Source organism: Parus major, chromosome 2, assembly GCF_001522545.3.
Source record: "Parus major isolate Abel chromosome 2, Parus_major1.1, whole genome shotgun sequence".
Classification (NCBI taxonomy): Eukaryota; Metazoa; Chordata; class Aves; order Passeriformes; family Paridae; genus Parus; species Parus major.
This window is the reverse complement of record NC_031769.1, coordinates 96,224,692-96,296,780: the sequence shown is the minus strand read 5'-3', so window position 1 is coordinate 96,296,780 and position 72,089 is coordinate 96,224,692.

Below are 72,089 nucleotides of genomic sequence, written 5' to 3'. Positions count from 1 at the left end.
CTCATTTTTATTAATTTTCTAAAGCTACTTCAAAAATTTAGTGAAATACTTATGATAGAAGGGTAAAAAGGGGCTAGGGTGGGTGTCAGCAGCCACTTCTGAGGCAGGGTAACTGAGGTTCTTGATAGTAGATCCCTTGGGGTTGATTTGTGTGAAAAAACATGTTGGTCTTTGTTTGACTGGTGACACATGTAGGAGGAGTCGCTTCCTTCCACACAATTTGCCACAGTGGGAATTTTTGTCCATATGTATTAAGAGGGATGTGCTAACCAGGTCACCCCTTTACCAGACCAGGAATCAGCACCTTCCTATTGCAAATTCCTTCCTTCTGTGCCTATCTCAAGTTCCCACTCTGGTGATTTATCTTATGGCAAATTCCTTCCATGGCCTTGAGAGCTTTTGAGACAGTGCTCTTTAACTCCTTACAGCAAGATACACAGGACACCAAGAGAGAAAAGTAATGCAACAGAAAGTTATGCATGTAGACACGAAGCTGAGATCAACATTGAAAGCAAATTAAATATTGAAATAACTAGGAACATGAAGCTCTGGACTGTCGCTAAAGGGCACAAAATGACTCACACGACCACTCTCAGTGTCAGAACAAAATCCCATGACTTTATTCTCTGACTGCAGTATTTATAGATTCTCAACAATGACCAGGGATTGGATAATTAAATTACCACCTTCCCAACCACACTGGTCATGCAAAACATCCATCAAAAGAAGGAATCTTAGAAGGAATGTGATAAACAACTTATGTTTACAGGACTTTCATGGGAAAGTTACTAAAACTATGAAAACTATTATCAGAAGGCTTAATTTTCAGGGCAACACTGGAGCACACGTCAACTCCTAAGCAAGGCTAAAAAACTGCCTGGAGAAGTACAAACTGAGTCTATTGGAATCAATGCTACCATCTTAGCATCCACAACTAAGTCTGGAAAGGTTTCCCAGGATTGTTTAATTTACTTGCACAGATCCTGAATGTGATTTATCAGCTTTCATTCCATTCTCTTCAGGTGTCAGCCTGGCTACATAGCAGTGAGGGAGGAAGGCATCACCTTTATCGTAATTTCCTTTTACATCATGTGCTCTGCTGTTTCTGTATCCCTGGGCACAGGAGGTTTGGTACAGCACCCCACTAGATCTGCTCTATCTAATGCACCAGCTCACATTCTATTTCCTCATACATGTGCTACTGCTGATATCTGTGCAGTAGCAAATGAGGAAATGTGACAAAGTTGTTGTATTTAACATACCTGGACTGTGTGGTGAGTTGGCCTCAGCTGGCTGCCAGGTGCCCATCAAAGCTGCTCTATCACTGCCCCTCTGATACAGGATAGGGGGAGAAAGTAAGATGAAAGAGTTCTGAGCATTCAAATAAGTGTATGTATCTCATTTCACTCAGAGAAAGACAGAATCTTTGTAGTGCAAGTTTATATAAATTATTTTTATCTTTAAATGAAAGCATAAACATGAAAGAGAAGCGGGAAACACAATTCAACTGAACTCTGTTGCTGGTAGCCAAAAATTCCATATTTCCCAAAGCCTAAATTTAAACATCTTTAATTTGTCATTTCAGTGTTAGAAGTCTAGAGTCTGCTGAGAGAAATTGTGGTTCTTTCTGCACCCTGAGACAAGAACTCACTGCCAAAGATATTGAGATAGAGGACAGTCAGAAGACTACTTAATCATTTCTGTAGCTGAAACCAGCACACCCTCTCAGCAGGTGCCTCACTAACACAGGAAGGGCTCCAGTCACAAACAGCTGAGAAAACTGTTCTTTAATCATCTAGATATATGAACTTTTAATTCACATAATTGACAGCAACTCACTGATCACAGCTTCTATTGAGTGTTAAGGGAGAGAAAACGGTTTGTTTGGAAAAATTTCTTCAAGGAAAAATCTCCACAAATGAGACTTTATTTAAAATTTATATGTTCACCAACAAAGTTCACAGTTTTTTCAGTGTTTTTTATACAATAGTATGATCCCTTTGATGCCCTAAATAAATAAAGTGGTGAAGGGCATAAATTCCTGAGAAAACCTCAATTTCAGCAGCTTATGAACTGCATAAAATTTAATCATGGTGCTGTTGCCTTCCTTGAGGAAAAGTAGGCAAATAAGACTTTTTAGCTAATATCTTATAGCTACTGGATATATAATGATAAAATTTCAAGCCTCTATTTTCACCAACAGGTTAAAAATAAGTGCCGAATGTGCATATATTGAATATTAATTAGAGGTGATCTAGAGATTACTTGATAGTATGCAAGAGAAGATACTGCATGTAAACATAAATGGAGCAAAAATGTAAAATTCCAGTAAAGTTTTCACCAATGTTATAGTCATAAATTCTGAAGAAAACACATTCTAGCCAATAAGAAACTGTTACAGAAGCCTTACATGGAAACAAAGTGTCATCCATAGTACTCAATCATAAACAACACTATGTACTCTTATTTTCAAGCCCTTCTTGTAAGGATGAAGAGATCAATAATTCATACTTTCAAATAAATCAAGTAAGTAAAGGAAAGGTTCTGTTTTAAGAATAATAATTAAAAATAATAATGATCAATGTGTCACAGCAATACAAAACCCTGCAGGAAGTTCCTATTTGAAAATAGAGTCAACAGCAAAAATGAAGCCAGTATTAAAAATACATTGGTCTCTCTGTCAAAGATTTATTTGAATGAAGTTCCTGCAAAATTATCCAAGAAAGTAGTAACCAAAGACCTTATACTGAGATGTAAATACAGTAATACAACATTGTAGCCTCAGAGAATTCAGTGATAAACAAAACAAGACTGCAATTTTTGGCAGCAGCAAACTCAGCAAGTCAGCCCAGAGAGCTAATTTGCTTTGAAGTAAAAAAATAAACTTAGAAATAAAACAGCAGAGATAGACTACAACATGCTTCATAAAATGCAGTCAATAAACAAAACTATCCAGAGAATATGGGTTCATTCAATGAGAAAAGATAGCCATGCCAGCAAAATTACAGATGTATGGTACATCCAAAGTGCAACTAGAAAACTAAGGGGACAAATCAGGCTAAAATCAAATCAAATCAAAACAAAAACTCTCCAGTTACTATCCCCCCCCCCAAATAAGATCAAAGTCTTGAAGGAAGAAAGAGGGCATACAGAAAATTGTCTTAAAATTAAAACCACTGAACCAGTTACCTTTCACAAAAATGAAAAATAAAATACTAGACACATAACAGTCCAAATTCTTAATTTCAGAATATTTGTGAAATCACCAATTTTTCCCTTAGTAGTTTTAAAACATTAAAACATTTTAAAACATTTACAAACATTTATATATTACATTTAGAAATTCTTCAGGAATTTTTACTTTTAATTAATGCAATGAGCACTTAGAAAACCCTATAAATGTGCAGAGCTTCTGTATCATTATTTTACTAAGAAATTATACTGGTTTTAAATTAAAATCAAATTTTAGTATTTGCAATTTTTTTCATTACTGCTATTTGTGTTATATTAGTATCACGTATAAAGCATAATTCATAGTTTGTAAACCACTATTTTACCAATCTATTTAAAATGGAAATCATGATTATCTTGACTGTAAAATAATTTGTTTTTGAAGCTGCTTTCAAGTATTGATTTTTTAAAGGGTACTGCATGTCGGCCTTATTAAAAACTGCTAAGAATAATATAAGATGCAGAATACATTTCTGATCTTCAGTTTTTACATTCAGATAAACCAAAAAGGGAATATCTGCTTCTTGTCTCTGTTACAGATCCAATATGTCTATTACAGGTATCTGGCTTTAGTGACAAAAGAAGGAATAAAGGATGAAGAGGATTGGTCAAGAGTCCACATGATCATCCTGCCATTTCTGGTCGAAAAATAATTCCTATGTCCTATAGGACAAATCATTGAACACAGTGAGTCAATTAGAGAATTATTTTTTTTCCTTTGCATATAAATTAGCTTAAACATTGATCATTAGCTTCAATTAATGAAATATACAAATTGAAGAGACTCAATATCATAGTGCTAGAATTAAAAATTGCAGTTCTTGGAGAATGACTTTGGGAAGCGAAAAAGGGGTTGCTTTGGGTTTATGAAATAATATTTTGCAATTTAAACAAGCAATATAGATACTTTGAGCTCTGACTCTCCCCACACGTGGTCTAATTATAAACAAGAGCTGCATTTTCAAAGGAATGGAAGAAATTATGAAAAAACATATATTAAAACAACCAAGTTAGATTCACATTGAGGAGTAGCGGAATGAATGTAACAAGGAAAGAAAAGATATATCTTCTGAAGTTAGAAGAAATAGAAGTAGAAATTAGATTGGGTAACATTCTCAATATAAAACAGATTTAAAAAAAACCCACCTGATTAATAAAACAGCTATAATATTGCCTTTTAAGCAAGAGTTAACCTGGGGGGTATGAACACCTGAAATGAAAAAGCATTTTAAAGCTGATTAATGTTTTGGAAAGGCAAGGTATTTTTAGACAGTAAAAAGAAAGACTGGAATGTCTCCCTAAACTTCAAAGCTCAATCTACAATCAAATAAAGTATCTTAATCCTATATATTCTTATTAAACAAGGACCAGAATGCATAGCCTTTACTACAGGGATCTGGAAATTCTTAGATTTGCTCTCTTGAGCATCTAAATATAAAGAGTCAGAAACTGGTTTTCAGGAAGCTACTGTAAAATAAATTTGCATTGATCCCTAGGATTATCCACTGCCAACACTCATTGTTCACCTCCTATGCTTTCAGGTGTGTCAGAAGGTCCAGGCAACTTCCCTGGTTTTTACTGGGATGGAGCTGCCTTTCTTCACAGCAGCTAATACAGAGCTGTGATTGAGGTCTGTGCTGGAAACAGGGCTGATAACCCAGGGATGTTTTAGTTAATTATTGGGAACTTCTCATGCAGAAGCAAGGGCTTTTCTCCCTCACCCCACCCCACCAGAGAAGGAGCTGGGGTGCACAAGGAATTGTGAGGAGACACAGCTGACAGGTGGAGCTGGAGGTGTCCAGCTGACAAGGGATTATTCCATACCTTATGGCATCATGCTCAGCATATAGAGCCAGGGGAAGGAGGAGGAAGAGTGGGAGCATTTGGAGTGGTGGTGTTTGTCTTCCCAACTCACCAATAAGGGTGATAGAACCCCTATTTTCTGGAGAGAGCTGAACATCTGCCTGTCCATGGAAAGTGGAGAATGAATTCCTTGTTTTGCTTTGCTCATGTGAGTGGCTTTTGCTTTACCTGTTAACCTGTCTATATCTCAGCCCACAGGTTTTCTCGCTTTTACTTTACAAATTCTCTTCTCCATCCCTCCAGGGGAAAGTGAGCAGGCAGCTGTGTGGTGCTTGGTTGCTGTCTGAGGTTAAACCACAACACCCATCATGTTCAGAGTGTCCAGAATGCATCTTTTGAGGTTATGATGATTATAATTATAGAATTCTAGAAAACTGGACCTGAAAAACTACTGTCTAAATTTACTGGTCTATTCAAAGATATGTCATATAAATTTAAGAGCCTGAAAGAATTGATATTTCAAAGTTCTCCTAATCCATTTACTCTAGCTTTAGAAGCTTTTTGTCTGCACAATCGAGAAAACATTCTTTATTGTTATTTAAATCCTGTGGTTTTGTTTTATAAAGACAACACAAAAAACAGCTTATTTCCTATCTTCTTGAAGAATTTTTTGTGTATCTAAAAAATTATCATCTGGTTGTTTTCTAGAATACTTCTTCTCTAAACATCCTCAGATCCTTTAGTTTCTCTTTTTGGATAATTCCAGATTTTCTGTCATTCTTATTTGGCTCACAGGGACTCTAATTGATCCAGATTTTTCTTGGGATACCAGTGTCTTACACTGGTCACAATATTGCAGGCAAGCATTGCCGTAATGGATTCAAGGGCAAGATAATTTCCATGTGTGTGTAAAAAGAGCACCTTCTTATACAGCTCAGAAGAATGTTTGTCTCTTTAGCAACAGCATCATTATTGTTATGTGCTAGTGGCTAAAATAAAATTTATTAATTACTTCGCCCATTATGTTATTTTCCAGAGGCTGCACCTAGGTCAGCTGTGTCTCACCTTTCTACAGGTTATCCCTACCTGTATGAGGGACTGTACATTCTTTCTTCTAACCCATCTGGTTAAGTAATGAGTTACCCAGTGTGGATATTAGCCAGTATGGTTGATGCCCTTCCTCACTTGCATAAACAATTCAAGCAGTGTCCCCCATTTGTCCAGAAAATATAAAATGAGTTAAAATAATGGCAAATAAATTAAAAAAAAATAAAAAGCAAGAAAGAAAAACTACCAGACCAGACCTCCACAGAATCACAGGTGGTTATACAATGCTGGTCTTCATTTTGACAGCAAATCAATCATTACTTGTCTCGTGGTACAGTTTTCCAACTGCTTGTGAACTTATTTTGCACCACTTTTTGCAGACTATATTTCCCCTAACTGGAAATCAAGACAGTATAAAGAAGCTGAGCCAAAACCCCCTGTATTTTTTGTCAGTCTTTAATCCATAAACCTTTCTCCTTCTCATGGAAGGAAATTAGATTCATTTGTCATTGCCTGGTTTCTTCTCTTTCCTCTCTTTCTTGTCTTTCTGTAACATATCTGTGTATGCGCTCACACACGCACGGTTTTACCACCATCCCTCCAGCGGGACCTGCTGTTACAGAACCTCAGGTCTTTTTTTATTTACTGGGGTTTTTTATTAACAGGAGATAGGTTTCTGTCTGTTATAAATCTACAAGTCCAATTGCTGCTGTTATCATACATAACTAGTAGAGTTTTAGCATATTGCTGTTGATTCAGAACTGAGAATTCTCTAGAGGAAATCATGCACAACAACTCAAAGCAATATCTAACAGTGAGCAGAAATTTCAAATAGAACACACTATAGGGAACTAAATGTTTCTGCAGGTGCTCTGACAATATTTACTACAAAGGAGAAGAAAGTCATATTCACAGAATCACACAATCATGGAATGGGTCAGGTTGAAAGGAACCACAGTCATCTGGTCCAACCTTCCTGCTCAAGCAGGGTCATCCTGGAGTACATTGAACAGGATTGTGTCCAGCCAGTTCTTAAATGTCTCCAGTGAGGGAGGCTCACTCTCTGGAAAGTCTGTTCCAGTGCTGGGTCACCCATACAGTTAAGAAGTTCTTCCTCATATGCAGGTAGAACTTCCTGCATATCAGTTTCTGCCCATTACCTCTTGTCTTTCTATTTAATATTTACTATTCTGTCATATACTCTGAAAATTCTTTATAAAATTTTATAATACTTTAAATCATCATAATAATTGTCACATTTATTGCAAGGACTCAGTGAGAGACAAACTACTAATCAGCAATAACAGAGAATCATGTAAATGTTTATTTACATATTGTGGCTTGACTTCTTCCTTTTTGTCATATTCGTTCTTTACAAAATATTATTCAGTGTCAAAAGCCATGGTTGATTACAATTGCTCTAGGGTCAACATTAACAGCTTTATATCCAAACCTAAACAAAACTAATTTAAAAAAAAAAAAAAGTATTAATCCTTTCCTTTTAGGAAAAAAATCAGTGAAAAAAGAACTCTTTTCAAGAAGGTGGAACATCAGAATCCTCTTTTTCAGTTGCATGAGCAAAGGCAGATAATGTACACTAGCTATTCTTACCTCTGGTCAAGGAGTTGACCTGTGTTTGATAAGAGAGAAAGAGTGAAGATGCACAGAATGCAATGAATAAAATTAGGTCACAGTTCTCTTACTAATTCTAAGGAAAAGTGGATTTTCACTTCTTGGAGAATTGCCAAACAGCTCACTTTATGCTGTAGGGAGGCTCTCTTCTCCTTGACCCATAAAACAGACTATCACATGGTAAGATTCAGTTAATGTTTCTAAGATTCAAAGTTGTCCTTGCTGGTTTACATTTAGAATTACTTAAAATGTGGATGAAAAGTAAAAAAAAAAAAAAATCTGCACTATTCATTTCAGGAATAAGTATTTACTTTTTCCTTGTTTGCATCTTCCAATATCAGATGCAGGCAGTAGAGTCTTTGTCCATTCCTCTAACCAAATACTCATAAATATTCTCAAGACCCTACAGAGGCAAAATCTTTCTTAACTGTTATGATTCATTGGGCTACAAGTTACACACGGAGTAAGTGAAGCCAAGGTCGATATCTCCCATGAGGTCCAACACATCTCAGTATTGATTGAAGCAATGAAATCAATGGAATTATAATTGGACAGAACTTTTAGGTAGCTAGAAGCCCTACTGAAAACATTGAGGGCTTAACAAATGTCAAAGGGAAATCCTTGGAATTTACATATCTAGAAAAAATATTGCCACAGATTTTTGACTCAACCATTGATATTTTTGAAGTCTTGAACACTGTGTGCTGCCTGCCTGGCACACAAATAGCTGTTTTAGAAGATGGGCCGGGGTAAGGTTAAACAAAGAGTTTATTATAACAGAGGCACACATTATAACATCAATGTACCTTCCCTACGAGTTCCAGTATACACAAAACCCTTTTCCAGCAATCTGATTCCTGGTGGGTACTAATACTCCACTGCTAGGCCTCCTGTGATGTAGCACAAGTTTCTGGTTACCCCATAAAAACTTTGCTCAGTTAATGCATTTCAGGACAACTGATCATGATCCCAATAGTTATCGAAATAAGACTGCAGAATTACAGTAATGGTCTTGGTTGTGTGCCGTCCTTGAAAGCAGCTGTCTTAACATGTTAAGAAGATTTTGAGACAAGATGCTTTTGTACTGTCTTAGTGTTCTTTGCAGATTTTTCCACTGTAGTCAAAGTGTCATTGAAATAAAGCTCATAATTTTCTCTGCTTTTCATGAAATTGAGCAGATTTTCATGTAAAATATTTTTGAGGAAAAACATGTACACACACAGGAAGACAGCTATAAATGTAAAAATATGTGTATTTTACATATATTTTTATTAGTATTTATATATAACATCATCTCTATTCTCATCCATGAAAGCATTTTGTATGTAGAGAGAAAATATGCTCTCAAAATGCAGTGAAAGTAAATTAAATCAGGGACAGAGCAGCCAGTTACTCAGGTAATATAAATCACCTTGCTCTACCAATTTCAGAAGAGTTATATGATCCATTTGGTTTTGAATTTGACCCTAGACAGAACCAGTTTACTGCTTGTTTGGTGTATGATAACGTTTTTCCTGTAGTGATACCTTTAACTAAATTTCTTACAACCCACCTTAAAGCATTAAGAACACAGTAAGCAAACACCTGGTAACTTCTCAACCACTATAGAAGCGGTAGTAAATGATATGGAAACTTTCTCATATGGAAACTTTTATATTTTTTGAAAGGAGCACAACTGTATAAAATACATTCACACAGACATTCACAAAGAGTCTTTCAGCAGAGCTCCACAGCTAAGGAAAGCACTATCGGGAATTTTTTTTAAATTTATTTTTTACTTCTTGAAGCAGAAAAAAATACCACAATGAACAAAAGCCTAATATACACTCTGAAATGCCACAAAGTGTGACAAAGGTTATACCTGCTTCCAGCATGTCTTCTGAGGAGGTGACATGCTCCATATTCTACTTAGGAGAACCAAACACAACTCACAGTGGGTAAAATGGGGCAGATGTATAAAGTGGAAGGCAAGACAACCATCACCTCAGTGCTACTCTACCAAACTTACTGTAATTGTGTAAAAGTAGAGGCCTGCATACAAAAGTCACTCATATATGTGCAATCTACATTACTCTGAAAGAAGGGTTAAGAATGGTGTAAGGCAAAACTTGCCAAGACTTAGTAATGTGATAATAGCTTTGAGCTGAATAATTAGATTCATAAGGACTAAGTAAAAATAAAACTTAAATAATCGAAAGAACTGGACAAAAAAAAAAGATCTTAGGTTAAGAATTTACGTCTGCCCTTATTTCTGAGAGATACTGATTTATAATCAAAGGTCTGCATTTTCTTTTTCATCTTTCCTGGATAGATGTTCAGTGCAGTAAGCTCATTTTTCACATTTTGCGCATCTCTTTCAGCTGCCTAAAGCTTTTGCTATGTGATTCATCTGCAAAAGAAGAAAGGCAATGAGCAATTCACCAAAAAAGATTAATAATTAGAGTTGATGGTACATGATCATACCAATCAGTGAGCCTAAGCTTGAGAGTTGTGCAGGAAGGTCACCATAGCACTACCCAAAAAAGGGTAAGCAGAATCAGCATGAACAGCACCCTAGTCAAGCAAAACTTTTAATTCAACTGTTTACATTTTGCATTCATAGTAAGTGGTATCTTTTCCCTATTAGGTTTTCCTTGTTCTTTCTTTTCCAAACTAATTTCTGAAAAAGAGGTGGAAACAATACACTCTTTCTTTTTTTGGCTCCAAGAATATCCTTAGCTTGTGTATGGTGTGGTCAGTAAGTAACATGCCAGGTATTAAACTGTTAATAGACATCCCATAGCCCCTTTTGTCGTTTTTGTTGACAGTTCATTAGTGCAGCTGCAAAAGGAAACCTTGTATAAAGTCTCCATTGCATACCATTGCTACAAGGTCCTTCTGATTTCTGCCTTATCTTTTAGTTCTGTGCATCCAAACTTGGAATCTTTCCTCTGCCTGCCTATATAGAGAAGATGGAATACTGGTCAGTCAGATGGGTGTACAACTTATGTAATTAATTGTCTTCTATCCAATTTTTAATTATTTTCTTTTTTATGGGGGATGGGTGGTAAGGGAGATTTCAAACTGGTTGAGTTTTCCCTGTCTTTTATCTTGAACACTTAAAATCTTATTTTGGTTTTGGTTGTTATATTTTCAAGTAGACAAAGCTATTTACTATAGTGCAGAACCATGTACTTCAGTGCTAAGAGTGGTTGCAAACCTCAGGCAAACCTCAGTTAATTTTTTTTATTTTTTTTTTTTGTAAGGAAAGGATAATGTCTTTAAAAAACTTCTGCCAATTTTTTGAATTTATTATTAAACTAATATTTTGGAACTCTAAAATGATAGGAAAAAAACAAATCCAAGGTGGATGATAGAGAGAAGGAAAAATTAAAATAAAAAAATTGTAAAATCTACTCTTCTCTAATTTTTATGATTGTCACAGGTTGCAGATTTCTTTGCAGTTGCATCCTGTTCATTTACCAAAACCCAAACCATTATAATATGTAATTACAGTATATTGCAATATTATTTAAATTCTGACTTTGCTTGGATACCTTTAGTGGCTGATAAGAGGACTTTACTATAATTTTCACAAGTTATTCATGTACTTGCATCACAGATGTATTTCATCCATTATTTGTATAATAATGAGAATTATAAAGTACCTTAGTAAAGATAATAATGATTAAATATGTTTGATTAGGAAAAAAAACTCTCCCATTCACAGCAAAATGAAAAGATATCTGGAACTGTTCTGTTTCAATAGGAAATTCAACATAAGTGTAGTGGAAAAATCTAGTCTTTAAAAAAATCAATGATTTTTTTTGTCATTTTTGAATCTAACTCAAAAAAAGTAGTTAAAAGAATGTAAAGGTGCATAACACACTGAATAGAACACAACAGGACCACACACGATAAATTCTTCCATCTCTTTTTATATCTTCATACATTCAAGAAAATCTGTCATTCTTCATTCAAAGGAAACAACAAAAATTGGACAGTAAAATTCAAATTATCAGAAAGTGTTTTTTCATGTTTTCCTCATTCTTTGCACAATTTTCTAGATAAGAATGGCAATAATTTAAAGTAAAATCATCTTCTGTTTGACACTCAAATTATGATATATTTATATCTATGAATTTATTTTCCTCTCAAAATAAAGACTTGCTTTGCCTTCTTCTGACAGCAAGATTCAATTTCCTAAAAAAAAAGTCATCCACTTTCAAAAATTAATCTTTGGAAAGGTTAAAATGCCACATCATCCAGATTGTGTTTATAAGTTTTTACTTTTAGACCAATTTTCCACCTGCAGAGTGTAATTTTGTGCAGAGATTCTTCATCACAACTATTCATTTTTTCTTCTGAGAGACTTGAAAGCTGGTTCTTGTCATCTGCATAAATTCTGCCACTGGGAGAATAAAACAAAAGATCTGTCAGACATACAAGCTCCCACCTCCCAGAGAATATAAGGCATGCATAAGTGAGTAAACCTACATAAGATATTCATATGTGAAGAGTCTGTTAAATAACAGATGAAAAAATCCTGTGTCTGTCATCATTACAAGTTCCAATCTTGTTATTACAACCCCAGCTGCAAAAGAACCCAAATGACTTTCCAATTATTCAACATTTTCTTGAAATCTTGTGGCTCTTAGACTGACAATTGCTCTACTACCAAAATATCTGGCTACTTACAGGGAAACATCATGGCACTTCCTCATTTTCTTCCAAAGATTAAGTAGAAAGATTTTTATTATATGTCTCAAGAGAAATTCTTGTTATTGACCAGAAAACACAATGCAGGAAACACATTATGGGAAAAGGACTTTGTAGGAGGTTAGATATGAAGTAAATTAAGTGATTGTCAATACCCAAATACGAATAAAACAAAATATTTTAACATTAACATTTAGCATTATTTCAACATTCCTATAGGAAATAGTAAAAAAACCCACTCTTTTATGAGTGAGCTTTGCTTTGGACGTCCTCTAAGTCACTCAAGTATTTCAGAATTGTTAATGACTCTTTACTACTACTACTTCTTATAATAAATCCCACAAACAGACATCAATACCTCAAAATAAACAATTATATACAAGATTTAGTTGTTTTTTTCCTCAAAATACAATAGAATTTTGCACAAAAGCAAGTCACAAAATCCAAATTCTGTTCAGCTTTTCTATTTGTTTTGGACAGTCAAGAGCAAAATACAGCACTTTCCTTTTGCTAAAGAAAGAGTAATACTTTATTTCGATGTTTTACTGCAGTGGAGGCCTTCTGACATGTTATTAGATTAGTGAGGAAAGTGAAAGAGAGATCTACAGCAGGAATAGGTTTAATACCTTACCATGCAGTGGTTAGAATGGATCCATGACAGCAAGTATCAAAGGTTGTTCATCTTCACAGACAATGCAAATCCAAAGGTCATTTCACCTGAAAAAAGTCAGATTCTTAATATATTATATCTTGAAGGAAAAACCTGCAATTTAAACAGTATATGAGATAACTAGACTTCAGAAAATGAAACAAAGATGGGGTTTTAAAAGTTTGAAAGCAATTCAAATTTAATTTGAAATGGACTGCAGAGTCTTTTAAATTTTATCTTTACATGTTCTTTTAATGTGTAAGAATCCCTTTGAGGACTGGTTTAATCTGCATAAGTACATTTTGTGCTTTCACAAGTCTTTTATAAATTGCACTCCAAATGCCTCAAAATCCCGGTTTCAAGGGTCTTTTTAGGTAAGTTTTTAGGGCTGTGGGGTTTTTTTAAAAATCCATATTACAGTTATGAAATGTAATGAAGAAATTTCTCCCAGTGAAAATGATGAAGGACATTTAGGACACCAGAAATTGAATCAGTATAGGAAGTTAAATGTCAAAGGCCTAGGGTTCAAAAATGCATTAGAAAATAGTTCAGTTACAAATACACTTAAAGGTATATTTATAATTATAAACTTCTCAGAGATTCCTATTGTCCTCTACCGATACCATTGCTGAGGCAGTCATATCCACAATATTTGGTAAATTCCATTTTATCTTCCACTCTGCTAATAAAAAGTGCTATCTTTATTCCTTCAAGCACAGTGATTTAGGGCAGTTTCATATGTTCTTCATTAACATAAGCTGTCTCTAAGAGAAGGAGAAGCAATTATGAAATATTTTCTCATTTATTCTTCTCCTTATAGAAAGCTCATAGACAATTTACAGGGATGTAGGATGATGGTGTCTTACGGTGTATCAGCTGCTCCACTGATCATGTCAGTATGATTCAAGACTTTTGGTGTCAAACCCATCAATTCAACTTGGGTAGTTAACTTTGCTCCCACAGATGTTTAGGGTGCTTATGGGTTAATTAACTTGGGGTAGCATTCATCAGGGTAACACCCACAAAGAGTAATCTGCCTACATTGACATTCACTAAGTACTATTGTGACACTTCTAAGAGACTGTGAAAAAGACATTCTTGAAACTGTTAGAAAAGGCATTCTTTCTAAATGCAACTTGGCTAATTAAAAAAAATATTCATACTATGCAGTGGTTCTTTCTTCTTGTTCTTGATCGAAATCAGGCAAATTTCACTCAACAATGAGAGTTTTGGTCCAAATATCCAAAGTTACAGAGCAGCCGGAATCACTAAACCCCAACCTGCCTCACCTACTGCACCTATGCAGGATGTTGTTCAAACTGTTACCTGGAAGGCTGGTTAGGTTAAAACTGGGGTTTTTTTGTTTGTTTTTTGGTTTTTTTTTAATTCAAATCTAGATCTGTTTTCATGTTTATGCTTGGAGATATTAAAATCTTTTTCAAACTCCCCTCTCTCAACCGCTTATGCAGTTTATCGACCAAGACGCTGGCAATGACTCCACGCTGCACATTTTCTATCTGCTCCTGGAATTCAAACCATCTCTCAGAGATGACTGGGGACTTGTCAGTACATGCACTGTTTGCTCCCTAGGAGCAGCAAAGGCACACTGTAGCCATTTATTGTATTTTACAATCCCAGGTGGGAAAAAGAAAAATAGGCACTAAGAAAGACTGACATGTACAGTGGGATTTGCTTAGACTATTTTTCCCCCTCTTAAAAAGTACTGAGTTATTGATGCTATGCTATAAAAAAAAATCAATTTGACTGTAAAAGTCTACCCCTTACCAAGGATGACTCAATGAAAAATATAGCAGAATAAAACACCAAATAACTGACTGGTATTCAAGTACTTACTGAGTTCATTTATAGCTTTTCATTTCTAAGAGCTACTTAGTTTCCTAATCCTAAACAAAGAATTTTCTAGAAAACAGGAAAAAAACCCAACCCATATACAATTCCTCCGAGAGATCTTTTGAAAGGTATTTCACCTCTCCTTTGGCTTTGTAGAGCTTTCTGCAACTACATCAGACTGCACAAATTCCTATTAAACTTTCTAAGAAAACTGTACAGATGCATTTAGTCCTATTGATTTCTTTAAATATTTTTTTTGCAACATTAAAGACTATAGACATGGTAACAGTCAGTGATTCAAAAGCACTGAAAATTCTTCTTCAGCCAACATGTAATAGTAAACAAAAGTAAAAAATTAATAGATGCAGATTCTTAGAGTGATTTCTCCTCTGTCTGGACTAGTAGAGATATTTTAAGGCACCTCAAGAGTGAATTTAGTAGCGAAAGAGCTAAGAACTCGATGATAGCTTAAACCCTTATAAATCCTCAGGTTATGAGCGATATGGCTACCTGATTGAAGAGCTTTTCCCACTGCTGGCCCAAGCATGTAACACCACTACCATTAAGAGAGATTTCCTTGGAGCATTTCTCCAGTGATCTCCACCAAGACATTACTGCCTTAAGGCAGAGAGGAGGCTGTGGCTTCCCCGGCTCTGGTTCACTCACATCCTTGCTGTGCCACATGCAAACACACCAGGTGTAGTCAAGGTGCAATAGGCTGACATCTGTCTTCTGTCCAACCTGTTTGGCTCATTTCCCCTGAACTGTCTTGAACCTGTCAGAGTTGCTGCACACACGTACTGGGCTGCACAAAAACCTGATGCAATTCAATCATTGGCTAAGAACACAGCTGAAGTAGTCTGGGAAAAACACAGGAAAATCTGGTGTTCATGCTAGTTTGGGGACAGCTTCAACAAATGCTTTAGGCACATTTGCTATGTCTAATCACTCCCTAAGAAATTAACTGGCAGTTAAGCAAACTAATGCAGTGTCCTTTATTTGATCTTCAGCTTTCTAGAGATACAGAAAATCAATTGAGCTGCAGTGCAGCAATTGTAGGCCTGAGTATAAATGCCATAAGAGAAATCACTCATCAAGCACACTTCTTTGTCTCAGCATGTTGTAACAATACATTATCAAGTATTTAATGCAATTTTACTTCATTCACATCAATAGACAAAGGGAGCTGCTCTCCATTCTACTCTTCAGGACACGCTCTCCACCTGAATACATGTGCAAAGTATCAGGATCACAAGTTAAGCATTCAGCATGGTTTATCTCAAGCCAGCTCTGCTGCCATCCATTTTTTGTGGTGTTTTAAATGATTCACAACCTATTTTTCAGAAAAAAATGCACTCACTTAGCCTGTCAGCATCAACATGTTATGCTCTCTGAGACCATAGATTACAGATTTGTATGTGGGTTTCAAGGCAATGTTATGAAAAGCAAATCACACATATACAACTTGAAAAAGCTTAGAGACTCCATGGATCCCAAATTCAGTGGATGCAATTCAAATCTTCTCTGTGAATCTTAAAGAATAAACACTATAAGCTCCCACATGTGTCATGGACCTGCACTGCCCATACCATCCTCTAGCATGTTAGCCACACGAAGCACAGAGGGAGAATATCAAGATTACATACTCTACTTTGTAAACAGAACCTAACAGAAAAATTAGAAATGGCTTTTGACAAACTCCAGAACAAGTTGACTCAACACATCTGATTGCTACACCCCCTCCAAATCATAACACGTCCAGGAGAAACTGAACACTCTTTAAACAGTTTCATATGCAATCTTTTTTTTGGTTGGGGCAAAATAAACTAGGCACTTAAAAGCAGTAGATCTAAAACAACCCAGTTGCAGTCCAAACAAATAAAGAAATCACAACTATTGAAATCATAGAAGTCTGTCTTTTCTAGTTTGGATAGAGAAAAATATTGTTTGAATAAAATTTTGCATGAGCATGGAAGACTCTATATTAATATTTAACACTAAATTTCACAAGCATTAGGGGATTCATTCTGTCTTTAGAATTCTAACCATCACAGAAAATCCAATATGGAATTTTTCAGACTCTTCTAACACTGTAAATAGTATGATTCATTTTTGTTGTTGCAATTTTGCTGTCAAGTCTTTTGGGTTTTAGTCTCTAAAAGTCAGTATCTGAAATTTTAAACCCCTCAAGCTTCAGTTGCATTGTGGCTTTTCATACAGAATTAATATCAACCTTGACTTAAGTATTAGAAAATTGCAGCAGCTTTCAATTACAGTGCAATTAAAAAAATACATAAATCTTTGAATGAACTGAGCGTCTATTCAGAGTAAATCTCTCTTTTCACTGAAAAGCTAGTGCCAGAATTCTTCACACTAAAAAGTGGTCTGAAAGCAACTATTAAAGGGATTTTAATGGGACCTAATGTCATCTACAATTCAATTTACAAAATGAGCTACATTTTAGTAAACAGCCCTTTAGACAAGCAATATCGTTGCAGCAATTTTGAGTTGAAGTTCTAATTAAGCCTAATTTATTTCAAAGGGTTTATAATTATAAATACGGATTCACTACATTGTAATGCCTTAGTATATGTATCTGACTGAATTATTATTTCTTGCTTAACATGAACCTACTGTTTAAAGTACAAGTTCCAGAAGTCACACAGTTCTTTTTGTATTCCACACTCCAGTGGAACTAGAGATATGCCCCTAACACATAGGAAAAAATAAAAATAAGAAGAAAATAGTCTTCCAGATTCAACAGTGATATAAAACAATTCCAAGTCAACAGCTGGTAGTCTCTATTCTGGTTTTGAAAAGCTCCTAGCAGGTGTTATATTTCAAGGCTTAGTATATTTATGAAAGTATTATACCCACTGAAAAAAGTGTAAATATACTTATATAAGTAACAAAGATCAGTATAAAAAAAAAAGTGTTTTTTCTTTTCAGTTCTCATATCTAAGAATTTGTTGCATGCATTTTCTTTTTTAGTTTGATATTGTAGCCACTGATGTAAATATTATGAAATGAAAATGAGACATTCCAGACAATTTAGGGATAATAATTTTTAAAACAAATTAAAAAAAACCCCACATTTTCCACACCATCTAAGGAGTTATACAGTAAAATTGATTTAGGAAAAAAATAGTTTTTGTTAGTTTTGTTTGCTTTTAAATCAGCACATTATTTATTATCTGCACACAGGCAGGATGACTTACATCCTCTGTAAGATCTTTTGAGCTTTATGTTTTCCTTAGCAAACATCTGAATTTTTTCACCTTCCAATTGTAACTTTTGAAAGCAGGAGGATAGATCTATTTGTCAGAACACTTATCCTAAGGTGAGCAGCTCTGTTTCAAATCTGTTTTCACCTGAGATGCTTCATGCCTTTGACAATAGTTCCCTAAACATCATCTAATTTCAGCCAGAGTCACGCTCCATTGCCCTGGGGAAATGAAGCAACTTGCAGAAAAGAGCACAAGCTTCAGTGCATCATGGAAAAAGAAGGAGGATGGCTGTGAAGACACAGGAACTGATAGTGCTGATACCCCATTTACCTGGGAGTAAAGTTGTTGACTTCAGAACTTTCACTTATTCTCAACAATTTACCTGATCTACCAGTGGATTAAGAAACATGCAGCTGCTGCTTTCAAAATGTGAGAGCTTTTTAAACAAGACATCAGGCTTTTAGCTTACAGGACTTGGGGGGAAAAGAATATTTTTTTTTCCTTTCCTCCCTCATTCAAAAGGATTTATTGGGAATCTGGAGAGGTCCCAGTTGACTGGAAGCTGAATAACATCCCAATTTTCAAAAGGGCAAGAAGGATGACCCAGGAAACTACAGGCCTGTCAGTCTCACCTCAGTGGCTGGTTAAGTCATGGAGAAGATTTCTGTGGGAGATATTGAGAAAATACATTGAAGAGATATTGAAGGAAAATACAGCCAGTACAGCTTCACAAAGAGAAAGTCCTGCTTGTCAAATTTGATTTACTTTTCTGACAAGGTAAGCCACCCAGTTGACCAAGTGAAGCCAATTGATGAAATCTGTTTGGATTTCAGGAGAGCTTTTGGTACCATCTCTCACAGGATATTTCAGGACAAAATGTCCAGCACACAGCTGGATAAACACAGCATGTGATAGGTGAGAAAGTGGATCATGGGTCAGGAACAAAGGTTATGGTGAATGGGGTGACATCTGATGGGAACCTGTCACTAGTGGGGCTCTGCAGGGCTCCATCCTCAGCCCTGTGCTTCTTTCAACATCTTTATAAATGACTTGGACACAGAACTCCAAAGAATACTAAGCAGGATTTCAGATGATACAAAACTGGGAGCTGTTGACTCCTTTGAAGGAAGAGAGGTCCTCCAGAGAAGCCTTGACAAAATAGAGGGCTGGGCAATTCCCAATTGTACAAAATTTAACAAGGGCAAGTGCCTGACTGCAGCTGGGAAGGGCAAGCCTGGATGTACATACAGGCTGGGGAATGAGAAGCTGGAAAGCAGTATCACAGAAAGGGACCTGGGGGACCTGGTCGATGGCAAGCTGAACCTGAGTCAGCAATGCCCGGGCAGCCAGGAGAGCCTGCCCTATCCTGGGGGGCATCAGGCACAGCATGGTCAGCCAGGCAAGGGAGGGGATTGTCCTGCTCTGCTCTGAGCTGGGGCAGCCTCACCTCCTGTGCTGGGGGCAGCTTTAGGTGCTACAGTATGACATTAAACTATTATAGAGCATCCAAAGGGCAAGAATGAGACTGCTGAAAGGTTCTGAGGGAAAGATGTATGAGGAGTGGTTGAGGTCACTGCATCTGTTCAGCCTAGAGGAGAGAAGACTGAGGGAAAACCTCATTGCAGTCTGTAACTTTCTCATGAGGGGAAGAGGAGAGGGAGACACTGATCTGTCTGAAAACCTGTGATGGGACCTGAGGTAATATCCTGAACTTTAACTTAAGAGGAGATTTAGGTGGGATATTAGGAAAAGGTTCTTTCCCTAGAGGGTGGTGGGGCACTGAAACAGGTTCCCCAGGGAAGTGGTCACAGCACCAAGCCCACCAGGGTTTAATAAGGGTTTGTAAAATTCTCTCAGGAACATGGTGTGACCCTTGGGGTGTTCCTCTGAAGGGCCAGGAAGCTTGATTCTTGCGAGTGACTTTCAGAATATCCTGTGAGTCTGTGAATTGCAGCTGTTTAGTCTTGGCAATGATTCCTGAGTTTTATATGAGTAGATTTAAGAACAAATAAAACCCAAACAAATAAACAAACAAAAAAGTACAATATACATTTAATTTTTCATGAAAAAACTGAGGTGTTAAAAAAAATACAGTGTTGAGTCACTGTTTCACATTATCACCATTCACAAAGCTTTCATCTGCTTGGACTATTCTGATTAACCAAAAAATAAGCAGGAGAGCATTTTTACTGGTGTCATTTTTTTCTATTAAACTGAAGAGTACAGTTTCCATATTATAGGGATACAATTTCATACATACATCAATATTTGTGTTGCCTGTGCAGGGCACTTATAGTTCATTCCTGACCAGTCATCCTTCTACATTGCAGGAGCCCATTGTATCACTTTTCTGCAAAATAAGATAAATCAGACTGTTGTTGAAAAGACCACATGTTATGCAGTCTTTTGTACTGGATCAAAAAGTGTCAACTAATAGGTACAAACCAGGAAGATTTCACTCATTTGTCTTATTAAGAGAAGTTAAAAATAACGATTCATCATCATAGCTATATGTTCAGCTGTATCCTAGTGTATTATATATCTAGTTCCTGACTGTGCTAACTGAACCTCAATGCAATCAACAAGACATATGGAGGAAAGACTGAACAGTGCTTCAGCCATCCATCATGATTCTGCAGGTCCTGCTGAATCACAAAAAGCAAAGAGCTCAGAATCTTGAACACCCAGTGTTGTTGGAGGATAAAAGTGCTTTCACTGAAAGTGCTGTTTTCTATTTAGAAATAGAAGTGAGTCCACAGGCTTCCATGTTCCTTTCAAACTACAGAAACAGAAGATTCTGGAATAGTTTGATAGTTTTCCTGTTGGACTTTAAATGGTCAGAAAAAGCGAAAAGACATTTTTACAGTCAATTATGAACAGGACACTGCATAGTATGTGTTGTCCCTCACTTACATATAAGTAAAAGCAGAATATTCAAATACAAAAGAATTAGGGATGCAAATAACCAGATGCAGAATCTCTTTTTCCTGAAAATAAAATAAAATAAAATTAAAAATAAAAAGGCATTATTTGTCACAAATGAACAAACACCCATCTTATGATTTTTTTTTTGCCAGATAATGGCATCAGTTACAGTGTGTAAACCTCTGTAAGACCCCCAACATTCTAAGAAGCATGTCTAGGACTGAAAAACCAAGCAACAAAACAAAAACTCTTTTAGGTATAATTCCTGCCACCTGACCTACAATTGCACTGCTTTTATAGATCTTTCTTGGAGAAACAGCATACCTCATGGTTTTGGGGAAAATCATAACCATTGCAACATGTACAGCTGCAGTGCAGCACATACTGTGATGTTAATTAGAAATTTTCTGAATGCCAAGAAGAAAGAGATTCTAAATATAGCCAGCTTTGCAGATTACACAGAATGTCTTTTGTCTCTGCACACCTGCATAGGCCAGGGAGGTATTTTATCATGGCAGGGCATCTCGGACTGGTATGTACAGCCTCATGATAAGTGATAACATTTTAAACAAAGCAACATTAAGAAATCAAAGGACAACAACAATATCCTACAAAGCTGTTAATATTCTTAATGCCCATTACTCATTGGTACCTATGATGTGATTGGTCGCACAACTTGCTGTCCTGAGATATGTCTCCCCATCCTTGAAACACAAAGCAAGAATCCCCAAGGCAACCATAGAGACATTCATAACCCTCTACATTACCAAAAAATCTGCAAATTTATTATTTAGGGCTTAATAACAGTTTCAGCATGCTAATAAGACTGTACCAGAGCCCAAGGAATTAATATCTTAACATGATTAAGCATTTCTGTGACTCACAGAGACCACATGAGCACAGAGATGACACATTCTTCTCGCAAACTAAGGAAAAGAGAAAACTTGAATTCACCAGGGAATTTCTCTTTTTTAAAATTGATCTAGCAATTCCAATTCACTTACCTCAAAAATGCAGACTGGAAAATTATCTCAGGAAGTAGGTTCCTGAGTGTAGGAAGTGTTCAGAAAAGTCACCAACTATGACCATACAGCCAAGTCTTACTGGTATTAAGTATTGACATCAAGAAATGTTTTCCAGAGAAGAAAAAGTTTTCACACTTTTTCTTTCTCTAGTCCTGTGCTTCCTGAAGAATCCTCCAGTTAGCCTAATAAGTAAAAGCAAAAACCAGGAATTGAATTATTATTAGAATTTTGAATTTATGATGATATCTAAGAAAGAAGGAAGTGCAACTTACTGTGTGTCCCTTTAAGAGCTTGCAGGGTTAGTGACAAGAAACATTAATGTTTGCTTAGAAAAAGTGACAATAAAAATTTGCAGCTGTCTGGTTTTCAGTGTTCTCCATCAAATAATTACTCTGCAAAAGGTTTTAAAGTATTTTCTCAGTAGCAAAAGTACATGCTTCATCTGGCTTTGTACCTGTATAAATGTTTGTTCATTATTTTGGTTTTCAGACAAAAGTCTCACTAGCACTCTTTGTTTTCTGTCAAAGTAGAAGCATTTGTCATAGTATCGTCATGCATTACTATTGTGATATCACCAATTTAAGGCAAATTTAGAAATAAATTCCAGAACAAGACAAAAATTTTAGAAAAAGCAAATCTATTAAAATGACAGTAAATTAGGAGAATTTCCTTAAGATATTTGGTAAATCATAAGGCCAACAGGGGTTTTCTGCCTCTGAAAGGAAAAAGCAGCCTGATGGAAGTCATACTGCCATCATCCTGAGAAAAGACTATGCTGGTTCTGGCTAGGATAGTTTTATTCCTTGCTGTGAGTACAACGATGCCTTTTGGAGTTAGGAGAGAATTATTTCCATTACTGCAGTGTTCACACAGAGGTTTTTTTCTGTCCCTCACCCCTCCAATGAGATGGCTCAAGGTGCACATGGGGCTGGGAGGGGACACAGCCAGGACAGCTGACCCCGACTGACCATGACCATACAGACATTCCTTGCTGTATGGTGTCGTGCTCATCGTATAGAGCTGGGGAGGAGGGAGAAAAGGAACAATGTTCAGAGGATGCTGTTTTTCTTTCCAAGTCACTTTTTCAGGTGATGAAGCCCTGCTTTCCAGGGAATGGCTGAACATCTACCTGTCATGGGAAGCGGTGAATGAATTTCTTGTTTTTCTTTGCCTGTGTGTGGCCTTTGATTTCCCTATTAAACTGTCTTGATCTCAAGCCACAGACTTTCTCATTTTCACTCTTGCAATTCCCTCCCTGGCATGGATAGGATATTTTCTAATAAGTTCTTCCACATGGGATGTCTGAAAAGGCAAAAGACTTTGCCTTTTTTCTACACAGAGCAACAAATATTTTCTTCAAGTTTAACAAATTATTACAGCTATGTCTGTGGTAGGAATATATTATTGCTATTTCACAATGTAGGCAAGTTCAATCATTACTGACACTGCACCTTCCAAAAAAACACATATCAACTTGTATATTCAACTACAAAAATTTTTATGGATCCACTTCTTAAAACAGATTTCCAAATTCACTATAATTAATGTTTGAGTACACTTATAGTAAATGTATTGCTGCTTAAGATAACAGCATATGAGTTGTGTAATTCTTAGGAAAATTAGCAATATATATATAACTAATTGTAAGCTAATATTTGAAGGTGAGAAGCAAACACCATCCTCCTAAGCAAATGAAATTATGAATTCAGATACTGACAGGTCTTCAAATCAAGAAATGTAGAAAATATGTTACAGCCTCAGTTGTTAGTTTTAGGTTGTTTCAGATGTTTGTTTTTTTGGTTTTTTTTTCTTTATAAAATTAGAAAAGAAGACAAAATATTTAAAAACAAAGAAAGAATCTACAACTTAAAATTTCAAGAAAAGGTTGGGGGATTTTTTTTTCCTTGGCTGGTGTTATTTTGGTTGATTAGTTTTCTCCATTGTTGGTTTGGGTTTTTTCCTCCATCTGGCTTGCTTTAAATATACATGAAGAATCATTCTGCATTGAGACTGGACTCGTGCTATTTTTTATATTCTTTAAGTAGCATTTTAATTCCAATTTTTTTTCCTATCCCTGCTCTTTCATGGGATGTTTTTCCATTCACTCACACACTGCAGAAAGGAAGTATTTTGCTGCAACAAGAAATGAAGTGGGTATCAATAACAAAACTAAGAATACTGTAAAAGTTTCCAAGATTTAGGTAGAAACAGGAGAAAGAAAAAAAAAAAAGCAGTTGAATGAAACTGAGCAGGGGCACTGTGAGTTAGCAAAAAGAAACACACACAAAAATCTCTTCAGGCAAAACTACTTGTAAATATAAAGATATACTGCAGGCTCTTCATGGGGATATTTGTTTAATTAAATGAGGTGTAGTTACCACATTACCAATTTCAACTCCACACCCAGTGGCTCTGGTTCAAGACCTAAATTCTTTCCAAAAATTCATTGCTTAGAGAGGGGAGAACTTTTGAGATTATATTTATTATAACTTTGTTTTACTTTAAGAATTATAATTCTTTTTCCCAGTTTAAAAATTATTAATCAAAACCATTCTTTTCATTCTGCTATCACTGACACTGATGTGATTTCACAAAATAAAGAAGTGAATGGAAAATCCATGTTAAACAAGTTTAATGAGGCACAGCTAGAGTAAATGGCTATTGCTTCATTATTTTCCATAATATTTCCTGACATCAGTGGATCCCTAATAATAGACATTTTCAGACAATCTGATTTTGGTGGGGGTTTTTAAGCAGACATGTTAGCTATCCAGAAATAACGAAAAGGAAAAGGAAAATGTTATCTGATCAGTGCATAAGAAATATGTCAGTACATTAGAACAGGAGTAATGAAAAGCGTGAAAAAAAATATATTAGAAATGACCAGAAATTGTTGGCTGAATAGACTACAGAAAGTCATACATATTTTCGCGTAAAATAGAAATTTCACTGATGGACCTATAAGAATCTGTACATTCAATGAGCTGCATTAGAGCTGTTTAATCAGAAACTTTCTCCTTATTTCTCTCTCAGATCTGAATCCCAGTAAAGTGAGGAGAAGAGCAAAACTGATATGAAGATGAGGAAACACCTAAGGAAAACCACGATCAGACCTGAAAAAAAGACCTTATAAAATGAGTAGAACACACGCGATTAATCAGGTGGTTCCAGATAACTTTCAGAAATTCATTAGAGATCAAAAGAATTTGAGTGAAGACATGGTGTTCAAAACACAACATGCTGTACCAAAGATAATTCATAAAACCAAGCAGTATAGCCACCATGCAAGAAAAAATAACGCTACTAACAAGTTTTTAAAAATTACCACTTTGTTTAGGATCAAATTCCTTTGAATTTGGATAGTAGGATATCCATGAGGCAGTAGGATAGCAGGATATCCATGAGGCAGTAGGATATCCATGAGGAAATGGAATGAAGCTGTATCAGAGAAAGTTCAGAATGGACATTGGGGTAAGATTCTTCACCAAGAAGTCACTCAGTCACTGGAATCAGCTCCATAGAAGTGTGGCTGTGGCATCAAGTCTGTCAGAGTCCAAGGAGTATCCAAATAATGTTCTTAGCCCTGTGGTTTAGTTTTACACAGTCCTGTGAGGACTGGACTGGAAATCCAACTGATAGTTTGACTTAGTGATCCTTATGCGTCACTTTCAACTAGAGAAATACTATGACTCTGTAACAGTGTCCTTGTAAAAAAGGCTTGAGAGAGAAAGGTATGAAGAGTCAAATATTTTGAAGGAAAAAATTTTCTTTTGTGCTCTTTCCATAAGACAATGTATGAATTGTCATCCTGTAGTGCATTTGATCAAAATATTTTGCAACGTATCAGTTATTGATAGGAATTCTTTGGCCTTTGTTTAAAAGCCCATGAATTTTCTGTGTTCTACACAGTTGAAGAGAAACTGTCCACAAAATGCTCTCAGTCACATTTGCATGCTAGTTTCAAGGTCCTGGCAGCTCTCCACAACAAATACTGTGCAGCATGTAGGACAATCAACTTGAAAAAAACAACTTGAAAAACAACACTCAGAAGGCATCAGGCAAAGCAGGTTGTACAAAGAAAAGTATTCTTTATTTAGATATTTACATTATCCTTGGTTAGCCTAAAACTACATATGGCATCTTTGGCTATATTTTATGCAGCTGTCACTGCTAAATCTTTCTACCAATATATCTTATTTGCAAAGCAAATAGACCCATGCATTTATTACCCAATTTTCTATTCAGGTTTCTGGAAAGAGAGTGGAAACAGAGGCAGGCAGGAGGAAGACAGAGGCTACAAGTAAGCTTCTTTTACTGGAGGTCTGTGGGATGCAGATAAATTCCAGGTGCTCTTAATGAAACAAACCAAATGATGACCAAATTCAACTTCCTCCCTGGTAGGATTTCTGGACCAGGTGAAAACATTGCCAGAGATCCAGTTGTATGACATGAACTGATGAAGGCCATCCCCAGCCAAGGGACGAGCACAGAACATGTTAATGTCATAATCCTGCACTTCTCTGAGATGCTGAAAATGCTTTGCATGAAGTTGTGTAGTTATCTTAGCACAGTGTTTTACCTGAACAACATGCTTAACGACTCAGCAGGCTAATGAACCAGGCAGAATGCCACACTGGCGTGACCAGACTGCTCCTGACACTAAAACAAGCTGGCTCCAAGCTTGCTATGCTGTCTCCAGATGGCACTGCCTTGTGATGTGTAGTTGGACTTGAATGGCATGAAGGATTAAAATAAAATTTACAAAACATATTATCTCCTGTTTATGTTTCAGGTACCCAAACTAGGTAAAGATTGCCTGCCAAACCATACAAAAATATTTTGAAGTGAAACCACAAGTGCAAAGATAAGTGAATTTACAAAAGTTAAAAACAACTATAATACAGTGTTAAAAAAGCAAAATGACTAGCATTGTTGGCAACAAAAAACCAGTCTTTCTTAGGGGTAAACTAGATAAGCCATTGTCTTTTCTTCTTTCCTCTCTTGTGCTGCCCATCTTTCACCCCTCCCAATCAGATCAAGGGAGGGGGTTATTATTATAATTGCAGGAGGGAGAACAATGCTTTTCAATTTTGCTGGTGCAATCATTCACTGAAACATTTATTGATTGAAAGGCCTCATGAGAATTCTGATTATCCTAACATTTTCTCTGGAAGTGAAAGGAACAGGCTTTCTTATTTCATTTTATGCAAAATTACAGTAATTGGTATCTGACCTTTTTGGAATAGACTGTTAAGCTTTACACTGCTGAATTTTTTTCATCGATTCAATTATTTAAATTATGGCCATCTCAAAAGGAGCAACAGGGTGCAAACAAGAATAGAATATTTAAATGAATCTGAAAACTGATTCTCCACCACTACCCCATTAACACAAAACATGCTATTAGCTGAAAATCCAACCTTTGGAGGCTTCTAACGCTTGGCTTAAAATTTAGTTTTTAAATAATCAAACTAAACCAGCATAAACAAAGACAAATTACATTTCTGAGAATTAAAAAAATAAAAAAAAATAAAATAAGAAAAGACTAAATGAAAATACAAGGATAGAAAAAATAAAAAGCTTAATATGTGAAAATGCATATTGGAGAAATAAGTCATTCTTGACTGGTCTAAAATAAGTTACTCATTCTGACCACATATCTTTATAAAAAATAAAGCAAAGACAGAAAAAGAGAGGGCAGCTCAGAAAATTGTCTGCAGTTTACTGTCTGCAAATTACTGTTCTGGATCCTTTCCAGAGGAATCACTACTAAAAAGTCACCATTCCCAACTGGTATCATAGAAACAATATGCTTCTTTCCTAACTAAGACAGGAGAAAGGCTACTGATTTGTCATTCACGTGGTAAATCCATCCAAAACCAACCCAGGCACAATTCTGTAGGAGTTAATTTAAGGCAATCAGAAATCAAACCACTGCTGACAACTATTTAAGTATCTTCTGACCTGAAATGGTTAAAGAACACTAAGAGGCAAACACACCATTTTCAGAAATAAAGATATGTTAGATTCAGGACAGGATAATTTCAAAATTATCTAGTGGAAGATAGACAGTCATAAATTAGTACTTTTGGTCCCTTCAGAGAGTCTCTTCTGGTTTGGAGTATTGTCATGGAGTTTTCAATCATATCTGTCAAGATTTTCACTCTCTCAAATAAGCCCTTCTTCAGTTTCTATGTGAGAGCCACCACTGCCTCTGGAGGTGCTGGAAAGGCAAACATCCTCCCTGGGAGTGGGCAGGTAACCAGTGTCACCTTCCTGAAAGTGAAGTATAACTAATGCACAAAAGGTGCATTTAGGGAAAATACCCCTAAGACAGCACTCATGTTGTTATCAATCTGCATTGCAGGGCTTGACATAGTTATTTCCTAAAGTTAGGAACAATTTGCCTTCCCAGCTCCTGGGAGAGTTTCCCGTTACCATTAGAATCCAATATATGAGCTCTCATTTTCCCAAAAATGAATCCTCACTTTCTTTACAAAAAGGGTATAACACACCTGGAGACCATTTTCCCTCAAGCTCAAGCACGTGTTCAGGAGAAAAAGTGTTTTTATTAAGGTTTTGATGCCATTATCTGCAATTTCTCTAAGCAGAAGTACCACCCTTCCACCTTTACTTTTCTCACTCTTATCCTCTGCCCAGCAAATAGGCTGTGGGTAGACAAGAGACTGGGAGGCAGCATAATCACGGCAGCTGATCTGAATTGGCCAAAGGAATATTCCATATATCATGCTCAGGAATTAAATAATTTTTTTAAAAAAAAATAACCAAACCAGCAGGGATTGTTTCCCAAAGTGACTGCTACTTAGACTGTCTGGGCATTGGTCCACTTGTGGAAGACGGGGAGGGATTGCTTTTGTACCAGTTATTATTTTTATTTCCTTATTGGACTCAACTGTCCTTACCCAAAAATTTTCTTGTTTTTGCTTTTCTTGTTCTCTCCTCCAAGCCAGTCTTTGAGGGCCTGAGTGCACAGGTGTGTGTGTGGGGGCTTATCTTCTGTCTGTGGCTAACCCTCCACAGGCTACAAATGAAAATATACTTCCTTAGTTTATTGAGCTGAAAATGATAAAAAAGATATCATTAAAGGACACATATACCACATCCTTATAATTTACTGTGAATAATAATATTTTTATTCTTTGCTGCAATAATACTGTTTTTCTACACTTAATGATGTAACTGTCTGTAGTAATCAGACTATTATAAGAAGCTCCATCAAGAATTTTAGATAAGGTTGTCACTGTCATTTGATTTGATGGTTTTGCAATTGTTTTTGGTAAGAAGTTTCTATAGCCCTCCTGCAGTGTAATCCTCGCATATCTCATTTTACATGGAAAATGTTACTTTTCAGCATCATATTAATCAGGAGTCTTCCTGATTTGGCACAGCCTCCAAATAATGAAATTGTGGAGGTTACATACATAATTTCATTATCTAAAGTTTCTTCGTTAAGATACACTGAAGCTGCTTAGAAAAAAAATATGTGGAAGAAAGTGCTTGTCTTTCTGCTACTATTGTAGTGAAAATAAAAAAAAACACATGACAAAAATGAGATGCATGCCAGGATTTTGTTCACAATGGAAAAAAAAAAAAGTTTTGTCACATTCACTTCTTTTCTGCCCCGCAAGAGCTTGCTATCAATCTCTGTACAGGCATTAATAATTTACAGCAAATCCCAAAGGAGTTTGCATTCTGTGACAGAGCATTACAAATGATGTACAAAACCCAGGTGAATCTTGGAGAGACAAACACGTTCCATCTGACCAAGTCTGCAGTCTAGCACAGTGCATTTCTCCTGCTTGTCAAGCACATATGAAATCTAAACACAAAAACATGAGTTAAACAAATTTTCAATTTACATCATAAAACTTGATTCCTTCTGTGAATAATTCAGACCTTTAATCTGTAGAATCCATGGGCAGTTTGATCACCAAATATGTTGATTTCTAACTTAGAAATTATCAAGTTAATGCATCAAGAAAATATTTTTAGTTTTATATATAATATAAATAATGTATATTAAATGAATGACAGTCTGTGACCTTCAGACAAATAATTAGGTTTGTTGTGTTCAAATTTATCATCTTTAGGACTTACCAGGTGGAGATCTTATCAATGTGAACCATTTCCTTTAAAAATTTTCATTTTTTTTTGTAAAATCTGTGGTAAACAATCTCTGAAATATAAACATTATATTATTCTTGAAAATTTAATTCATGCTGCATGTGTTTGATAAAAACTAGGTACTTTGAAATACCTTTTTTATTAAATCAAAATTTTAACCAAAATAATAATTTTAAATCAATACTTTTAACTTGACTTTCATAAACTTTGATTTTATTATTTAGTCTCTCTCTTATATTCTAACTGGGAGCTTCTTCATGTACTTTTGATTTATAGTTTCTTCTAATAGTTTAGATATTTTTCAATGTTCTTTCGCTGGTAGTCTGCTCTGAGAGGTTCTTTGACAAATTAATATACATTTCTTAAACCAATTGTTAGTCTGTTTCAAAACATGCAGTTCAGCTTCATACACAACAAAACTCTTCTTGCCATTTGTTAACTGATATTTTGTACCATTTTTATGTTAAGAAAAACATCCATGATATTTTATTTAAAATTCCAGGCATTTTGTAATTGCCCAATCAGCTGCAATTGCATGTGACAAATTCTCAGATACCACTTTTTTTGAAATTGTAAAAACAAAACTTGAAAGTATTAATTGAATAAAAACCCTTTTTCTACTGGAAAAAAATCTATCATGAAATTGAATTTAAATATTACATTAGTTACATTCAGAGTATTTATTTTTTTTTTACTATTGCTGCAATATCATGTTGAAGAAGCTCAACTAGCATAGCAGAAAAGTATCTTATTCCTTCGAGATGTGTGTAATGTTTTGGGTAATTAATACCATGCTGTTGATTCTCATTATTTATTGAAACTGCTCGTTCTCATTATCTTAAATCTTTAAAGACAGTAAATCAAGCCTTGTTTTAATTATACTTTATCCTTAAGAACTTCACAGGAAATTGTTGTTTTGGTGACACATTATTCCCTTGTTCATTCTTTAAACAGTGCGCCTAATTTGTCATCTTTTGTGAATCTTGAGTTCATTTTGCTGCTTATTATTTCAACTAATAAAGTTGAATACAATTTATGACTTATGCTACAAGTTAAATATTTTACTTTAAAAAAAAATCAGTTTCTTTCCTGTTGTATGTTTCTCTGCCTGTCAAATATTACGTAACATTACATGAGGCTTATTACTGTAAGAAACAGTAATCAATAGTCTAATTTAAAATATTCTGTAACATTTTAAATATTCATGTATCACAAAAATTCAGTAATAATTATTAAACATTAACAATCACATGTTAATATTTATTCCTAGATATAATTTTCTTTTTTTTCTATATTCTTGATTACTTGTCACTCAATATCTTTGAAAGACAGAACTTTAAATCCCCTAAATCAGATTGATCCAAATAAATAGGTGACAATTAGGACTGAATTTTAAGTGTCAGGTTCAATTTAAATAAGTAAATATACCAGATGTATCATAATGTACCACTTAAAGAGTCCTGTCATTTTTATATGCAATTTATATTCTACCCTCAGTCTACTCAGAAGGTCACCTCAGAGAATTCTCCATGTAGTGACAGGAAAACCACAAGGCAATTTTCAGTTTGTGAAAAATCACAGCTACCAAAAAAACACCCAAACCAAACCAAACGAAACCAAACCAAATCAAACCAAACCAAATCAAACCAAAACAAAACAAACCAAACCCCACCCCACAACAAAACCCACCAACCTCTAAAAAAGAAAGCCCCAGATTCCCCCAAAATTGAAACACCCTTTAAGACACATTAACATTTTAAAAACTTGGTGCTTTTCACCATCTTTAACCAACTAATGATTGTAATTAGCAGGGAGAAAGAAGCACTTTCTAAGGACACTGTCTTCTGGTTTCCTTTCCTTTGATAAATGGTCTTGCTCTACATTTGTAAGCCCACAGAGCTTTTCACTCAGATGTCAATATTTAGCTGGTTAGCCGGAGCTTACTGACATGAGTTTCATACTGCTACAATTTTAGAATTTTAGTATTTAGTGAAGTTACTTTGAATTCAAATAGTATAAATAATGATGGACTAGATTTAGCTGGGGAGCATTAATTTTTATCTTCATTATTCAATATTCTTATTTTAATTTTGTTTGTAGAAGTCCAGACTACTGAATAACAAGAACTGAGACACATTTTGTTGTGTGCACCCAGTTTTGTACATAGGAGCACCACTTTTTGCACAACAGCAATTCATATATTGCACTAACTCATTTTAAGCAAGCAGACTTTACATATCATAACTAGATATCACATCATATGATACATATATACATATCATAACTAGAAGGCTCATTATTATAGATGTTTCAATCTACATACAGAACGTCCTTTGCATTAGTTCAGATAATTACCAGAGCAAGAGCAGAATGAAAGAGCAAAAGGTTCTTCTGGGGGAAGAAGAAAAACACATCCTGTATAGCATTTCATCATTATCACCATCATCATCATCATCATCATTCATTCTCAATCATCATCATCAATCATCATCATGATTATCATATCACTTACATTTTTCCTCCTAGAACCTTGAAAATATTGTTTTACTAGTTTTGAGGTTAGATCTGAGAAACAAAAAGAGAAATATGAGGAGTTAATCAGACAGTATTTATGTCCTGAAAGTGTTTTTCCTTAACTGGGCCTGAGTCAAATATTCAGAAACTGAAAATTCATAAATTTTTCTTATGTGAATCGTATTTCAGGAGAAATATCTAATCTTTCTCAGTTATGCCCAGACACACAAGAAGGACTGCTTTCATGCTAACTTTTTTTTTCCTGTTACCAAAACCTTAAAATACATAAATGATCAAGGTTAGAAATCTGATTTTTATACATTAGTATCCCATTTTACAAGTGTACATGAAGGTTTTATGGAAGCAGTAGAAGAGTAATAGAGATCTATTAAAAGAAATTAATTAAAAAATACTGTCTTGACATGATCACGGTATTTACTCTCATTTGTGCTTTAAACTTATAACTTGTAAATTTACTTAATTTTACATAAGAAAAAGCATAACTCCTTTGATATTGATTCTATGATACTTCTTAAATTTATTCCCTCTTTCACCAAAATTAGAAAATTTTATCCTTTCCAAAAACCTGAACTCCTAATCTCTCATTAACTTTGTCTCACTAGATATCTAGCAGAAGAGAGTAACACATCTTACATATTTTTCTTAACACCACTTTAAATAATGGAGTGAAAGCAAAAACAAGTACGAAGTTTCACAAAGTTTCTCCTTTGCAAAAAAGGTAGTGACCTGCAAATACTGTTTCTGCCTGGGGAAAACCATGGTTCCATTTGTTCTGTGGAATGTGCTCTATAATCCAGTGGAAGTGCTGTTACAGCAGGCAGTGCAGTATGGCTATTTTGAGCTAGCAACATTATCACTGAGAGTGTCAAAGATCAACTACATTAAAACAGGCAGAGTTATGTGCTGCATAATGTTCTGTCTAAAGACTTGCTGCAAAATCGGGGTGAGCATTCTTCAGTCCCTTCAGTTTGACAAATGTTGGCTGTGTTCTCCCCATTATAGATATTTTTCTTAGTAAAATATATTGGTTAACAATTCCATGAAAGTTTTGATTACTAAGTCCTTCCTTTACCTCCCCAAGTTCCTTCTCCTCCTATTCCTTGCATTGTTTAGCCAAAATCATTGTTACAGTATATCTCTTGCTTTTATGTTCACTTATATAACTGGTATTTATTTGTGTTTTAAATGAAAGTGCAGCATTACATAGCAACAGCAAAAAGGGAGCTAATTAAATATAAAATTCTGAGGAGGAAGTAATTTTATCCCTACAATCTTCTCTGACATTTTTTAAAAACTTATGTATAAGTACAGAAAGGATTCTCATAATTCAACAGGAGAAGAGCCAAACCCCATCACTTTAGTATCTAAATTTTTTTAAAAAAATTACCAAAACTTGTAAAAAATTAACAAAAATTACCAAAAAATGTAAACTTTTCTTTTATCCAGTGCTAAAACACATATCTTATTGCAAAGTCCTGTTTCATACAGCTTTTAAGTAATAATGAAGTTACAACATTATGAAGATCCCCTCTATTTTAGGACATCAGTTCTGTGCTAACAGTAACAAAAATAAAAAGCAGAATTTTAGAAAGGAGGACATGGCCTGGTGTCATTATTAGAATAATTTTCTAAGTTTCTGTGCATATGCTCCATATGTATCAATGTCATCTCCACAAGCCAAAATGAGCTGTTTTGATGCAAGCGAATTCTCTGTATTCAGTTTCAAGAACAAAAAGTGACTTCAAGAGAGGTGGCTTCTGTCCTAGCAAATTTAACCAACAAACTGGACTGTGAGAATACTGCTTTTGAAATTTGATATTATCATCAGATGCAACCAAATAAGAAACTAAAGAAATAGAGAGACAAAGAAACCCAAAATCCCACAGAGCCCCATAAAACCGAAAAAATAACGACAAAAAACCCTACATAACAGTTTTAATAATATTTCATACTTTTGCCTGATACATACTATTCAAAGCTGAATTATTACAATCAAGAGTATGTCATTTCTCAATGAAAGTTTTATAAAAACTTTTTTTTTTTTTAAAGGAAAAGCACATAATGGAAAATAATAGCTTGGTAGAATGACTGAAATTAGAAGAAATATTTATTTAGAAATATAAAAATAAGAACACAGTACTTGGATTCATTCTCAGTTCTCAAGAAGTGGTCATGCTGTAAAGGTGAAAAGCCATTAGTCATAAAGCCACTATTTCCCCATAAAACACTGGGATGAATCAGGGTATATCTGTGCAGAATGTAATTGTGTTTTTGCATTCCATTGAGATAATGAAAGGGGAGAGATATGCTCTAATTTAGTTATATAGAGAATAGACAGCATTATCTAATTAATGAATAAATTATTAGTAAACTCTGACGAGAAAAGATGTAACTTTAAAAAAAAAATAAAAATCAACCACTTGTAGTAAAAGAGGATAAAGGGCTTTTGGTCCTCTTTCCCCTGGCCCTTTTGATTTTTTAAAGTAATTAAGATATAATCTAATTTGATTGGTTTGCTGTTTTTTATTAAAATCTCATAAAAAAATCATTTATAAGATGTATTAAACACCGTCTTGGAATTTGAATATCTGAAAGTTTCACTCTCAAATGAAAAAAAGAAAGGAATGCAAAGCATTTGAATTAGATTATTAAAAATATTAAGGTAAAATTGAGAAAGAAAGCATTTAGAATACAAATAAATGCTTATATTAACATTATCAAAAGAAACAAAAATTATGGTTTGTGGAAACTGCTGCAAAGCAGTTGGTTCTGGTAACATATCTATAGCAGTATGGTTCAGGATTTCATTTAACTTTATAAAGGCTATGCATAATTTATTAGGAACTAATTTAGTCATGAATATAAATATTCTGCTGGTTGGGAAAAAATCTTTTTTATGCATATTTTGCAGCTCAGCTTCCTCCTTTCCTTGTTAAAAAGTGCTATTATGGCACTTTCTTGCATTAACTTCTGACTGTATAATTATAAACCAGCAGGGACCATTAAAAGAAATCTCACAAGACCCAGGTTTGTGATACTTATCTACCAGAAAAACTAATTTATAACAAAATAAGACATTGTACTAAAATTTTAAAATTTTCCTGTACGTTTCTTCTAATATATCTAATATACTATAACTATATCTAATTCTGTACTTCCCCAAACATGCAGTTTTGTGATTTGTAGCGAAAGCTAGAGAGTTTATCTTCAAAATAAAACCTGACATGAAATGTGATTATAGTTTACACTTAGTTTAGCCTTCCACTACTACACGCTAGGAAAAAAATAAACCAAAAACAAAGAGAACTCAAAAAAACAAAGACTAAATAAGAAATATTTTCTTAGTAACTGATTTCTACCCCTTAAAAAAAAAAAAAGAAAAGGTGAAAATATTACAACAATTGGACAGTTTGATTTTTACTAATAACATATATCATTAGCTGCTTTTAGTATGTCATAGAAGCAGGAGAAGGGAAAACTATGAGTGTTGACCAGCATTTCACCAGTGATCATATTGCTGAAGAGAGGGGAAAAAGGTTATTAGAGGGGTGGGATGTAGAAATCCTTATAGAACTGCACCATGGTGCCATTCAGAGGGTCTAAGCAGCTACAAAAGGAAAGGAAAACCTGAGAGAGGGAAATGCAAACAAGTAAGCAGGTGTCCTTGTCTCCTCAAACATCCAGATGAAAAACCTGTGCAGACTGTAATCCAAATGCACTTTTCACTTTCATAGTTCACCTTCCTGTGCAATATTGTTGCTCTAGCACATGTTGAATAAAATCAAAACAACCAGTTTTGAATACGGTTATATAAATTATGTTTTTTTAAAGCAGCAGCAAAGGGTTAATCACGATAAGGAGAGTCATGGACCTACTTTCTCAATGTACTAAAAGCTCTTGCTTAGTTCAGCAAAAAGATGAATGTGAGGGAATATGATTACGGTTTTATAAGTGCTTCAGCTGAGAACACACAAGAGCTGCAGGGGAGATAAACTATTTAACTAGACAACAATACTGGAACAGAAACAAATGTGTACAGATTGACCATAAATAAATTTAATCTGACAACAAACCTCTTACAGGCTTACAAAAGACAGAAGAGATGGTAAAAGTGCAATAAAAACAGTACTTCTAAATGGAAGTTTATAAAGCAATGCTGTGTGTTACCCAAGGTGCTGCTTATGAGTGCCCATGGCTACACTTCAGCTCATGGGAAATCCTCTCCAATACCATTTTTTTAGGATTGAATTCTTTCTTCACTCATCTGAGAAAAGAAAAATAAAACATGAAAAGCAAGATTTACTCTTAAGGAAAGAATACAATAGCACAATGTCTCTTGATTTTGACGTCTGTGTTTTGAAAACAGAAGAGGAATGTAAGCTACCATTACTGGCTTTTTGAGAAACCTGTTAAATAGAGGAACGTTTTGTGCCTTCACAATTTTGATCTCTTTCTTTCTCTCTTAGTTTTGTGATAATATGGAGTGCAGAAATGAGCACAACATGCTGGAAAGGTCAAAGTATTCTGATTCACAAAACACATATATGCGGAATTAAAAAAAAACAAAAACACAATTCTGAGAATCTCTTTACCTTTTTAAAGACAAACATTTTCACTGAAAAACCTGTTACATATTTTATGCCTTCACCAGGCACAACACAACCAGCATGCCAGATGTGAGCATAACCTTAATGAGGAGTATACTAATGGTTTTACTTAGAGCTCTTCGGAGCATTAATTTTGAACTGAATGAGGGCATGCCAAATACAGGGAGCAGAAGCTAATTTTTTTTTTATAAAAGAGAAATCACAAGACTCCTATAAAACTACATACAAAGAGGGAAATGTGATATAAGAAATTAGGTTAAACTTCTCTGTTTTAGAAGCAGAAAGGAAAGCTGCTGGGTTTTGTTACATTTCCCATTTTTGCTATCATAAGACAAAGCATTCCTATTCACACAAAGGACTAAGAACTTGCAATTCTGAAAGCTGGGACATAAAATCTTCAAAGCAGAGAAAGAGGTCAAATGTATGATGAGGATAAAAGCAAAAACAAAGGCACCTACACTCTCAGCTGTGTTCAGTGTATTCCACATTACTAAATGCTGTCCTGGAAATTAACATAAAAATTATCCTATCAACAGTTCATCATTTTCTTTAAATTCTAATTTCCTGCATCATCCAAGTTGAGTGGAAGAAGAAAAGTAAAAAAAAAAACCCAAAACAGCAAAGATAAAACAAACTCTCTAAAAGACTATCTGAATGCGCAAGGTGCTCAGTTTCTTTATACAAACAGAAATTTAGGTCACACTGTAAAGTAAGGCTTTATTTGCATATAGGTTTCAAGATTTCAGATGGCTTAAAATATTAATGACTTTAGAAATCCATTTAAAAGACACATTATGCTCACAGGGCATTGTAACTGCAGAACTGTGTGCTACATTATAATAACCTGTCATTGTACATTACAGTTAAATTGTTTTTATAACAATATATAATGTATTTTTTTGTTACTTAATTGAGTAACTTATAAGTAGAGTTCATAGAAGTTTGTATTTTATGTATGACTCTAGACATTCAACAAATGGTAAAAATTATGTTTGACTAGACAAATTATTGGCTGTGAACCCCACAGTCAAGGAGATTAGTTAGGAGGATTATACATGCAGCACTTCCTCATTATATGCTACTGAAGTAAAGCCCACAGTCATTTGTTCTACTCAGAAGCCAATCTATAGATCTAATGCTCAGTCAGGTATGTAAAAGCACATTCAAAATTTCTTGATACAATGATATATAAAAATATACTATTCTGTGCATCCCCTCAGGCTTCAGTAACTTCAAATATTGGGGTAGAAAGGTGTCAAAAAAGAGAGCAATCAGGTACACCAGCTGGGGAATCTTGGAAAGCAATTCACATCACCTGTTCCACCAGCAGATCAAATATCTTCCGCTCAGAGTAAGAAAAATAAGCAGAATGTGTGCCTTTTAACACCCATCTGTAACTAAATTTTTTGCTCAACTAAATCCAAACCTGATTCAAGTTGCCAGGATACAGCACAAAATATTTCTGGTCTGGGCAGGGCAGAGCTAGGGAACTGAAAATGATGAGAGACCTACAAAGAACCATAAAGATTTGTGTTTGAAGAATCCTGGGATAAACCATTAACAAGCCTATTTGGTGATAGGAGGTTGAAATTCCTGAGCAAAAAACAGCAATGAAAACTCAGTCCCATAGAAGAGGGAATCAAACATGGAAATTGAGCAGAAAAGGAAGCAGCAACTAGTCAAGAGGCAGAAATGGATTATTAAAGACATTGCAAATATATCTCTGGATCCAACTCTATGAAAATGAAAGTATTCATTTAATGATAAAATAAATCCTGAAAACATGGTCCATTCAATTTATAAAACTAAGAAAAACATAATGCCAATACTAATGAAAGCTTTTCTGTTAAATGCAATATTGTACAGTGGTCAAATTAAGAATAACTGCTATAAAAGCACTGCATGTAAGGATAAAGAATCATAAATATCTCAGAGAATAACCTAATGACCTGATGCAGATTGTGAAATAGAAACAGTGATCTGAGAGACAAATGTCATTTTACACACACCAGCAGCATCAATTTTGGCATCTACACTGATATACCCCTACAGAGATGGAGGGAGGTGTGTTTAATGAAGTGGATTAATAAACTTATTAAAAATATTACAATAAAATATATACATATTCCCCCCCTCATTGTATCACCTTTCAGGGTGGAATGAATGGGTGAGAGTGGGGGAAGTTTTAACTGCTTATACTGAGACCTTTTTTCCTCCTGATGTTTATTTTTCTTATTCTTTGTGCAGAGAACATAAAAAAACCAGTGTCTTTCCTATCTAAAAAAAATGGAAACAAAACTAATTGAGGAATTAGTAAATGCTTTAGAGATATCCTGATTACCTCCAGTGTGCAGCAGTGTTAAAATTAGATTAGCCATACAATGTACTGTCACATTTGGATTGATTTAAATATAATCATTAGACTAATACTTATCGACTACATTGTGTTCCATTCCAATAAAACCTTTATATTTCCATGTTTCATGTTTTCAGAAAAATACTCAAAAAATTAATGTTCTTGTTTTCAATGTTCATATTCTATTTTGACTGAATATTCATCTATGATGTGCAAATGGAAAGGATTGTGAAATATACAGAGCTGCAAGAACATGTTATCTTATAACTGCTTACTGAGCAACACCCATACAAGGAAAGCAAAACATAATTAGAGAATGCAGTTTTAGGACAGGCTGCTCTGTGTTCTTCTGGGTCAAATTCACCCTTAATATAATGTCTTACTAATCTTATTATCATTAAAGTTACTCAAGAGATTATCTGTTTTGTGGAACATAAGACATGCACGCTCAGAAGCAGCACTTTGCAGATAAACACTAAGAGAAGAAGCTTCCTTGCATGTCAAGCAATGTTATCTAAAGGTTTTCATACAGTTTGTTTTCAGACTTGTGAATAAGTCTGAAATGTGAATAAGAAGCTTTTGGTCACAGACAGTAGCTTTGTCTGTGTTTGTTGACACTTCTGGCTCTCCTGAAATGCTGATGAGGACAGGGACATGTGAAACATCCTACCTTGGAAGGGCAGGACTGTTTTCTGCACTTGTGTCAGAAAATTGGTTCCAGCAGAGATCTCTGCCTCCAACGAGTGACACTGACACATTAAGAAAGTCTAGGTGAGCTGCCAGAACTGTATTTCTCTTTCCATTTCTTTAGTTTGAAGGTTATGATATCAGTGTGTCTTTCCTCACTCCTTTACAAACAGCAAAGTACATTTTCCAGTTTAGTGAATGCTTGGCACGTCCACCTTTTCAGCAGGTACTTGAGCTGCTCAACTCAACCAAACTCAACTTAGAGGTGACTGAAACCTCCAATTTGGTTAAAATGAGAGAAATCTGCTCCTGCTGGGCTCTAAGCTGCAAACCTTCAGCGCAGGAGCAGAATATGTGTTATTTGAGTTGAAAAAAGATTAAGGGAGCCACGTGTGGCCAAAAGAAAAGATATGTTAGAAAAGCTGTCTCAGATGTAATCTAAGGAGGCAATGAAAACACAGGTCAAAGCCCTTCTGAGTACAATGGCAGATTTAACTACTGATAATGAGATGGATAACTGCGGGATAAATAATCAACACTGATTAATGTAAATTAATCCAGTCAGAAGGTGCACCTGTTGCAAGAAATTAGTGATTTATTGAATGGGGGCCATATCACAAAGAACATTTTTTACTTTGATGTGAAGAAGAAATATAACTCTAAACCAGGTAATACCAGGGGGAATAATTTTAACATGAGAACTCTATTCCAGGTACATTTTAAACTATTTTTTAAGGAATTGCACTTTTTGAAGATTCCACTAACAGACATCCCCAATCTTGATGACAGAAATAAACTCTAATTAAAAAATAAAATCTTACAAATACAGAAAAAACCACCAAAACATACCACTGCCATGGAAACATTGCACCAAATCAACTTACAGCTGTTATTCTCTGTTGCCATTCCAAGCGAAACAGGAATCCTTTCTCTCTTCATCAGTTTCCTACAGGTTGTTCACATTATTCAGATGTAATGCAGATGCAGAAGTTTTCTACATTGCTTTCTTTGCTCACAGCACAGTAACAGCTGTAACATTGTGTGACAAAGCAGTAAAAATGCTCCTAGTTTAATCAATCTTTTGTATGTGTCTGTCTGAAAAAGAGACAAGGGAAAATAGCTATTCTTTACACAGTTATGGGAAACACCTCCTAAGTATAAGATTAGGTCAGGGTAATAGATACCATCTGGAAAAGGCACTTCACTTTGTTCAAGTCCTTATTTAGCTGTGACTAACTACATTGCACCAGAGGACACACCATGTAACAGTAATTACATTTTGATGTTTCTGTAACAATGGTAAAAATTTCATTTAATGGTTTGGTAGGGTGGGTTTTGTGGGTTTGTTTTCTTTTTTTCCTTTTTTCCTCCCCTAATATAGAATTATTAGGAGAACCATCTATTTCCTAGAGTTGATGATGTATTTCTTCTCCTAATAAAGAGATAATCTGTTCATTTATTGCTTGACTTACATCACATCAGTCTACATTTTAAAATTGATTGCACCTATCTCAACAAAATAAGGATTTCCTTTGCATTTGACCATATAGAGAATCAATGGGCCATTGAGTCCCTCGAAGGCAGGGAGGCCCTGCAGAGAAGGTTGAAGGCAAGTTGAACAAAGCCAGCAGTGCCCTGGCAGCCAGGAGGGTCAACCTTGTCCTTGGGGGTATCAGGCACAGCACGGCCAGCCGGGCAAGGGAGGGGATTGTCCTGCTCTGCTCTGAGCTGGGGCAGCCTCACCTCCAGTGCTGGGGGCAGCTTTAGGTGCCACAATATAAGAAAGACATAAAATTTCTAAGAGTATTCTAAGGAAGGCAGCAAAGATACTGAAGGGCCTGGAGGGGAAGCCATATGAGTGGCTGAGTTAACTTGATCTGTTCAGCCTGGAGGAGACTCAGAGGAGACTTCACTGCAGTCACAACTTCCTCATGAGGGGAAGAGGAGGGGCAGGCACTGATCTCTTCTCTCTGGTGACCAGTGACAGGACACGAGGGAATGCCCTGAAACTCTGTCAGATGAGGTTTAAGTTGAATATTAGGAAAAGGTGCTTCACCCAGAGGGTGGTTGGGCACTGGAACAGGCTCCCCATGGAAATGGTCACAGCAGGAGCCTGTCAGAAAAATATTTGAAATATTTGGACAATGTTCTCAGGTACATGGTGTGATTCTGAGTGTGTCCTGCACAGGACCAGGAGTTGGACTTTGATGATCCCTTCCAACTCAGAATATTCTGTGACTACTTACTGAATTTGTAACACATTCAGTACTATGCATTTGTTCTGAGGTTTGGGGACAAATGGAGTAAAATGAATAAAAAAGCTGGGAAAAGTAAAGGAAGGAAATTGAAGTGACAAGAAAAAATGGAAAAGATAAATTAACCTGAATTAAATAAACTTATTCAAGGCATAAAGTAACCGTAAAATCCAAAACATTTGTCTGAGACAAAGGTTTATAGAAGGGTGCATTAAAGGTGAATTTGAATTTACAGCTGAGTTACAATCAAACTGGAATGCAAATGGAAAAGAAATAAAATGTAAATCCAGTCAGGTAGATTTGATATATCCTTTTTTTGATCAGTCATAACAAGGCAACAGTGTTAAACATTTGGGATATTTCACCTTTACCTCAACATTTTCTTAAAAATCCATTGACATGTCAAGGTGTTTTATACCTTGTAATGAAGTTTGTGAGACATGAATGGTGGGCATTAACCACTATTGCACTGGCACAGAAGGAGAGGGAGAGATGCTGGAAGGGTGATTTGCTCTTTGGATGTCTTCAAAATACTGACAAGGACATTTGTTCATTATTAGCAGTACCTAAATAATAAAGATCTGCTAAAAGCTCCAGGGGAGAAAGAACAAAGGGGAAAAAATTGCTTCCCTTGAGTCAAGAACCAAATAAATTAATATAAGTAATCCTATGTATTAGATGTGATCACTAAATTGGAGTTTCCTATTCCCCTATGCAAATTACCAAAAAAATTCTCAAGAAGCTTCTGCCTAAGGATGATCTAGGCAGAAAAATAAACCAAACCCCCAAGAATCCAAATAATTCCTCTTCAGTCCTGCCCCAAAGTGCACAACATTAAACACAAATGTGGTTATTTATACATTAATTATGATTTTATAAGATCAAATAACTTCTACTGATACAGAAATAAGACTATAAACTAAAGTAGACTTGGGTTCTCTTTCCATAACAACTTAAAGGGTGATGCCATTACCAGTTAAAGTAGACCCAAAAAAGCAGAGATATTTGCTAGGCTTCTCAAAAGCCTAGTTGTATTTCATCCCTATGCCTACAGCACCATTGCTACTAAAAAGTTTAATTAAACTACAGATACCATAGCATATGCCACTCATTTTTCAGTTCAGGAATACAATTACAGAATATTTCTCTTCTGGTAATTGTAATTGTATGTATTTTATCTAAATGAAAATTTGTAATATAATAACTCCCTAATGTTAATGCTAAAAATTACCATGTAAAATTACAGCGATGTTGCTAAATTAGTTACTAATTAAAAACAACAATGCAGCTGCAATAAAAAATATCTATCAAAATAGGCACTGGGAATAACCAAGTTGTTTATTTATCAAACTCAAAAATTGTTTATCTAAAGGAGAAAGAGGATGCTTTTTAAAATATTACTCAAAGTTTTTCTTTAAAAAATCAAAGGGAAATACTGTAATGACAGTAAGAATATCACTTTGTAAACAACATTTGTACCTTCTTGCAACAGAACTTCAATTACTTATAGTGACAGATGGATTCAGAAGCAAATTTCAGAAAACGGATTAGAAAAGTGAAAAATTAAGGAACTACTGCAGAGTTTGTCTGGGAAGGTTCATCCACAAAATCCCCAGTGTTTTAAATACACATCAAACCGACAAAATATTAATGAAAATGTTACATGAATTAGTTCAGTGTGGAGCTGTGTTGACAAATTTCAGATGCATTTAACCTGAAATGGGTGTTATGAAAATTTTTGAAAGGCTTCTAAATTGAACAGAGAAGTCTCTCTCTGCTTCTATTCAGCTTTAAAATTAATTTTATTTATCCGTATTACTGGTGGACAGATAGCTAAAAATACAGAGAATGAAATGCAGCAGAGAGAATCATTGAGTGTTCAGGGCACTCATAAAATATGACATTACTAAGAAGCATTGTCACAAGGGAAGGCCATGTCTCTGCGAGGATTTTTTTCTTGTAGTTTTATAAATGGGATACTAAAACCCTGATTTAATTTACCCTGATTTAATTTACATCACAGATGATATCATTAACTTCAAACCTTCCATAAGACAAACACCCATGTAACTAAGGCTCCTGATTCTTCCAGAATAGCTTCTCTTGAGATAATACTTGGAAAACAGGTTAATGAATAACTTCATTTTAAAAAATACCTTTTTGTTTTAATGATATTTATATTTTCTTGCATATATATCTTTCATTCTCCTTAAATTAAGGCTCTATAACCTGTTTTGCTTAATTCTGATTTTTTTAAAATATTTTTTCTTAGTTTTGTAGTCCCGTTTTCATTTTAAGAATAAAAATTATATAACTTTTATATAACAAATTATATTTGATCCTAACTTTGCTGTTTATTTTCTTGCTATGTCACCATTTATGGGGGAAAAAAAAAAAGCCCAAGTGGTTATATTGTACAGGAAAATTTCATGATCTCCTTTGCAGACTACACAAAAATGGGAGTGACTGAAGTCAATGCCAGGAATGGATAATCACTACAGTGACCAGCATGGCAGGTGGGCAGTTTACACCACTGTTCCCAGTACACTTTTGGAAGCTGAGGAGGAAGACCCTCATATATATCACATTAGCTAAATGCCACCTTCAAGAGGTTTCTTTTCGTGGATACCAGATACCAGCACAAAATGGGACATAAAGTCCTTTGCTATTTCTTATTAACCCTTTTCTTCTGTTTGTAGATGCAATAATAATATGTTGATTTATTTTACTATCCAGGTTTTCAAGCTATACTAATTTCTTGGCACCCTTTGTAGTAGCTCCCTTTATTAATGCAAAGTGTGTTGTGATATGCATGGTCTAAGCACATTCCTAACCAGAAAGGTCATCTCTCCACTACAGTCCAAGAGTGAAAAAAAATATGGCTACATTTAAGCAGAGGACAAAAAAAAAATAAAAAAATTTTAAAAAAAATTTAAAAAAGACATATTGAACTGCTGTCTGTTTGCTGCTAATGCAACTTTTTTTTTTTTTAGCTTTTAAAATCTCAGCTATCTTCTTGTTCTCTGCATAATATTTTTGAGGTTTCTGGCTTTTCTGTAATCATAAGCACTAGCATCTAGAAAGTGAATATTAGAAGTTTATTCAGCTGTCCTGAGAAATTTGTATAAACTTTATATGATGTATTCCATGTGCTTTTAATTTTATGCACACTGTAAGAGCACTTAAATGCATGGAATTATGAAAAAACTGAGGAGAAAAAAAATGCAGTAACCTTGTTTTGTGGAAAACTCCCATATGGATACTGAAAGCCAAATGTTAAATCCAAGCCCCTAAAAAAAAGTCTATTGAACCAGTTAAACCCAAAGAAGTACAAGTATAGAATATGTTATCTGTTTTATCATTTGTTGTTGAAGCACATGGTTAGCAGTTTGAAAAAGAAGCAATTTTAAAATCACCTACTAAAATTATATAAAATGCATCCAGTAAAATACATCCTTCATTCTCTATATTACATATAAATTTATGACCTATGCTCTAGGCATATGTGTAATGGTTCAGGTAGTGTTACAATGACAGCTCCCCAGACACAATTCTTCATTTTAAACACCTTGTTGGATTGCAAACCCCACCAGACCTATCAAGCAGCACTGCATTATTTGGTGCCTCAGAAGTTCTTGATAGATTTGCAACAATCTTCAAGTTCAAGAGACCTCATAATTCAGATACACAGTATGCTTCTCACAATTATTATAAAAACAAGGAAAATCCTAACAATATTAACATATGGCTGGCTACTGGGAGAAGATTATGGGATTTCTTTCTAGAAACTGTGGCTTGTATAACATGAAGTCTGTGTTTCTAGGAGTACTGCAGCAGCGCTGATGTGTGCATAGCTGGAGTACATTGCTAGTGTGTGCAGCTATAAATATCCAATGAATATTTGTTTCCTCTCATCAACTCACATGTATTTGCTTATTTATATCCTTAAGCAATTATTGTTGTTCATGTGTCTTAGTTTTTCTTGTTAAGGATAAGGCAAACCAAACCAACCTTAAAGTGAAGCTAGGCAGCAAAATCATAATTTTCAAAAATCCCACACAAGTCTGAATACACTGTTTTCTCTAGTAAAAATAACAACGGAGGAAGGAGGACTTTCCTGATGGACTCTCACAATGTTAACTTTTACGGAGATATCTATAGTTATTTATTACCAGTTAATCTTAAACAATAAGACTTGTTGCTATTCCCCCTGTGTGGTTTAGTCCTCAGAGAGTTGCACTCTGCATGGGTAGAGATGTAGTTGACAAAATCCTGTATATGGTAAAGTTTTACCATTTTTAAGAGATTGGAGATGCCCAGACCTAATCTTTAAAGATATCAGAACACAAAGAAACATCATAAAGGTCCTAGCTGACATGTTTTATGTGCTGCACACTTTGAAGAATTCAGTTTCACAGCTTTTCTTCCAATGGCATTTCTTCCAATAATTTTCACTTTTTCCATGCACAGAGGCAGAACACAGATGGAATCATTCTGTCTTGGCTTGTACTTTGAGTATAAAGTATTCTTTATGACTCTTTATAAGGTCTTTGGAATATATATAAAGCAATATCTTTCTACCAACAGAAACATAGTTAGGGGAAAATCACAGCTTTAGCAAAGCAGAATTTCTATTGAAATTAGTGCTAGAATTGAACTTAGAAGCATGTAATACCTTCTTTGTCGAGGGAAATATGCCCAAGACTCCAATGCTAACACTTCGACTTGCAGTAAACAAACTAAAACAAGTGTTTTCTTTGCATGCTAATGAATACAATACATTGCCTACTTTCTCACTAGAAGAAAAATATTTAAAGTGCTTATCCAACATCTGTTAGGATTAAAAAACCCAATTAAGTTCATAGGCTGCAAATTTTATTATTTGTTTTCAGATAAATACTGAAGTTACAGAATTAAGCATATGAATGAAAATTAATAATACTCTATTATGACAAATGTTCTGAAGTCTCAAAGCTTGTGAGATTTCATATCGTCAAATGTATTCCAAAACCATGGGAGCTGCCAGAACCTGACTAGCTTGGTGCTCATACACCAGAGTAACTGGTTTGATTAAATGTATTTTTTCATATCCAGTCTATACTCATTATCTTCCAGCACATTTGTGATATACATGTACAATTTCTCAGGTAACAGCAAAACAGTATCTTGACAGTAGACATGAAAAGCTAGCAGCAGTAGTCTTAAAATAAGGTTTTTTTGGCCACCATGTGGAGAAGTGTTAAAAACCATAAACTCCAGCTGGAGAAAAATGTGTATGTATTTTTTTTCCACAGATGTAAAAGTATGTACTCTAAAAGACATTCAAACTAATATGAATTGTAAATTAATTTTATATTATTACTACTGAGGAGAAAACAAAGGAGACTGGGGGAGGAAGGCCTTGTTTCTCAATGTAAGCATTTTGAATAGTTATCCCAAATTTAAATACATTAAAATGCTTCAAAACTTTTGAACACATTTCAAACATTTTGTACTTCATGAAATGAAAGCTTTTCTTTTTATTGAGTGGATTACTCTCCCCTAACTTAAAATATATAAAGCACAGGTGTATGAAGAAATTTCCCCAGGTTCTTGTATCTAATCACTTTCACAGCATAACTATTTTGGCTTGTCTTGATGTTCTGCATTCAGATGATACAAACCAGACTAGGCTCCTCTGATTCATAAAAGTAAAAGTAGTTTTTCATTACCAGATCCAGAGCTGTACCTCTGCAAAGTAAACATTCATTTAACCAGAGCAAAATAAACCAAACAACCTAGCAATTCTCTCCCAACTCTGAAATTCTGTGGGGAAATTCAAGAGGTTCTGATCCTCAAAACAAGCAGAGACAACCTTGTCCCCTCTGGCTGATCATATAAATAGATATTGTTTCATGGGTAGATTTTGTTTCTGCCAATAAACAAGAGACAGTTTAAAAACAAAAGAATAGGACAATACCCTGTCTTTACTGATAGTAGTGGTAAAGTTCAAGTAAAATGTAACCAGAATTTTAAGCTCCAGGTGTATCACTTGATGTATTTTAAATATTAAACTTTATTTCTGGACTCAAAACTTCATAGACTGAATTAGGTATCTATTCAGAGCTTTGGCAGTTTAATGGACATCCACAAAGAAATCTTTCAGACAGTTTATTTGGAATTTGAATAAAGAACTTAGTATTTATCTCTGTTCTGGCACAGTGCGCATTTATAGTGCTGAGAAACAAAATAAGCATTTTCTCACTTCTCTTCATAGAGTCACTTTCCTTTGCTCTGTGGTACAGTCTTGTTTTTGGCCAACACTGATTCCAGATTACTCAAGAGGACCTAAAGGACAGGCCACCCTCCTTTGCTGCAGCACTGGGGACTGCGACATCACAAGCGTAGATGAGGTTACTCATCTAATTGTAATTCAACACACATGTGTACACACACACATGTAAAATGGCCATATCCATGTATTTTATATATATTAATACGTTTATAAAATTTTCAGTAGGCTCAGCTTGCCAGTAGAGTGAGACAGGAGACAACAAACACCCAGGCTGCAAGAAATTAACCTCATCCTTCTATTACAATGAGATCTCATACAAGGATTAGCATCAACTTGGGAGCCACATACAATAATAGGTAGTAAACAGTCCCCTTCTAGCACTGTGCTACCCTTCTCTCACACTTGGAGAAGTGTTCCCATTACCAGCCATGAAGTACCACTACTCTGAAGAAAAATGGAATGCATAAAAAAAAAGAATAGAAGAAATCAAAAATTAGGGGTCAAATTAAGTATATTTGAATTCATATGATCTCTTTTCTTCCTCTTAAAGTCTTTCCTGCAATGGTGCCCCCAGGAACATATGCAACAGAAACTAAAATTGTACTAAAAGTATAATAACTAGCAAATACTTCCAGCATTATATCAAATTTCTATTATAATCTTGGATATAGCTTTCATTTTCTCCCAACAAGAGTAGTCTGTGTCACCAAAAATACTTTAATCAGAAGTATTTTAATATCAAGTAAAATATTTCCTTTACTGCTTTAAAATTAGAAATTGAAAATGTCTTTTTACCTCATGGTGTTTCTTGCCCTATTATTACAATGAGAAAATTAACAGAGTCATATATGTTTGATGATATCAGAGACATTTTAGGATTTGATCATTCGCTAGCAGATAAGAACTTGCTGCTTTGAGCCTATTGCTTGACAACAGGAGATGAAATTGCTGTTTATAACTGTTTAAGATGCTAACACGGACAGTGGAAGCCTGGTGTAACCCTGATGAGGTTTCAATACCTGATGTTGATGGGTGGTGCCTTAGAAACCTAATGAATGGTAAAAAACGAAAAAGAAAACTTAAGCAAAAAATCAAAACAAGCATACAAACAAACAAACAGAAAAAAACAAACAAAAAGCCCACGAAAAACACACCAAAAAACTCACCACCAAGAAAGAAACTCATAAACAATCATAAAATATTTCAATAACACATTAAAATGTCACAAAAATGGGTATAAATTTTGGGATTGAGTGTGCATTTTTGGGGGGGGGCATGAGAATGTATACAATTAACTAAAAAAAAAACCCCAGTAAAAAATTTCTCTAATCAAAATTAAAAATTCTACTTTTTTTGTGGCATTTGTTAAGGGGTTTGAAGTCCACTGAAGTTTAGCAAAATTCTGTGGGATGAGGTGGTGGTCATCTCCATTTTCAATTGTATTCAGTGGGTTTATAAAATGGTACCCAGCTGGGATTGACTTTGTGAGTGATGTCTTTTTATAGTAAAATCCTTTGAATACTACCAATCCCTTGCACCAGCTAACTTTGTAATAGTATTTAGCCTTGATGCCGTTACCAAAGTTGCAGATAAAGTGGGAATTCTGTTGTTCAGAAAACTAGATCCAACTAAATTGCACCCTGTAACATATCTGTAGTATGCTGTTGCATATTTACATTTTATTTAAGCCTTACATTTTTTTACCATTAAGGGTTTTTTTCCTATAATTACAAAGTTGGATAACTGTAAGAAACTGTGGTATAGCTGCTAGAATTCTAAAGGCTCTCTCTGTTCCAGTGCTTTTCAAAGCCTTAAATGCAAAACACAATTTAAATGTGACATCTGGTAGAGTTATTAAATGTAGCAGCTGCTGAGGAAACATAAAAGGATTCTTCTTTTAAATAGAAAACAAGCTGACATTTTACAAACATTTATTCACCATTTCAGCTACTGCTATACATTAGAGAAGACTAAAATAATCAGAAAGAATTTGAATGATCTGAAAAACAAAAGTATGTACTAAATTACAAAGACAGCAGATGTTTCAGCATTTATTTCTCTTTAAACCCTCTGCTTTCATACATTTCCAGGTCAAATATTCAGTACATATATTTTTTTCCTCCTATTAATTTTCAACTGCATATTCTACTCCATAGCATGTATGACATTTTGCTAACTTATCCTAAAACCATGTCTCAGGCAGATCACAGAGATGCAATATAATTACTGTCCCATTATAACAGTTTCTCTTTGATTCCCCCCACCTCTTTTCTCTAAGTAGTAGCTCCTTGAACTTCAGGTGTCTGATTTGGATGAACACAGCAGTCTTTGTTGTGAACCCATTATTACTTTTACTGCATGCATATCTTTAACCAGGCATGCCTAATTGGTGTGGAATAAAGCCTTTTCACTACCACTATATATCACACATCACTTTACAACTAGCATATGCTAGCAGATGGTATGTGCAGTTTGGTTTCAGGCACAGTCAAAACAGAAAAATATCAATAAACTAACATAGCTCTCTTTACACAAAAGTTATCTTTTTAAAACGATACCTCTTGACTTCACATTAGAAACCCCTATCCTCAGAGCAAAACTTTCTTCTCAGGAGGGAGTGGAGTTATTTTGGTGGGTAGTTTTCCTTTTTTTTTTGTCCTACAGTCTTGAATTTGTCTTCAATTATATTGTACTTACCTTTCCTTACAAAGTTGTCTATTTCTAATGTTACTTGTCCAATATTCATTTAAAGTTTGGAAAGACAAAAGAAAATATATAGAAACTATATTAAGAAAGGAATGCAAAAACAGAGACTAAATGGTGCTTTCCTTTTTTCAAAGGAAATTGCAATTGTCTTGAGAAGATATCTTGCTCACTTTGGTCTGAGAATTTCTTTCAGATTAGTGATGAATGTGTTCTTATTGATGCTATGCAGCACCAAATCAGTAGCAGTCTATTCAGTTCTAAAGAGCCCCCAGTCTTAATGCTAATAAAAATATCAAATAGAAGTATGTGGCTTAAGATGGTTGCTGGTAGTGCAGTGACTGGATAACAGCTGCTCTCAATTCTGGAACAAAGACAAAAGAAAAAAAGAAGAAACAAAGATTACACAGTGAGTTGTGGAGTTTCTCTGGGGTTTTTTTGGGTTTTTTTTGTTTTTTTGGTTGGTTGGTTTTTGTTTTCATTTGATTGGTTGGTTGGTTTTTTTAATAAAAATTGAAGTTGGATGTAGATTTAACAATGGGTAAAGCTTGGACCATCTGGGACAAAAAGGTCTACAAAAAGGAAAAAGAAGAAATTAAATTAAACCCATCCAGAATGTCCAAAGCATCAGACTCCATTAAAATATACACATTTCTCTTCTTTGGAAAGATTAAATGTACTTTCTACTCATGGCCAAATATTCATATTAATTCACATGCTAGTAATTTCATTAGAAGTCCAAGGCCTAAATTCTAGCTGTAAGGTCTATTTTTCATAGCATAGAATGGCAGAATGGCCTGTGTTGGAAAGGAACTTAAAAATCACATACTTCCAACCCTTCTGCCCTGGTCAGGGATACATTCCTCCTAACCAGACTATTCAGAGCTCCATCCAGCCTGTCCTTGAACATTTCCAGGGATGGGGCACCCACAGTTTCTCTGGGCAACCTGTTCCAGTATCTCACCACCCTCACAGTAAAGAATTTCATCCTAATATCTAACCTAAACATATTCTCAGTTTGAAGCCATTCTCTCTTGTCCTGTAAAAAAGGTCTCTCCAGCTCTCCTAAATTAGGTCATCTTGGAGTCTTCTCATTTCCAGGCTGACATTTTTTTTTAACATTTGTATTGAGTCCTGGGAGTACTGAATAACTCAAGCTGTTGCATGAACTTTCTGTTCTATGAAAAAGCTGGTTTGGCAACCACTCCCAAACACTCATTCCCATTTCTTTTCTTGCCTTCAGCCAGTCTCTTCTTAGCTGTGCCAATGTAACTATTTATTTAGGTGGCTTCACTAGAAACTGATTCACTAAGTACTTACGGTTACAAGTCATTCACATCACAACAGAGTCAGGAATGAACTTTTAAAGCCTCTTTCTGCTGTCTCAGACCCAGCTTTGAACAGCAGTCATGTGAAAGATGGGCCAGCCATCTCCCTGCTGATCAATTAAATCAACATTCATGTGTTAGGAACAGGTTGTAATTTTACCAAGATTTAAGGGATGAAAGGAAACCTTTCAGTTCTCACAGACATTTCTCATATCCCCAGACCTGAAAAAACCCTAAATTGTGGAGCAAAAATTCAGTGGAGCTTGGGTGCTTAGCTCTGAAATATAGTTATTCTGATGTTTCAGACACTCAAAACCTTGGAAATGGTGACATTTCTAATCATTAAACTTTCCTGCATGAATAAATGCTTCTGTTAAAAATTTCTGTATGTCTGGTTATACTTGCAAGCATCTTAACTAGATTAAATAGCAAGAATTATATTCTTATTTGGCATTTATTTCAAAGAAATAACTAACTCTCATAGAAGTAACATGTCCAAGAAATCCCACACTACATTATTTCAGTTGTCCAGGAAATTTTTTGGGTTTACAGCATTAAAACCCCAATTTAGAAAATTTCCTTTTTGCTATAACTGAACCACCTGAAATTTATTTTTTGTACAAAGAAATTATTAAAGCAAACAAACAAACCCCAAAAACTTGGATAATACTTGAAGGCAAGTCTAGTGTAATAGTTCTTTGTATTAGTTTAATTTTACTGTGCTGGCATGCCACAGAAAGGGATTTGTTTTATTACAAGAAAGTTGAAAGCTGAAGGAAAACACAGGCATTTCATACACACTGAATTTTACCATACCATAGAATTTATGACCAGATTTCTGTTTTCATCCTGCTATATGCTTCAGCCCAGATATGCCAGTTCAAAATGTTTTGTTTTCTCCTTTCATTGTTCCTCTCCTTGAAGCAGTGCTTTAAAAAAGTCATCATATTGTACAGCTGTGCTTACCCCAGGGTGATACTGAAGACTGTGCTGACCAGTGCAGTCCCAGGGTTTCTCTGCATCCCCCTTCAGCAGTTCTTGCATTATATTTATGTGACTGTTATGCTGTTTGAGGCAAAGATCATCTTTTCATTACACCAGTGAATGACTGTTAACAGAGGGGAAGTCTCAAAATTCTAGTACCCTACAATTAAAATGTTATGTTAATTATGATGAAGAATTGCTGGATGGGGTTTTAAATCACTGCATCTACCACAAACTTGTTTTTGGAGCTGTGAAATTTATGCTGAATGGATTTATACACTTCATCTCTCTGAATATAATGTAAATCTGAGTGAAATCTAGTGTCTTCTAATTCCTGTATAAAGGAAGAGTTAAGTAGGGTATAAGAAGATATCTTTTAGATTTCCTTATCCCTGAAAATGATATTTTGTAATGTTTTAGATAAAACTTTAAAAGAACTAAGAATTCCTAAACAAATTATTGAGATCAAAAGTTCCATTTTTCAAAGAGATTTCTGTATCAAAATTGTCCCATTGTTCTAATTTTGAAAAAAAAAACAAAAAAAAATTATTAAGATCTTTATTCTGGAAGATACGTTTAAAAAATCTTCAGTGAATAAAACATGTCCTCTTACATGCTTGTACAATGATCTTTTTTTGCAGCTGCCAAAAGTAATTCCAAATGGAAAATTGAAATATTGTATTTAAATTACGCAGTTTGTTCAAATAGATACCTCAGCAAAATATAAACTAATTTGTTAAGGATGAAATTTTTGCATCAGCCGTTCTGTTGGAAAATTCCTCAACCAAACTTTTTACAGAAAGCTTTAAGATATTTAATAAAATTTTCCTATCAAATTTAAAGTGTTAAGCTTGCATACATATCTGCTGAAATCCTAATATATCCTAACTTTTCACTTTCATCTTTTGCAGCTTATATTAAAGCCTGTATAGTAATTATTTAAAGTGTATGTAGGGTTATCTAAAGGATTACACTAAACTTTGGCCTTATATTTTTGAATGAGAGATGACAATAAAATACAGTTTTCCAAAGTATTCAAATTAGCTTTTAAGAACAGTCACAGAGATACAAAAACAAAAAAACAGAAAAAAAACACAAAAAAACCACAAAAAAAACCATAAAAACAACCCCAAACCCCAGACTTGTTTTTCATTCAGACTCTTCCATCTTCATAATGGTCCCTGGAGCCCTCTGTTTCATCAGTGTGCTTGTGTTGGATAACCATATAGCAAGTAATGGCAATAGTGGCAATGGATTCCTGCTTTTATGAAAACTGAAAATCATTCCAGTCAGATGCCTCTAAGAACATCTAAGGAAAATAACTTTGGGGACCATCCATTCAGATGGAAGTGATTTAAGGCAGAAACCTTCCAACAGCAGAACTCCTGCACAGGAAAGTCACAAGTTGCAACAATACTTTACAGACTTGAAACGAAACTAGTATGAAAAATCACTGGGGAGAAGTAAACATTTTTCTAAAGTACATAACTAGAGATTGAAATTGCTCCTATGAAAAAGAGGAGAAAACATAAAAAAATCTTGTCATACACATGCATTAAGTGCTATAGAGGTCTCACCAACTAATCAAAAAATTCTACAGAGACTGATGCATCAAACAGCATTAATGCATCAACCTGAGAATAACTGAGCATTTGGTTACTAACATTATTTTTTTCTCTTTTCATAAAATGCACACTTTTCATAGTTGAAGGTGGTCTTATTCCCTAAATGGTCTCTAATAACAAAAAGATTGCATGAAATGACTGCTACTGCTTTGTTATATAAAGTATGAAGCATCACATTACACTTGTACAACACCATGAATTTACTAAATTTACTAAGAGAGTACAGCAAAAATAGCATGTTCATGAGTTAGAAAGTTCTTTCATGATTCGGGTGCCTGTAAAGCAGCTGTTTCTTTGAGTCTTCTCCTAACTTCAGTGTTACACAAACTTAGCATGTCTCTGTGTAGTGGGAGCATCATGGCCTGATTTTCCCTTCAAGGAGGAAACTCAGTTATTACAGTATTGAAATCTAAAGGCTTATACCATAACACAAATATACTAGTGAGATTTATGGCATGATAAAGTTAAGCACATAGCCTTACTGAGAGGTGTGTAAGTAGTACATCAAATTGTACAAGTATATATGCAAGTAGATGTCACTGAATCACTCACACTTTAGTTGAAAGTGCCCCCAAGTGTATCAATAAGCCTTTTCCATTCTTCAGTGTCCACCAAGTTTTCCTTATGGAGAACAGAAACTGTGGATCAAGCTGGCATATCCCACAGGCTTGTTAAAGCTCCATGTCTCAGGGGGAGGTATTTTCTCCCTCTACTGCCATGGGAAAGTCTAGGAAATACAGTAAAGTCAGAAGTGGGAGAAGTGGGGACAACTGCAGTTATAGTCTCCCTGCAGGACATCCAAATCAAACCCAGATGAAAAAACAGGAGGCCAACAAGGCAAAGAGGACCCAGGTTTGTTGGGTCCACTGAACATCACTTTGGCCACTGACCATTAAATTCTTTCCTCCATAGACACAGAGCCAAAGCAGAAGAGTTAGTGAATATCCTCATTTTCAAGAGTCTCTAGACTTATCTTTTGGGCAAAGTTTGAAGAAAAAATATATATGTATAGTCAATTCCCCACAGCAGCAAAATGAGGTCTCCTAGTATCAGTCTAGGTAGTAAGAAAACAGTAAACATCATGGCACTATTTTTTTAAAACAATATCCTAAAAACAATGCAGTAAAAAAGAAATTAGACTTTTTTGAACATTTTAGATAAAGGGAATGTATTTACAGGTAAATTTAAAACTTTCTTCTTTGTGTTTAATGTTGTATTGTGTTTTGTGAATTCTCTGACATTTTTCTTCCTTACCAAATAATTCAGTTAAGGCAAACCCAGGACCCATAGCCAGGTTTTGGCAGTCTGGGGGCTATAGGGGAGGCTTCTGTGAGAAGGTGCCAGAAGCTTCCTCCATGCCCAGCAAAGCTGGTGTCAGCTGGCTCAAAGATGGACACGTAACTGGCCAAGGCTGGAACAATAAGAAATTATGGTAATGTCTCTGTGGCAATATTTAAGGAAAACAAAAGATTAAAAAAATGATATTGCAGAGATGTAACTGCAGCCAAAGAAGAGCAGGGTGAGAATATGTGGGAGACACAACTCTGCAGACACCAAGGTCACTGGAAAAGGAAGGGAGGGGGTGCTTCAGACACTGGAGCTGAGGTTCCCCTGCAGTCCATGGTGCAGCCCATGGTGAGGCAGCTGTGCCCCTGCAGCCCACAGAGGACGACTGGAATGCAAAGATCCACCTGCAGCCTGTGCAGGAGACCCACACTGAAGCAGGGGGATGCCTGAGAGGAGTCTGTGATCCCATGGAAGGCCTGTGCTGGAACACGACCCTGGCAGTGACCTGCAGACTCATGGAGAGAGGAGCCTACACCGGAACAGGTTTCCTAGTAGGAATTGTGATGCTGTAGGGGACCCACATTGGAGCAGCCTGAAGGCCTGCTCCTTGTGGAAGTGACCCATATTGCAGTGTTTTGTGGAGAACAGTTGCCTGTGGGATGAACTCACATTGAAGCAATTTATGAAAAACTGTTATAAAATGTTAAATCGTCCCAGTCCTACTAAAGAATTAATTAAGGAAAGGTGGGATATACATTGCCTCGTCAATTTGAAATTTGAAACTTTTCTCGTGGTTTGGGAGATGAAATCAATACATGGTTTTTAAAGTAGATATCTCTTTATTAAAGTATTTACAACAATATATATTTGCAAAGATTTGCTATACAGCTGAAAAATTCTTTGTGGATCATTGCAACTTCCTTTGGAAGGTTAATGGTTAATATTTGTAAAATTATTAGAAATGTAGAAATACTATAAATAATATATATATTTAGAAAGCGACCATCAGGATAATCTGAGGCTTCACCTGTTCCAAACTCTAACCCTTTTTCAGTCAGAAAACTCAGTCAGATATTAAGAGACTAAAGCAATACAGGGAAAAGCATGATTCTGCAGATCAGTAACTCAATAGATAACAGGATATATCAACCTGTGACTATTTCAGGACCTGTTATTAAAACAATGAGTATCTCACCAGTCACAATTATGTTTTATCCTGTCTTCATCTGAACCCTGACATATAGCAGACATAAAAGTGTCATGGTTGAACCCCAGTCAGCAGCTTCGCACAACACAGCTGCTCACTCACTCCCCACCCCACAGGGACAGGAGAAGGAATTGACAAAAATAGTAGAATCCATAGGTTAAGATAAAGACAGTTTAATAGATAAAGCAAAAGCCACACTCGCAAGCAAAGCAACACAAAGAATTCATCCACCACTTCCCATTGCCAGCCAGGTGTTCGGCCACCTGCAGGACAGCAGGGCTCTGTCACATGTAGCAATGACTTAGGAAGACAAATGCCATCCCTCCAAAAATTGCCCCTTCCTTCTTTTTTTCCTGGCAGCTGAGCATGGCACCACATGGTATGGAGTATCCTTATGGTCACTTGGGGTCAGCTGTCCTGGCTGTGTCCCCTCCCAGCTCCTTGTGAGCCCCAGCCTCCTTGCAGGGCAGGGATGATGAGGTCAGAAAAGGCCATGACTATTTAAGAGCAGCTCAGCAATAATGAAGACATTCCTGTGTTATCAGCACTGTTTTCAGCACAAACACAAAACACAGCCCCATATGACCTATTAATAAGAAAATTAATTCTATCCAAATCTTAACCAGCATAGAGTGTAAATTTGCTCAAGATAAAAAAATATTTTAAAATATTCTATTTCCTGCCTCAAAGTTCCATTTTTTCACCCCCTATGGGTGCAGTGATGTTTGCTCACTTTTTCAAATGTTATAAGTAGCTGCATTCAGGTCAGGATCTTGAATGGATGAAAGTATTTTCTGAAATCCTTTAAGCATCTAAACTTTAGAGAAGGATGAATCTTAGGATATAAGCCTGCTCACATTTTCTACTGAATGGTTTTGCACTGCTCAGCTCAACATTCTGAGTCAACCAAACTACTTAAGAAGCTGAGGTGCACTATGTAGAAAAAAAAATTCCAAAACTTATTTATACTTACCTCCTAGACATCAGACTTTATTGGATTTTGGCTTAGCTCACTTTTTTTCATTTTACTGTAAGTTTTTGCTAATAAAGCACTTGACATCTCTGCCAAGTGTTAATGATGAAATCAGCATTTTGACCAGGTCTGAAGGCCTTTATAAAGGCATAGGTCAAAATAGAAATTTTGGACTGAAATGCTCTGACAGCATTGTGTAAGATCAAACAATGATAGCTGTCGCTTTTGTCTTTATTGCCTGAAAATCCAGTTACTGCAGATGCTATTTTCCTCAAACATCCCTTGAGAGGATCTTTCCCTGCTTATTTGGGATCTTGACTTTTCTGTCAAGTACTCTTTTTAGATTTTCTGTTTATTTGACTTTGAAAATATGAATCTATGACTGGATGCATGGATTGACTGCATATTGCTTACAAGATCCTGAAAGCCAGAAAAAAAAAATCCTCTTAACTAAACAGATCATCTTTCCATATACGTCTTCTTCTGTTTAGGTACTTTACATGGTTTGGAAAACTTAAGATGATTTATGAAGAAAAAAAGCCCTAGAACCAGTTAGAAAAATAATTAATTTTTATTTTTCTGATGACTGTTAGAAGCCAGATTCATACTGTAAATGAACATTAGTTGAAAGCAAACCCCAGGACTTCCAATTGTTCCAACTGCTGGTTCCTCCAGATGTTTTTATTCCTCCATTTACAATAATTTTTCCACTGAGTCTTATTAAATATATGAAATCTCCTGACTAAGAAATCCAACTGTCTTCTTCTCTTCAGGACACAGTTTTCATTTTACAGCTCTTAAATGAATGATAATTGCATATTGCATGGGGTGCTAGAAGGCAAAATTTACCTCATTAGTGTGTAGTAAAGAGGTAAAATATAGCCTGTGTTTTGTACATTCTCAAATGTTTCTGTATTCACAAGTGATTCCAGTCCAGAAAACTGAAGATTCCTCTGTTGATATGTACATATTTGTTTACATATTTGGGTTAGTCTTGATGTCGCTGCTTAGGTTCTGGAAACTGATTCCGAAGGGAAACTTACAGGAGAGGCAATGTCCAATTATTCTCCTGCTCCAATGTGGGGTTCCTCCTACAGAAGACAGTTCTCCATGAACTTTTCCCATGTAAGTCCTTTCCATGGGATGCAGTTCACAAATCAGAGTGGACCCTTTCTACGAGTGTCAAAGTTCTTGCCAGGATCTCTCTCTAGCACGGGGTCTTCTCTCCACAGAGCCACAGGTCCTGCCAGGATCCTGTTTGAGGGCAGGCTTCCCATGGGGTTATAGACTTCATCAAACATCTACCTGCTCCAGAGGTTCTCCACAGGCTGTAGGTGGATCTTTGCTCCTCTGTGGATCTCCACAGGCTGCAGGGGGACCTCTGCTCTGGCCCCTGGAACTCTCCTGCCCCTCCTTCACTCACCCTGGTGTCTCTGCAAAGGTGCTTCTCCCACATAGTCTCACTCCTCTTTGTATTCTCCAGAGGCTTTTACTGTTACACAGCAGTTTTTTTCTCTTTCTTAAATACATCATCCCAGAAGTATTATCACTGTTACTGCTGGATTTGGCCTTGGTCAGTGGCCGGTCCATCTTAGAGCTGCTTGGCATTGGCTCTGCTGGACATAGAGGTAGTTTCTGACAGCTGCTCACAGAAAAACCTGCAGACCCTCCTCTACTACCATAACTTTGCACCACAAACACAAAACAGCAAGGGATAATTTCATTAAGTAGATTTTTTTAATGTATGTATTGTTTACTAATTACGGGCTCATAGTCCTTTGTCGAAATAGATATTTTAAGCAATCACTCTCTTGAAAGCCTACTTGGGTCTGTAATGTCAATTAAAGAGAAAGATGGATTTGGGGAAAGGGAAATAGTAGTCCTAATTGGGAAATGAAATAGTATCACTGATGCAAAACTACAACAAAATTTTCCCAGCTTTCTTAAATAATAGCAGTACAATATTGGAAAAATTCTCTCAAAACTTTAAAGATAAAAAATAAAGTATATTCAAATAATATTTTTAAGTTGTTTCCAAATACACCTAAGACAGGTTTCATAATACAGGTTTCATCACACAAATAGTATCTTGGAGCTTCTCTGTTATTTACTTTTCCCTCTATGATGGAAAATATATAAGAACTGGCAACTGTACATTACATCAGCCTGCTGGCAGTAGAAATTTTTCCAAGGTTCATGCACAAATTCTGGGAACAGAATTATGCCATGCAAAGAGAACCTTCAGCTCCTTTAAGTATTTTAATAAAATTAGAGCAAGGTTATTACTGAGCCTGTGTTATGGAATAAAAATAGGCTACTGCTTTACTGCTTGAAATTATTCAGTCAATCAGTTTCGGGCCTGAAATCCGTTCTGATTCCCTATTTCCCACACAATGTATGAGAAACTCAAAAGTATTCAGGAAGTATATTAGTATATTGGAAAAGTACTTTAAATTGGCTAGAAGCCTAGAATTCTACATCCTCTGGAGGTCAAGTCTTCCAGTTCATGAAAAATGCCTGGGAATAGTTTAAAGCTTGATACAATGCAGTACTTTAAACCTGAGAAAACATTTTATAAGCAAAGGACATTACAATTTTATGTTTTGCTAATGTTGCAGAAGATATTCAAATGCTAGTCAGTTAAGGAAATTAAATTATTCATTAACTGGATGGATATGATTCTAAGACTGCAAAAATACAACTGCTTTATCATTTCATCTGTATTTAATACCCATAGCTTAGTGAAAAATAGACTGGCCATATACATAAAACTAAGGAAGGCTAATGTCTAAGTACAGTGTGTATTTGAAAGGAGGACCAGAATGACTGCATATGTCTGGTATTTCTTTTCTTGTGTATTACATGAAATCAATTCACCCTAAAATAATAAAGTATGCACAACCCTCTACTGACAGCAAAAGTGCAGATCAATTTTTCTTACAGTAAAAAATATGATCTGAAAAAACACTAATACAGCCTCACAATAGCAACTCTGACAAAGTTAATGTCCCTGTGGATCTTTTTCCTTGATTACATAATGAACTTTAAGTGCAAATATGCAAAAACATAACATAATTTTTAACATCTTCTGCTGGAAGAAATGGGAATTTATTTACTACTCAGTGCTCACAGGTAATTTCCCTTGTCTACAGGCATCTTTAATGTCAGAGTAAAATGCTGTATATGGAAAAGTGTGTTTTCTTGAGGTAAGGTTGGAAACAGATCATCATGCAACCCCTTTATACTTTTATTTTTTGTCCTTCATATGACATAGGTGAAAATAATTTTTTTTCACCAGAAATAATAATCTTCCTTGTTAGAAAGAAAACAGGTTTTTTTTTCAATACAAGAGTACATCTTTCTGAAGCAATTAACAAAATATGAATGACTAAACTGTAGTATCTCATAATGATCACTCTGAACTGAGGCCATTAGTGTCTTTTATTTTAGCATTAGTATGTTTTATTAGCATTTCCTTAGGGTCATGTACAGCCATTTCTCAGTCTTTTTATCCATCCCAGAGAAGATATCTAGTTGCCAAATGTAAAGAACATTTGGACAAGACCTAACCTTGAAGATGTAACATGAGGCTGAATTTTTTAAAAAAAATTATTGCCTATAAGGTAGACTGATCTATCTAACTCACTTATACAAAAAATAAACTATTTAATCTATTGTATAAAACTCTTACTGAGAGAAAATTATTTTTCCTGATATCTTGATAAGAAGTGCAAATAACAATGTGTGATTTTTGTGATAAGCATATGTAGAGATCAGAATTTAAAGATTTTATTTTGGCTATTCAGTACTAGCGCAAGAAGATGCAACATGAAGCTGTAAATCTATCGTCTCTCATCATCATTAGATTTCAGATTATAGTCAAAAGAGAGATAGGATGGCTGCTAATGGTACAATTTTTTTAATGGGCAATGGTCAAGATGTGCTTTTTATATATTACATAACACTATCAGGTTGACTGAGAGTATCATGCTGATTCGTTCCAGGCAATGTCACAGTGCAGGACTGATATACACATTAGCATGATCAGCAATGTCACATACAGAGGGACTAATAAGGGGTGTGTCTCACTGTGAACAATTAGATCCAATTGTTTATAATTATTCTTACATAAAATAATAATTATAAATATAAAATATTATATTTTCTACAGAATTAGATCCTTTAAAAAGAAGCATTTATTATAAAATATTCTAAATATTCTGACTTGTTTACTTTCAAATACATTAATGCCAGCTAATCAATAGAGGGGGTTTTTTTTATGGTGAATGACCTCTTTTTCCTTTCTGGATTATTTTTTTTTAATCTATTCACATTTTCCATTTTCTTCCAGAGGAAAACCACTGATTGAGGCATCAAAGAAACTAATCAAAGAGAAGAAAATCTTTCCATGTTGAAGTAGCTTGACTAATATACAAGTAAGTTAGAATTTCACTGCTACTCCTGAGTAATTCCATCAGTAGGCAATTTTAGAAATGATTAAGAGAGGGATCTTAAAATATTTGGCACAGAATAACAGGCTGAATCATTACTGTTCTTCTCAAGTCTTCCCTTCCAGTATTTTATCACACTCCAGTGCAGTCTAAAAGTTCATTCATGTTTATAACCAAATCTTAGCCCTTGTATTTGCTAGGAGAGACGGCAGACAAATTCTGACATGTTATACACAAGGCATGGCATGGTTTTTCCAAGGCCATATTCCAGCCAAGAGTGGAATCTCCAATAGAAAGCTGTGTCTTTCAAAACCAAATCAAGTTTTTAATAAAATGTGTTCTGCAATACCTCTTAGAAATAGAAATTATTGTCTTCAAATAACATCAACATCAGTTGTGAGAAGCAAAATTATTATAAAGAAGGGTCCTAAAGGAAAATAACATAAAAATTATATCAGTGACAATAGGAGGTTTCGTCTACACATTCTTTTTTGTTTTTCCTAGTAACAGTAACTAATGTTTACCACAGGATTAAAAAAAGTTGAAAAAAAGAAAGAGATTCTTTTTTTTTCTTTTATTAGACTATTTCAAGCCTCAAATAAATATTTTCCTAAATTAATCTAGACTTTCTTCTGCCAGTTCTAATCTAAGAAGATGGCTTTAAACATTCTGGAATATTTTAATGAAGGGGAAAATGTCTACAGTAAGGCCCTTGAGACTTCTGACAGAGAATTTCAGTCTTACAAAGTGATAAGAATAATGAGAAAGGATGACAAAAAAGCCACTGAAATCAGATTTATGGGAAATGTAAATCAGAATGTATTCTATTTTAATATTGCCTTAAGGTTTATATCCAGAATGTTCATGTTTAATATAAAATCAAAATGTTAAACCGCACAACAAAAATTATCAAATCTCTTTCTGTTGATAGTAAAAAGAAAAGAGTTCAGATTTTGGTTTAATCTATCTTTTCAACATGGATACTCTGTTAGAAAACAATCATGCTGATTATCATCAACATATTATATTCTGGATTAAAATTTTTGGGTTTAGTTTCTTATCTGAAAAATACTTTGAATCAATCTAAGTTTATTAATGAACAGAAGAAACTGAACAAAGGCTAAGTGTATAATAGAAATCAGACACAAGAGCCTTTCATCATTATAATGATGGGTTTCTTTTAGAAATCTATCTTTAGTATTGCTGTATCAAAGTCCTCAGGCAAAGCTGATATGAAAATTTACTTGGAATGAACAGAATTTCCAGCTAATGTCTGGAAATCAGCAAGAGAACATTTATGTTCAAGTCCCATGTATTAACTGAGAGCTAAGTGAAAAGCAAATATGTCCAGGCTAATCACCTGAAAAAAAATTGCCATCTTTTTTCTTAGATGAGAGATACTTGAAATGAAAAAATACATCCATGCAATCAATTTACAAGGTGAAAAACATATTTGATATCTCTATGTATAAGAGAAGCCTCCTTTCTTCTTTAGGAATTAAAAATAATTAAGAAATTATTGTTTCATGATGAAAGCAAGATTAAAATATTAAAATAAATTTAGAGGTTATCGAAGGTAAATTTATACATATATACAAATATATATATGTGTATATATACACACATATATATAAGTACATTTTGCAGTTGAATCAGTGGAAGCCTATAATAATTATGCACAATCTTACTGAAATCCTACTTCTATACTGATATAAGAAATCTCTTGTTAATGCAAATTGGAATTTATAAATTGCTAAATCATGCATGACAATATTACAGAATTGAAAATTTATAGAGATTACAGAAGTCAGTTCTGGTTTTCAGCCCTGGTGCTTTCACCAGAGAGTATGAAAGCCATAAAAATTGCTCACACAATGAAAAGAGAAATCCACTGAAATAAAGCTTATGCTGAGAGCAGACACCCTTAAAAACATTCTTATTTTTCCAGCATTCCTCTCAGCTTTAAACCAACATACCCAGTTCTGCCTTCATTTTATCTGATAAAGTAATTCTATTAAGGGTATTTTAATTGTTATCATTTTACAATCAGGCTAAGACTATTAGCCAATATTTCAAACGTGACATTTTAGAAAATACAGCAAGATCAGTAGGAAACAAATATCGAGGAACCATATGTGCAAGACTTAAGTCATTCATTTAATGCAACTAGTTCTATTTATTCAGTATAAACTTGAAATTTATTTACAAACAGGAATTATATTTGGTTTTCATTCACAGAGTTATGCAAATAAGAGAGGCTACTCCATCGATGTTCTACTTGGGCTGCACTTTTAAATCTTGCAAACTTCTCTGACTTGATGTCCATTGATTTGTAATTCCTTATGGATAAAATGAAACTGGAAGATGCACAGCAGGGGTCCATCTTAATAGACTGTACATGCAAAAGGGTATTCAAACTAAAACTAATCCGAGTTGAAAAACCATGAAATGCCTGTATTACAAATTCAAGGAACAGAACTCAACTAATGTGGAAGAGAGACACCATTTCCAGTTCAAATTTGATTTTTTTTCTTGAATCCTGAATTTTCCTATTCTTTCTCTGTGGTTCACATCATACCAACTGAGACATATAAACAGGTTTCCTTTCAGAGGGAAGCAAACTGGAAGATACACTGCAGAAATTAATTTATTGTGCTTCAACTCCTGGTAAATCCAACAGGCCAGACAAGGTTATACTAGATCTGAAGTCCCCAACAGGCACCGTGGAATTTGGATCCTCAACACCGACGGCTCACTCTACAATTTTGCTCCTGTTACTCTCTGATATTTATTGTAAGGATGCAGTCAGAGTCACAAATATCCCTTTCTTTCATTCTTATGAGCCAGGTCTCACCTCTGCCATCCACTATCACAGATCACAGAATCAGGCTGGAAAAAACCTTTGAGGTCAAGTCCAGCCTATGACCTAATACAACCTTGTCAACTACACCATGGCAAGTGCCGGATCCTGTCTCTTTTTGATGCCATCAGAATTACCTAAGGTTTTTAACTTCTTATTAATAATGAATTCAAAAATTCAAGTTTAGAGATTACAGAGAGTAGCAAATAAAAATAAATGTGCACTGACACCACATAAACACACAAATTTGCTTTTGGCATTAAGCTTAAGTGATTACCAACTTTTCCACAGCAAGAAATCTCCAGTCTTTCAATTACTTCTTCTTTTGAAAGTTTAATCAGCATATTTTTTGTTCCTTGCTTCTAGTCAGGTTTTAGAAAAGAAATCCAAACCCATCAAAAGATAATGTTTTCAGAATGCTAAAAGTGTAAAAGTAAAGATGAAGTGGGACCTGAGTAGAGGTGACACAAGCCCCTAAAAGCTGGTGACATTGGTAAGTAGAATTCAGTTTACTTTTTTTGCAAGTAAATGTAAATAATAGCTCCAATTTCAGTTTTATCAAGTGCCTTCTGTCAGCTTGAAAACTTTATTTAACGTTTGCCAAAAGTAACTTTTTAGCCTCTAGGTTTTATGCTTACAGGATGCTCTCTGGAATAATATGAGAATATTTTTCCCCCAGATGCCTGGTTTGTTACAGTGATACAAATGCAAAGCAATTTCTATCCTCGATGACTTTTAGCATTGATAACAACAATTTTACACTCTAAGACAGCAGTTTTATTTAATAATTGCTTTCTTACGATGAATTGGACAATTACCTCCTGAACAATTTGTATCATTTTAGTCCTGATTCACATTCCAAAAAAGTAAGGTCAGGCACCCTCAAATAATGAAAAGAAACAGCTGAGGATGAAAGTCCATTTGAAAGCACAAACTTTAGGCTAACATACTTGTTCCCCCTCAAAGGAAGTTTTATGGGTTTGAAAATTGCTGCGTAGCAGTGTCTAGTTGCTTGTAAATCCAAGCCTCAGAGACAAGGCATGTCAAAGAAAAGGAATTTCCAATATGGGGACAATAAGTAGATGTCAGGCTGTGGCTTTTTTTTCTTTCCCCTCAAATATATTTCTAAAATAAGATAAATCCTTTGAAGTTTAGGCTGATTTGAAAAATTAAGCTGTCAAAGTTCAAACTGCTACTTAATTTTGCAAACCTCACTGTTGCATAACCTCAAATACTTTGATCTTTTTTAGCTGCTTTACACTGGGAATTTGAGATTCTACTTCCTTTTATATAACTAAAATGTCATATAAAAGTGCATGTTTAAAAATGTTTTTTCCTAATTGCATATATACAAAAATTTGGGAAAGGTCTACATTTCCACAATGTAACATTTTGCCCATTTTTTTAATGTGTGGGTGTTCGTGCTCTGAATTCTGCCCATTTTAAGTGTTCTTCACACTACCTAAGGAAACCACATTCAGGGCTGGTCTTTCAGACAAACTGGTGTCCTGGCCATTATGGTCATTATATGTCCCAATGCATATTTTCAGTTGGATGCCCTGTGCATCATGCACTCAAATAGAATGTTCCTAATTGCATTGTGCCCCTCATTATTAACTCTCTGCATAATTTTCTAATAGTGAAGGGAATATTTTGCCACTAAAGTGGTTGTGCATTACTGCTACGTTGTTGTGCACAATTAAACAGCTGTTGCATAGGGAACGTTGCAAAGGTGACTGCGTTTTATTATGCTCAGTGAATACATTTTGTTGTATGCATCTATGATAAGGACAGCCATGAGACAAATTAGGTTCATCATGTATGTCTCCTAACCTTCACTCTGCCCACCAATCCATCTCCCTAAAGCCATGTCTAGTTTATGTGAACTTTCTAGCAAGCCTCAAAAAAGTCTTTTGGAGAGATATTCCTGTGCACAAAAACTTCCCCTCTGTAGTCTTATGTGAGAAGAATACTAAATAGATAAAATTCAGATGATTTTCAATCTACTTTCTGAGACCACACTAAACCAAAGGGCACATACTCAAAACAAAAATCAAAACAAAAAACAACTGAAAACAAAACTCCACACAACCAAACACAGAATGATGACGTAAATCAAATTATATGTAGCTTATCCTGGTGGAAACATTTCTTCCCTTACTGGTTTTTGTCAGAAAGAAACATTTCATATGACATGAAAAATCTAAACAAGTACAAATGTACTTGGGAATTTTGTGAGGAGTGAAAAACACACAGATTTTTGTAGAATAAGCAACCTCTGCTTCATCTAATAATGTATCGGTTCTCTTCTTAGTGATAAATTGTTATCAACCATTAGTTAAGATAATCACCCAATATTCTCTCACCAAAGAGAGAACTGAAAGCAAGGATGAGGAGACAAGCATCTCCACTACCCACTCTTCAGGAAGTAGACTAGTGTGCTGAATGAAAATGAAAATAAATAAATGATCAATGTAATTTGTTCTAGCTGTTCCTATCTCATGCAGTAGAAAAGTCTATTCACTGCTCATAATAAATACCTTCAACTGAGCTTCACAGACAGAGCTTTCTCTTTTAAAAAATAATCCTTTGCATATAAAACATATCCATAGTCATTGAAATATCTAGAATGATTCCACAGATCAGTAAAATCACTTTGAAGTTACAGTTTTTTCCTTAACAGAAAATGGAATGATAGTTAAATTTCCTTTTTCCTAGATGAGGACTCTTATCTCCTCCTGCAGGTAAAATCATATATCAAAATACATTCCAAAAATTTGGTGAGTAAATCTAATCTGCAATAAATCATTGGCAACAAAGCTTATAGAAATTCATAAATATTTTTAAGATCTTTAAGCCTTGTTGAATACAAGATTAAGAGTCCTGAGGCTTGGTTTGGGTGGCAAAGCCATCAGAATAGCATCAAAAATGAATTATTTTTCATTAGTCAACCTCTGCAGTTTCAAATTTCAAAAACTGATTTTTAAAAATAAACAGACTAAAGAAAAATTTGACTCCTGCCTTAAACAGTAATATTTTTTTCCATCTATTAGATATTATCCAAGTCATTAATTTCCTTTCTTTGTAAAATATTCCATAACTGGAATACATGATGGTGTAAAGGATTAGTTTGACTGGTAGCTGACTGGAGTAAGCCAATAATAAACCCTTGTGCTGTATGTCACTGGAGGAGGATGAAAACTCTTGAGAGTGAAGAAGGCTTACTGAATTATATATGCAAATGAGTAACATAATAAGCACAACTCTTGATTTAATTTCTTATTAAATTCTGCTTACTAAAGACTGTCCCCAAACCCTTACTTTTTATGTGTTGCATAATTTTGCACTGAAAATACTCAATGCTCTGTTGAGGGGCAATTTATCACTCAGAAGTGTCACTCTGGGCTCTGAGAGACACACTGCATGAAGGATTTTTAGGAGTGATGGGAGATGTGACAGGTGAAATTCATGCTCAACTCATCCTTCATAATGAGACATTAGAAGCTGGTGTACATTTTAAAGGAGTTTCTACATTCAACAACAGTAGCTCTTTCCAAGCTGTCCGTGCCAAGGACTGAGAGAACAGGTTACACTGATGGAATTCACTGATGTTTGGGAACCCAAAAGAGTGTCTGTCTGTCTGTCTGTCTGTCTTCCACACTGTTACAGGCATTTATGAGGTCTCTATAATAATTAGGCTAATGTCCAGCACAACCCAAGCCTGGCCAAGGTACAAATACTCTTCCCACTCTTCCCATAAACCTTTGTCCCTCTAGTTAATGTTCTGTCTCATGAGAAGAATGCTAACTACACTGAAAGACCCTTGGAAAATATGTAGCATGAAATGAAAGTGAAATAATGATAATACAACTACCACATTATTTAATATATCAGAAATATTTTATGGGCTCCTAATTTAGATCTCATTCCATTAAAATATTTTCTTTTATGTAAAGAAAAGAAGATTGCTGTCTGAGTTATAATGAACTATTTTCTGATTTTCCATAAACATATTTTAAAACTGTATTTTTATTTTTTGATTCCTAAGGTTTGGAGTTTTTTTCCCAAAAGAAAATTATTTATTTTGTTAATAAGCATGTGGCTAAAGAAACAGAAATATTGACAGATGGAAGGGCCTGCCAGTAAGACATTTCTAAGAACTCTTCTTTCAGTAACACCGATATCTTCTCACTGTTTTATTTACCAAGTTTCCAATCTCTTCATAAATCACGTGGGCTTAGTAGCTCAAGAGCTGTCTAGTATATGAAAAAAGGCAAAATAAAATCAAAACCATGCACATTAAGACATTTCAATGATATCATAAATCTGGCTGTTCAAGCATTGGTTCAAATGAACTGCGACAAAATTCACAAGTAAAATCCCATTAAGTACAACACCCTATTGTACTTTGTGGCATCACTTTAATCAGTCCAAAATAATCCATACAAATGCTCATCCGCCTGTAAATACTGCTCAGATCAAGAATCTTAGGACAAAAGAGAACATTTCAATTGAAAAGTCTCATCATGACAAATGCTAATAAGACATGAGACGATCATTCTATAGAGAAGTGTAAATTGCCTGTTAGGCAGAATTTATCTGTAATTTAATAAAAGAGCTATTCAAAGGATGATACAAAACAGAGATATCTGTAAGAGGCAAATCAGCCTTAGGAAGAGGTAACTTATAGATTAGGACCCTTTTTCATAAAGTTATGTAAATATGTGTTTATTGCAAATATAAGAAAACCTAAATAAGTCAGTGGAAACAAATACTGGATAAAAATTTAAACAGCTTGAACACAGCTACAGATAAAAAGGTTTTTCTCCCTAAACATAAGAGCCTTTTTACCTTTAAAAATACAGGATTAGAGAGAAAAAAACAGAATACACTTTAATTATTTTTGGCTACATAGATTGCATGTCTAGTTTTTTCTAATATGAGCAGTTTCTTTAAGAGCACTGTAGTTAAAATATATGTATGAATCCAGTTTTTACACCAGTATATTTATAAGTAATCTGGGAGTAGATAAATACAGAATCACTAAATCCAAAGGATTTGCATCCCAGCTGAAATCGAAATAGAGTGTGCATAATGCACAAGATGAAGAATTTATAGTGAATGAATAAATGGCTAACAAAAATGAGAATTCAGTACTCTGAAGATGCCAGAGTCAGTAATAATTTCTTTATGGTTGATAGTTTCTCTTTCCCTTGCTTTATGTGATACAATATATTTATATAATTTAACCTTCTCTCCAGTGTGCCAGTGGGCTTCTTCTGGACCATCCTTATCATCCTCCTATTATTGAATATTACCTAAAAATATTTTCTAGATTTTTTAGAAGAGTGCTTTTCTTGGCCTGCTGTATTACCTCTGAATTTCTTTAACCTTAGAAAACACAGGACTTCTTAAACTAACCATAGAATGAATGTCTATGAATGAATGTTATTTAAAATAACAATTAAAATTTCTGGACATCACAATGCTACTTTCCCACAACCAGTGTAAATTAAAGGAAATGCCATCATATTATTACTTGTTAAGGAGTGATTTCAAGACAGAAGAGTAGAAAATGAATTGACATCAGTGGCAAACTAAAAGTACCTCCCATATCTGATACAGTCCCTGGAACTCAGAAGGTTAGCTTAGATTCACAGAATTACAGAATAGTTTTGGTTGGAAATGATCCTTAAAAATTACCTCATTCCAACCCTCTGTCAT